The sequence below is a fragment of the Panthera tigris genome, chromosome B3 (assembly GCF_018350195.1).
Source record: "Panthera tigris isolate Pti1 chromosome B3, P.tigris_Pti1_mat1.1, whole genome shotgun sequence".
NCBI classification, from domain to species: domain Eukaryota; kingdom Metazoa; phylum Chordata; class Mammalia; order Carnivora; family Felidae; genus Panthera; species Panthera tigris.
This window is the reverse complement of record NC_056665.1, coordinates 78,254,117-78,326,205: the sequence shown is the minus strand read 5'-3', so window position 1 is coordinate 78,326,205 and position 72,089 is coordinate 78,254,117. Positions and strand designations below refer to the sequence as shown.

The window sequence follows — 72,089 nt, the reverse complement described above, 5'->3', positions numbered from 1 at the left end:
CCAAATACACATGTTAAAACTCCAATTTCAAGATCAGTAACAATAGCAGTTACCCAGAGAGTATCATTATTTTTGTCTGTCATCTCCCCTTAGGCAGTAATGGTAATTCCCACTCGTGATTGAAAATTCAGGCAAGTCCGTGTATTTTCAGTTCTCTATTCAGATAAAAAAACAAAAACAGAAAACAACAACAAAAACTATGGTCATTTTAAGTGTCAAGGATAACTATTATAATGAATGGGGTGCCTAGGTGGCTCAGTTGGTTAAGCGTCCGACTTCCGCTGAGGTCAGGATCTTGCGGTTTGTGAGTTTGAGCCCCATGTTGGACTCTGTGCTGACAGCTTGAGCCTGGAGCCTGCTTCAGATTTGTGTCTTCCTCTTTCTGCCCACCCGCCCCCATCCGTTGCACTCTGTCTCTCTCTCAAAAATAAAGAAACATCAAAAAAAAAGTGTCTAGTACCATGTTACAATCAAACTTTGAATCTGATATAATGTTAAAATTTTCCCCATCTGAGACCTTTTGCAAATAGAAAATTTAAAACGGAGGCTTGCTCCTTTCTTCTTTCCCAACCTGTTGTTTCTACCCTTCCTCTCCCATTTTGCTCCATTTCCTAACTTTGTTGAAGCAGGGGAAGGAAAGGTTTTGGAAGAGGGCAGCAGGGAAGGTTTTGGACTCTGGGTTTAGCTGATGATTCTCTGGGTGTTTAGATTGCTTCTTGGAATGCTCAGCCATTGTTGGGGATGCTCATCCATTTTCTTGATTTGGGTGAATGAATGCTCTTAGAGTTCATGGGTTTTTTTTTTTTTTTTTTTTTTTTTTGCCCTATGGGTAATTTGTGATGTGCTCGCAGGTTCTGACAGCTGAAATCCTTTGCCTCTGGTGGTATACTAAACATGACCTTGAATTCTTTGCTGCTTCCCTATCATAAGGCAGAATCCACCTCCTGATTCTGTGGATGGGGGTTGGCCTTGTGGCCAGCTTTGATAAAATGGAATGTTATGGAAATAACATTGTGACTTCTGAGTTTGGCCTCATCCCCTTGGAATACTTCTGCAGTCACGTGAAGATGCTGGAGATGAAAAAGACAAGTTGGTTAGAGAGGGAGTCCAGCTCCACCATCCCAATTATTCTCATCACTCACCAGGAGTGGAGGCTCCTGAAGTAGGAGTGGGGCCATCTTACTCAATCCTGCTTCATTTAAGCTGCAGGCCTACTGAGTGAACCAGCTCTGTCAATCCACACAACTGGGAAGAAATAAGAAATGGTTTTAAGCCCCAGTTTGTGGAGATTACACAGAAATGGATCGCTGTTGTACGACTCTAGGCGATTTCGCTGGTTAGGCTCTAGAACAATCACATGGCCACGTGTGCCCCATGAGAACTATTTGTGCATACGTAGTCCGGATGATCTGTCTCTCTCCATTTGTATCTCCCAAGCAGGAGCTGGACACCAGCCTCCCAGTTACTCTCCACAGAAGTCCTCTTCCAGTTGTCTTTCTTGACCATGCACGATAAAAGACATAGTACAATATATGTGGCTTTGGACTATAATCCTTACCTATAATACAATACTGAAGTCTAAGAAGTTCTTAATAAAGAAAAACATGAACATATCTCTATCTCTTTATACGCGTGCGTATATCTTGCATATTTATTTGGCAGCAATGCCTGAGTTAAATTAGCATGAGGCTATAATCTTTATAACCTTTAAAAAATCCCACTTGGAATATGTTTACCATTTGACTGCAGAAATATTGATATATATAATATCCACTGAGGGCGTGATATATATACTGTAATATCTTTCTAAAATAAAAAAAAATGACTTACGAAATATACACGGTAGTTAACTTTATGTGTTCGCTTGACCATATCACAGGTGTCCAGATATTTGGCTAAATGTTATTTCTGGGTGTATCTGAGGGTGTTTCTGGTAAGATTAGCATTTGAATCAGACTGAGTAAAGCACATTGCCCCTTCCAGTGAGGGTGGGCATCATCTAATGCTATGAGCATTTGAGTAGAACAGAAAAGTGGGAGGAGGGAACATTGAGTCTCTATGCCTGACTAAGCTGGGACGAGGGTCTTTTCCGGGGCTTGGATGGGAACTTGAACTGTTGGCTCCCCTGGCTCTCTGGCCTTCAGGCTTGAACTGAAACTGTACCACTGGCTTTCCTGAGCCTCCAGCTTGCAGATGGCAGATGGTGGGATCTCTCGGTCTTTGTAATAGTGCCAGCCAATTCTGTATATTAAATGTTTCTCTTTCTCTCTGTATGAATACATATCATGTCCTAGTGGTTCTGTTTCTTGAGAGAATCCTAACTTCTATATTCGCTCTCCTCCAGTATTTCGGGAAAGAGGCTGTGCAGCTCTGTGAGTCTCCTTTTCTTCTTTGAATGTTTGCATTCTGATGGAACACCTCATTTTGGTGTTGGATATCTAGTGTCTTACTATTTTGGTCAAAAAGCCTGTTTTAACATTTTGTTATCTGTTGATGGACATTTTTCTTCAATTTACTAGAATTACTATTTAAATTACTAGAATTTACTATTTCTTTTAGACGAGTTACCATGAATAACACAATGCAAAAGGATTATTTTTTTAAGTTTATTTATTTATTTTGAGAGAAAGAGCGGGGGAGGCAGGGAGAAGGCAAGTAGGGGAGGGGCAGAGAGGGAGAGAGAGAATCCCAAGTGGCTTCCAGGGCCCTGTCACCAGAGCTGGATACAGAGCCCAGTGGCTACACACAGGTCTCTCAGACAGGCTCCGTCTCACGAACTGTGAGATCATGACCTGAGCCAAATTTAAGAGTTGGACGTTTAACAGACTGAGCCACCCAGGCTCTCCAAGAACTAGTCTTATTAGACATTGTGAAGACATGATTTATTTTCTCTAAGAAATTCTCTTAAGGGACCAATAAACTTTGTAACTCCCTTGTATCTTAGCCCCTCATTCCCTCCCAGATATGAAATAAAAATTGTCTTTTGACTAGTCAGTCTTCCTAATTCATGGTGGAAGAAAGTCAGTGGGTTCACAGGACACTGCAGGCCCGTTTCAGGGGCTTGAGAAAAGGTCGTGCGGAAGGATAAAGCAGTTTGTGTAAGTCTCAGGCTTCTCAAACGTACTGAGTCTAGTGGATTTCCTCATCTTAAGTGTTTTAAATAGTGGAATTGATGATTTTCCTTGAAGAATTGATACTTCTTGTATGAAATACGCAGACACTTTGGAATGTTTGTATATAACTTTTGTATATATAGATATTGTTTAAGGTTTTATCCCAACTTTTAGCAACAGGTAGTCACAGCCACTGTTTATTTCATGAACTTAATTTTTTACGCCTTTTCCCACTACATAAAGCTTTTATTATATCTTAAATAGGAATAATAATAGATCTCTGCTTCTTTTGGAACTACTCACTGAGCTTTGCAAATAGTCAACTTAGCATTTTTCCATCTTTTTTGCAATATAAAAAATTGACAGTATCTCCATTTAGACTTGTGAGTTATTTTGGAGCAGTTCTTTGGATTTGAGTTTTCTTAATACCCTTCGTATGTAACAGGTGTTTGATACCTATTAGACATAAATAATATGTCTTTTGAGCTGTTCTAATCTATATCACATACATATAAGTGTCTTACTCCAATTCACTTTCCCTTCTCTGCTTAGGCACACATCCAATGCTACCTTCTGCCTTATCTAGTCAGTTTAATCCTCTTCCAACTTTTAAAAAGATTTTTATAGTTCTCAGAGTACTTTTATGTATCATTTCATTTGATCCCCATTTCTATGAGACAAATTCACAGAAAAGAACAGGTACCAACCACTAAATAATTCACATTAAGCCACAGAACTACTAAATATAAAGTAAAACTAGAAGTCAGTGCTTTCGGTATGATTATGAAACTTTTCAAAGCGTTATCTTTCATTATATAACAAAAGATGCCTGTTACTTTTACTTTTTTCTGCCTCAGATCATGAAGGTGATGATAAAAATATGTCCTTGAGATTCCTTTTCATTTGGTGTATGAATTTTTGTGTATATGTATTTTTTTAAAAAATTAATACACTGGAGTGTGTGTTCTCTAAATATTTTCTCTATTTGACTACTAATGGAATTGAACTTTAATATATAAATAAAACATAATTTATTGTAAGACAAGTGGAATGGTTTTGTGAGAATCTTAAATCATTTAAAGGCACTTGTTTGAAAACCTTGGAAAATCAAAAAATACTAAAAGCAGCTGTAATTTCCAAGTTGGCCACAAGATGGTAGCAAATTCCTTTGTTTAATTTTAAGAATTGCTATCCTTTCCTGAGGTTGAAAAATTAAACTCGTTTGTGTTTCATGATGAGCTAGTTGAAGACTGCAAATACATATTTAACATCCCGTCCTCCAGCCAGAATTCCCCCTTTGACTGTCATCTGTATCAACATCCTTACAGTTCAGTGTAGTGGAAAATGGGCATGTTCCTCTTTTGGGGATTTATCTTTAACCCTTACTATCAGGCGAGTTCTTTGTCGTTTGTTTTTAATGCCAAACCAATCAGCCTCTTTCTCTCCTCTGTCCCTTTCATAGAAATTGCTTTTAACTGAGCTCTCATCATTACTTGGTTAATACAGAAACTACGTGGTTTATAGGGACCCAAATACATTCAAATGCAACTAGGAAATCCCTGACATAGGGATTAAAAACTATGATTGTAGCACTGCCTTGATTCAACCCCTTATTGTCTCTAAAATCAAGGCCTTATATCCTTTTGTTTTTCTGCAGCATTTCTCCAAGTATTATTCTCCACTCATTCTCTCCATCTCAATTAAGGTAAGTCTTACTGCTGTTACCACCACGCAGCTCATTTACTTCCATGTAAGTTTTAGTGGACTACGCGTTTCTACCACCTCTTTGCCATTTCATCTCGTTCTTAAAAGTTTATTGAAAACTTGCCTCTTGTTGAAAGTGTACCTTTTCACAGGGGACACTGTGAAGGGGACACAATAATTCAGTGTCACCTTACTCTCTTGTGCCCACCTTCCTGGAACTAGTCTACTTGCCAAATAAACTGTCTACATACAGATGTACACAATTTCTGCTTTTTTGAAAACGTTCTTTAATTTTTTTTCATATTTTAAAATTAATATGATTTCATTCTTTGGAGGAACAACCTGCTAGGGAACGAAGTTTAAAATTTCTATTGACTTCCACTTAATTTGTTCTCTAATATCATCTATAGTGTACAATGTAAGTTACTCAAGACTTACTTTAACCTATTTATATGTATCGTAATAGAACACAGTAAGCTTTGAATATCATCTCAACATCTCAGTGGTTAAAGATTAAATAGAATTTTTATTACCTGACTTTGACTTTCTGTGTATGCAGGCATGAATATAATCCTGATACCAACTTTTGCCATAAAACCAAATTAATTACACTTTTATAATGTGACCTGCAGATATTTGATATGACTCAGTGTATTAGTATCCTAGAGATACATAGAACTTTGAAAAATTAACCTAATGAGTCCATGAAGGAAAATCATACCCAGAGTCTCCACAAAAGATACACCTTCATCTAATCTCTATATAGAACAGAGAAAAAAATCTGTAATATCCTTCAGCTATTATGTCTGTTACAGCCCTCGACACATCACTGGCTAGATGTTCTTTGTTTTTGCCCAGGGCAGATATTTCAGCTTATATAATAGTGTGTTTGAATTTACCCAGGGCTAGATGTGGCTTTGCTTTATTATAATATCATATTTGATCCGATACCTTGACAACTGGCCTTTTTTAATCCTAGGGACATTTTTGATGTTTGTGATGGATAACGTTTCCCTCTTTTTCTCCTTTTGCAACAGCAAATTTGGTACACCGCTAGGAACTGTACAACACAATATATGCTTTGGCATGATAATTTTATCCTTGGATTTATTATTTTTTTCCCAGATTCTTCCAGTCTTCCTGTCCCTAAGCTTGTTCAATTATTTATTTATTTTACTGTTCCCTCCCCCACATGTACCTTTTCTTTGCTTTACTGGAATATTTTGCTGTTAATTTTTATTGATGTGATTGATACATAAATGCATCCTGGCTTCAAGCCTGTAATATAATGATTCAATATTTTTATTTATTGCAAAATAATCACCACAATAAGTTTAGTTGATATCCGTCACCACACATAGTTAAGTTTTGTTTTCCTTATGATGAGAATTTTGAAGATATACTTGCTTAGCAACTTTCAATTATATAATACAGTATTGTTAACTAGAGTCGTCACGCTGTCTATTACATTACCCCGATTTATTCTATAACTGGAAGTTTGTACTGTTTGACCACCTTCAGTCCTTTCACACTCTGGCTCTGGCAACTACCAGTCTGTTCTTTGTGAGTTCTGGTTTTGTTGTTGTTACTATGGTTGTTGTTGTTGTTAGATTCCATATACAAGTAAGATAATGTGGTACTTGTTTTACTCTGTCAGACTGATTTCACTTAGCTTAGCTTGACTCAAGACCACATGATTCCAGTTCCATCCATGTTGCCAGTGGTGAGATTGCATTCTTTTTTATGACTGAAAAATATTCCATTGTGTGTGTATGTATATGTATCTCTCACTCAATCTCTATTTCTCTCTCTCTATCTATGTGTTAGAATTTATTTATTCATTGCTCCACCAATGGACACTTAAGTTGTTTCCATATCTTGGCTATTGTAAATCATCCTACATTCAACATGGGGATGTAGATATCTTTTCAAAATAGTGTTTTCATTTTTTTTGGCTAAATACCAAGAGATGGAATTGCTGAATCATGTAGTAGTTGATTTATTTATTTATTTTTGAGAAACCTCCATACTGTTTTCTATAGTGGCCTCACCAATTTTTATTCCCTTAATAAGGCATGAGGGTTCTCTTTTTTCCAGATCCTTTCCAACACTTGGTATTTCTGGTCTTTTTGATACTAAATAGTGGAAAACGTGTGAGATGATATTTCATTGTGGTTGGGATTTGTATTTCCCTGATGAGTGATGGTGAGCAAATTTTCATGCGCCTGTTTGACATCAATATATCTTATTTGGGAAAATGCCTACTCAGATCCTTTGTCCAGTTTTTAAATAAGTTTTTGTTTGTTTGTTTGTTTTTTGCTATTGAGTTGTGTGAAATCTCTCTATATTTTAGATATTAATCTCTTATCAGATATATAATTTGCAAATATCTTCTGTCATTAAGTAGATTGCCTTTTTATTTTGTTGATGCTTTCCTTTGCTGTACAAAAGCTTTCAGGTTGATGTAGTCCCCCTTGTTTATTTTTGCTTTTATTTCCTTGGCTTTTGGTGTCAACTCTAAAAATTCATCAAGACCAAAGTCAAGATCTCCATCTATGTTTTTGTTTAGGGTTTTTGTGGTTTCTGGCCTTCCATTCAAGTCTTTAATCCATTTTTAGTTTATTTTTGTGTATGGTATAAGATAGTGGTCGAATATTATCATACACAGACCCCCATTGATAATAATCCCCTGAGAATTGTACTTACTAAGCAAACAGTACTAGTTTTAGAAAAATTTCCTGCCTCTATAATCTTCCCATACTGCAGCATGTGATTGAAAGTCCATCCTCAGACTATTTCTGGGAATGTGGTTGACTAGATAGTTTAAAATTTTCTTGCTTCAAAACAATTGAGAATGTTTAATTTAGCTTGCAAGATAGTTGAGGACCACAAGGGCTCAGAGTAGAGAAAGAACTGAAAACCAAAATAATAAGCTATTCCTAGTACAAAGATTGTCTTGTGGGTACTGCCAAGCCCAAGGTGATTGGAATTTGGTAGCTACGCTAAAAACGGAGCCAAGGACTTTAAATTAAATAAGGTGACACTTGGATCAAGCTTTTTAAATAAAACAGTGCTAAATTCTCAACAAAAGAACCTATACGAAAAAAATAATCTTACGGGAAAAGAAATCTTTTTTATGTTTGAAAATCACACACCACTATATAACTCAAAGAAGAAATCATAATGGAAATTAGACAATATAACTGAAATAGAACATAATATATCACAAGTTATGGGATATGGCTAACACAATGCTCAGAAAGTAATTTATTGCACAAAAAGGCTAAAAAATATGAGTGCAGTGTCCAGCTTAAGAAGCTACAAAGAGAACAACAGAATAAATCCAAAGTAAATATAAAGAAGCAAGACTGACAGGGCATAAATAAACAAACAGAGCAACATAATCACACACAAAGCAGACATTAAGAAAATATGGCGATCTTATGGCCAATAATTTTGAAAAGTTGGATGAAAGGTACAATTTATTAGGAATATATAACTTGTCAAAGTCTAACTTAAACAATAGGAAACATGAAAAGATCTGTACTTAATAAATTGAAACAATATTTAAAACATCTACCACTAAGTAAATCTACCTACCTCCCATTCCAACCTTTGCATATCTACAAAACAAACTGGGTTTATAGGCAAATTATATCAAATATTCAAGTAAAAGGTAGCTTTTAACACTGTTGCCATCAACAGACAGTTTCAGAGACTGGAAGAAGTAAGAAGATGGTCTCACTTTTTAAATAGAACTGTTTAACCAATGTCAAGCTTGTAAATGAAAAATTACAAGCTAGACTATTGGATGAACTTAGAAGCAAAAAACCTCAAACCAATTAATTAATGACCAGAACCCAAAATGCCTAAAAAATTGCATCATGCTCATGTGTTTTATCCCAGGAATATGGGGGTGATATACTATTGGAAAACCATTAATGAAATTGATTACTTTAACAGATGAATGTAGAGAAATCACAGGGTTATCTCAACAACAACAAAAAAGTCAACAGAATCAATGTTCTTTTATGATAAAACTTCTTAGAAGAGTAGAAATAGAGGAAAACTTCCTTAACTCCTGAAATCTCACTCATAGTAGTGAAATATTAAAAACAGTCCCCTTAAAACCGGGCATGAGAAAAGCATGTCTTATTTTGCATTGTGCTGGCCAGACCAGGAAGCCTAGAAATTAGAGTAAGAACATACACGGATTGAAAAGGAAGAAACTGTACTCTATATTTGAGGGTACTAAGCAGCCCATGAGACTTTACAACTAAATTGCTAAAGAAGAGATTTTCACAGCTTTATTACATATCAAGTCCTGGAAAAAAATAGTTGAAAATGTAATTTTAAAAGGATAGCATTTAATAGCAACTAAAATGTAAAACAGTAGGAATAAATCTAACAAAAGATGTGCAAGGCTTTTATGGAGATAATTATAAAACTTTATTGACAGTCATTAAAGAAAAGCTAGATCAATGGTGAGAGATATTGTATGTGATAGAAAGACTCAAGATACTAAAGATGTAAATTATCTCTAAATTTATATATAAATTCAAAGCATTATTCCAATAAAAATCTCACTCGTGTTTTCATGGAACTTGGGAAGATGTTTCTATGTTCACTTAGTAGAGCAAAGGGAAAAGAAACTGAGGCAGCTATGAAAGAGAATGTTTTGAGGAAGTATCCTACCAATATGTGAAGTCATTGTAAACTGATAGCAATCAAGAAGAGGCAAAGTTGACCTGGGAATAGAGTAATGGACTAATGGAGACCGATGGAAAGCCCAGATACAAAACTGTGTGTGTGTGTGTGTGTGTGTGTGTGTGTGTGTGTGTGTGTAGTTGATATGTGAGAGACAAGTTTCTGCAAATCAGTGGAGAATGCACTTTTTATTAATTACCCGTATGGAAAAAAATAGGATCTTTATCTTTCATTACAAATAATAACAAAAACAACAAAACTTCAGTGTTGAATGAAAACCTAATAAAACAAAACTTCAAGACTTTGTGAGGCAAATGAAGAAAGATATCTCTATTTTGTGGTAATAAAGAATTTCTTGTTTTTAATTTTCTAATTTTTAAAAATAGCAGTATGGTTAACAGATACTGTTATATTAGTTCCAGATGTACAGTACAGCGATTCAACAATTCTATACATTAGTTAGTGCTCATCACAGTAAGTATACTTTTAATCTCTTTCAACTATTTCACCCATTCCCCTACCCACTTCCACTCTGGCAACCATCAATTTGTTCTCTATAGTTAGCCCGTTTTTTTTTGTTTTTTTTTTAGCTTATCTCTTTTTTTCTTTGTTCATTTGTTTCTTAAATTTCACATATGAGTGAAATCATGTTTGTCTTTCTCTGATGGGCTTATTTCACTTACAATTATACCCTCTAGATCCAGCAATGTTATTGCAAATGGAAAGATTTCATTCATTTTTACTGTTGCATCATATTCTAGTGTGTGTGTGTGTGTGTGTGTGTGTGTGTGTGTGTGTGTGTGTGTATCTATAAAACTTCTTTATCCATTCAACTGTCGTTGGACACTTGGGCTGCTTACATAGTTTGGCTATTGGAAATAATGCTACAATAAACATAGAGGTGCACATATCTTTTTAAATTAATGCTTTCATTTTCTTTGGGTAAATATTCAGTAGTGAAATTACTGGATCATATAGTAGTTTGATTTTTAATTTATTAAGGAACTTCCATACTGTTGACCACAGTGACTGCACCAGTTTGCATCCCCACCAACAGTGCATGTGGGTTTCTTTTTCTCCACCTCCTCTCCAACACTTGATGTTTTTTGTGTTTTTGATTTTAGTCATTCTGAAAAATGTGAGGTGATATCTCATTGTGGTTTTTATTTGCATTTCCCTGATGATGAGTGATGCTGATCATCTTTTCATGTGTCTGTTGGCCATCCGTAGGTCGTCTTTGGAGAAATATCTTTTCATGTCTTCATGCCCATCTTTAATTGAATTCTTCAGTTTTGGGGTGTTAAGTTATATAAGTTATTCATACATTTTAAATACTAGCCCTTTTTGTATATTTCATTTGCAAATATCTTCTCCCATTCAGTAGGTTATCTTTTAGTCTGCTGATTGTTTCCTTTGCCGTGCAGAAGTTTTTTATTTTGATGTAGTTCCAGTAGTTTGGTTTTGTTTTCCCTTGCTTCAGAAGACATTTGGAAAATATGTTACTATAACCAATGTCCAAGAAATTACTGCCTGTGCTCTCTTCTAGGATTTTTATGATTTTGGGTCTCACGTTTAGGTCCTTAATCCATTTTGAGTTTATTTTTGTTTATGGTATACGAGAGTGGTCCAGTCTCATTCTTCTGCATGTAGCTGTCCAGTTTTCCCAACACCTTTTGTTGAAAAGACTTTTTCCATTGCATGATCTTTCCTTCTGTGTCAAAGATTAATTGGCCATATAATTGTGGGTTTATTTCTAGGCTCTCTTTTCTGTTCCATCAACCTATATGTCCTTTTTTGTGCCAGTACCATACTGTTTTGATTACTACAACTTTGTAGTGTATGTTGAAATCTGGGATTGTGATACCTTCAGTTTTTTTTTACTCTTTTTAAAGATTGCTTTGGCTATCCAGGGTCTTTTATAGTTCGATACAAATTTTAGGATTATTCTAGTTCTGTGAAAAATGCTGATGGTTTTTTGATAGAAATTGCATTAAATGTGTAGATTGTTTTGGGTAGAATGGACATATTAACAATACTCTTCCAATCCCATGTGCATGAGATATCTTTCCATTTGTTTGTGTCATCTTGAATTTCTTTGATCAGTGTTTTATAATTTTCAGAGTACAGGTCATCTACTTCCCTGATTAAGTTTATTCCTAGATAATTTATTATTTTTGGTACAATTATAAATGTGGTTGTTTTCTTAGTTTCTCCTGCTGCTGCTTCATTATTAGTGTATAGAAATGCAACAAATTTCTGTACATCAATTTTGTGTCATGTGCCCTTACTGAATTCATTTATCAATTCTAGAAGTTTCTTGGTGGAGTCTTTGGGGTTTTCTCTATATAGTGTCATGTTCTCTGCAAATAACGGATGTTTTATTTCTTCCTTACCAATTCTATGCCTTTTATTTCTTTTTCTTGTCTGCTGTGGCTAGGACTTTCAGTGTTATGCTGAATAAAAGTTGTGAGAGTGGACATCCTTGTCTTGTTCCTGATCTTAGGGGAGAAGCTCTCATTTTTTCACAATTGCGTATGGTGTCAGCTGTGGGCTTTTCATATTCAGACTTTATTATGTTGAGGTATGTTCCCTCTAAACCTACTTTGTTGAGGGTTTTATCATGAACGGATGTTGGTTGTACTTTGTCAAATGCTTTTTCTGCATCTGTTGAAATGATTGTATGGTTTTTATCCTTTCTCTTCCTGATGTGATGAATCCTATTGATTAATTTGTGAGTGTTGAATCACTCTTGGATTCCAAGAATAAATCTATTTGATTGTAGTGAATGATTTTTTTAATGTATTGTTGAATTTAGTTTGTCAATATTTTTTGAGTATTTTTGCATCTGTGGTCATCAGAAATATTGGCCTGTAGTTGTCATTTCATTGTAGTGTCTTTATCTCATTTTTGATATCAGGGTAAACTGGCCTCATAGAAAGAATTTGGAAGCTTTCCTTCTTCTTCTATTCTTTTTGGATAGTTTGAAAAGAGTAGATATTAGTAGCATTCACCTGTAAAGCCATTTGGTTCTGGACATTGCTGGAAACCAGTCTGGTCAAATTTTCTCTTTCTTCATGATTTGTTTTAGGATGTTCTATATTTCTAGGAATTTATCCACTTCTTCTAGGTTCACTTTGTTGGCATGTAATTTTTCATAATGTTCTCTTATGATTGTATTTCTGTGTTGTTGATTGTTATTTCTCTTCTTTCATTTCTGATTTGAGTTCTCTCTCTCTCTCTTTTTTAATGAATCTGGTTAGAAGTTTATTAATTTTGCTGATCTTTTCAAAGAACTAGCTTCTGGTTTTATTGATCTGTTCTTGTTTGTTTGTAGTTTCTGTATCATTTATTTCTTTTTTAATTGTTATTATTTCTTTTTCTGCATTGGGGTTTTGTTCATTCTTCTTTTTCTTGCCTCTTTAGATGTAAGGTTAGGTTCTTTATATGAGCTTTTTCTTGATTCTTGAAGTAGGCTGCTATTGCTATATACTTCCCTCTTAGAACTGCTTTTGCTTTATCCCAAGACTTTGGACCATTGTGTTTTCATTTTCATTTGTCTCTATGTAATTTTTTATTTCTTCTTTGATTTCTTGGCTTACCCATTCATTGGTTAGTAACAAGTTATTTAACCTCCATGCATTTGTGCTCTTTCCATTTTTTTTTATTGTGGTTGATTTCTAGTTTCATAATAGCATTGGGTTCAGAAATGATGCATGGTATGATTTTGATCTTTTTGAATTCGTTGAGACTTGTTTTATGGCATAATATGTGATCTATTCTGGAGAATGGTCCATGCACCTGAAAAGAATGTGTATTCTAATGTTTTAGAGTGAAAAGTTCTGAATATATGTTAGGCCCATCTGGTGCAATGTGTCTTTCAAGGTCACTGTTTCTTGATTTTTTTTTTGTTTGTTTGGATGATCTGTTCATTGACATACATGGGTATTAGAGTCCTTAACTATTATTGTATACTATCTATTACTTCCTTTATGTTTGTTACTTACTGTTTTATATATTTGGTTTCTCCTATGTTGTGTGCATATTTACAATTGTTACATGTTCTTGTTTGATCCCTTTATCATTATATAGTGTCCTTCTTTGTCTCTTGTTACAATCTTACTTTGAAAGTATATTTTGTCTGATATAAATATTGCTACCCTGTTTTTTCACTTCCATGAATGACAAATGCTCTTTATCCCTGTCTCTATTTTGAATGGTAGGCTTGCTGGATAGTGTATTCCTGGTTGCCTTTTTTTTCTTTTCATATTTTGAATATATCATGGCACTCCCTTCTAGTCTGTAAAGTTGCTGCTGAAGAATCAGCTGATAAACATGGGATTTCCCTTTTATATAACTGTTTCATTTCTCTTGTTGCTTTTATAATTCTTTATCACTACTTTTTGCAATTTTAATTACTGTGTGTCTTGGTGTGGACCTCCTTGGGTTGATTTTGTTGGGGGCTTTCTGTGCATCCTGGATCTGGATTTCTGTTTCCTTATCCAGATATGGAAATTTTCAGTTATTATTTCTTCAAATAACTTCGCTGCACCCTTTTCGCCCTTCTTCTTCTTCTTCTTCTTCTTCTTCTCCTCCTTCTCCTCCTTCTCCTCCTTCTCCTCCTTCTCCTCCTTCTCCTCCTTCTCCTCCTTCTCCTCCTTCTCCTCCTTCTCCTCCTTCTCCTCCTTCTCCTCCTTCTCCTCCTTCTCCTCCTTCTCCTCCTTCTCCTCCTTCTCCTCCTTCTCCTCCTTCTCCTCCTTCTTCTTCTTCTTCTTCTATCCCTATGATGTTAATGTTACTATGCTTGATGGTGTGGCTGAGTTCCTTAAGTCTATTTTCATTTATTATTATTATTTCTCTCACATGCTCAGTTTGATTGCTTTTCATTATTCTATCCTCCAGATTGCTGATCGGTTCTCTTTCTTTGTTTAGTCTACTATTTATTCCATCTAGTATATTTTTAATTTCATTTACTATGTTCTTCATCTCTCATAGGTTCCTTTTTATGTTTGCTGTCTCTTTGTTAAGGGTCACACTTAGGTCTTCCACTCTGTCTTCATGTCCAGTGAGTATCTTTATGATCATCACTTTAAGTTCCCTATTAGGAATATTACTTATCTCCATTCCATTTAGCTCTCTTGCTGTGGTTTTTGTCCTGTTCTTACATTTGCAACATAATCTTCTGTCTCTTAATTTTGTCTAACTCTGTATCTGTTTCTACATGTTAAGGAAGTTAACTAAATCTGCTATTGAAAACAGTAGCCTTATGAAGAATTCATGAAGTGCCCGGCAAAGCAATGTCCCCTGGTCACCAGAACCTGGCTTTTCAGAGTTGTCTCCTTTGTGTGTTGCATGTGCTCTACTATTGTGGCTGAACCACTTTGACCTTTAGTCCAGTTGGCTGAAGTGGCTCTTTTTGCCTGTTGTGGGCAGTGTTTGGTCCCTGAGTTTAGTGGACCAGGCTGGAGCCACCTTGGCTTGCAGTTGAGTTAGACCAGGAGTTTGCCAGAGATGCAGTAGCACAAAGTGCTGGGTGCTTTCCCTGTGTTGTTCCCTGGTGGGCAGGGCCTGCACCCAGACCAGATGTCTTTTCCCATCCCACTGCTGAGAGTGCAGTTGGACTGTGTGGGGTTACCTTCCCTTCTTTACCAGGAAGGAGTCACTTTACAAGGGGGATCATCCCTGTTGGAGCTGCTTGCACCCTCCCAGGCTTGTGGCCCCACTTTGGATGGTCTCTAACCAGGGGTGTGTTGGAGGGGGTGTGTTTTCAGGAGAACATAGAGGCACAGTGCACTGTTAGCACGATTGGTAGTGAGTGTTGATATTGTGCTGGCTCCTACAGTTATGTGCATGTCTAGGTTGAGGGTTGGGGGAGGATATGGCATCCACCAATTACTTTGTTCCTAGAGAATCCTCCCAAAGATCCCTGCCCCTCCAGCACAGGCTCTGGGATTAGTAAACAAATCTCCCTCTTGTATACTCTAGGCACTTTTCAAACTGTTGCTGCTTTGCTGTATCTTTTTGTGGCTGTTTGCTGTACTGTCTCTTTAAGGATGGTGAGTCAGTTTTTTCTGGTCCTCTTGGCTCTCCTAGAGCCTAGACTGTTGATTTTAAAAATTCCAGGTGTTAAGCCCCGATGATTGTGAGAACTTGTGACTTTTATGCCTCTCTGGTTTTCATGTGGTTCCTTGTGCCTGGAGTTCTTGGGTAAATGGTTTGTCGCTGTCCATTTTCTGTGCCCACCATGTTCCTCCTTCCTGAGGATAGTCCCACAGGTCCATTTAGCTTATGACTATCTCTGTTCTTCCTCCCTTCTTCATTGTGGGTCTTCTATACATTTAGCTGTGGAGAGTCTGTTCTGCCAGTCTTTGGCTCATTTTCTGGTTTACTTACACTGATGTCAGTGTTACCTAGTTGTATCCATGGGACAAGGTGAGCTTAGGGTCCTCCTCCTCCACCGTATTCCTCAAAAGTTTATAGTAGTGAAGAATTTTTTGAACAAGGAACAAAACGGGAACGCCTAGAACATACGGGATATGTTGGTAAGATGAACTATGGCAAAACTAAACACATGTGTTGATAAAAAATTTAAAAAAAAGAAAAAGGCAAGTGAACTGACTAGATGAAGACACATGTAGTTCATAAAGTTGACAAGGATTACTACCAGGAATATGTCAATCCTTTCTAAGAATCAATACAAACGTAGTCAAACACTCCAATGGGAAACGGAAAAAAAAGTGAGAAGCAAGAAATGACATCTCACTGGTCAGTAAATACATGAAATGATCTAAAACTTCATTAATAAACAAGAAAATGCTGGTTATAACCATAATAAGTTACTATTATTATGTAACTTATTATGTGGTTAAGTCTGAAGTTAAACATCTAATGTATTGACAATGATATGTAGCAAAGTATATCCAGCCATTTTGAATGGTGCTTATTTTTAATAACTATATATCATATGCCAAATTAAGATAAAATTAAATTTCTAGGGAAAGACAAATGCCCAGACTCCTGAATGCCAACTGCCTTTGTAATGGGAAATTCGGTACTAATAAGTCTAATTGAATCAAAGCACAGGCTACAGGTGTTGGACCCTGTGTGTGTATATGTGTGTGTGTGTGTGTGTGTGTGTGTGTGTGTGTGTTTGCGTATAGACAGAGAAATGGACAGATACAGTAAGAAAGAGAATGGGCTGTGAGTTGATGAACACTATGATTACAGAGTTTTTATTTATTAAAAATTTCAAAATTCTCCAGAAATAGCATATTTAGATTGCATTTCTGTCGGGTGGTCTTCTTTCTCTTTCTTCTCCTTCCCTATTCAGCTCAAGTAGGGATTTTCAAATACCCATCTGATGCTTGCATATCTCAAAAATTATTGCTGTGATGCTTAGGGAAAATGCTACAAATCATCCTTTCATAACTCTTTAAATTAAATAATATATAAATATAAACATAAAATGACATATGACTAAGAACACAAAGGACTGCTCTGCAATTTAAAAATTTCTCCTTATTGCCAGGTCCATTATTTTTTCCTCAGTGACTTCTCTAATGTAGATTTTAAAAGTCCATGTATTGAACAAAAAAGCCATGTAGTAAAAACCTATCTTTATATATTTTTTAAAGGATAGAGCTGATTGTAATTCAGCTAGGACCCTTTGTGAAGATTAGCTCTATTCCTGAAGCTACAATTTTTGCTGCAAATGCTTTCTTATTCTTTAGAATAATTTACCGAACCTCTATTATAAATACGATATTTCTTTTCTTATATGTGTACCAAGGGCTTAACAAAAGGTTTTATTATCAGTTATTTTATCTAGATTCAAAGTCTTTAAAGGAATGCTTGATTTTAATTATTTTATGAGACTTCTGATATATTAAGTTAGGTATTCTATGTAAACATTTTTCATCTTAGTGAAAAATACTAGAAAGCTGAACTGATGGCAACCTGTATCGATATTCTTGAGACTAGTTAGAATCTATTTACAATGTGCTAATTTCACTGTATCATTAAGTGTAAGGATTCCCTTGTAGTTTATACATTAATGATGATATCATGACTAAATAGTCCTTTTCAGGTTTATTAATAATCACCAGGGTGAAGGTAAATGTAATGCTTACTGCGGAAGCAAATTTGCTTCTGTATGTTCACTTCCACAGTGGTGCAGGACATTTATTTGCAGAATTTTCCAGTTCACCTACTGGTGTAATGTTTACAACCCATACATATCAAAATCCGCTTGTTCATGCTGGATGTGTCTTTCCTCTTGAGGGTCTAAAAAGAAACACATGGAAACAACTCCCGTTCTTCTCAAGCCTATGTGTAGAAAGTCAGCGTCATAAGTATGTCTCAAATGTAATCATTCACTAAAACACCATAATTTTGGTCCAAAGTCATTTTTCAGACCCCTTTGTCCAAATCCGGTTTCCAAGAGAAGGGTTCTGGTTCCTGCGTTTGCCTTTTTTAGATACTAAAATATGGAACAGATGGTAACATAACCACCTTTCTCTCACAACACAAGGTTGGAGGGTTCATAATAATTTTTGGCCACATTGCTTTAAACTGCAAATTCATTCATTCCCTAATCTGTTTTATTTCTAACTTTGTGTTCATTTAATAGGGGCAGCAATTAGAATTACTAATATGGTCTGGGAAGATGAACTATATATACAAGCTTCCCATAAGTATTTCTCCTCGTGTGTAGACTTTGGGCTATCACAATTCAGGGCAGCCATTCTACCTCCTTTTCCTTTAAAACTATTCTGGGGAACATTGGACACTCCCACTGTTTACTTTGGTAATACCACTACAGTTCTGTGGCAACACCAGTCAGAGTTGTCTTTAAACCACACCCTAAAGTGGTCATTTCCTTCTCAACCCCCTTGGGATTGTTGTTAGGTGTATTGCAACCAATAGTTACAGCTTATGGATAGTTGAGAATTTTGTTTGCCCTTCCTCTCTGCATGTAAACAATGAGTCCCTATTGCCTTTACAATAAACTTATTTCTTGACTTCTGTAGCTCTTAGCAAGTATACTTATGGTTTAGATCTATTTCCAAATATGTTACTTATATGCTTACTACAGGAACTGTCTAAAACAGAGGACTATTGAAACGTATGCCATGAACAGTGTTCTTTTATAATATTCTGTTTACTACAACACAGAGTTATAGCTCATTTCAAGCTTCCTAGATTTAGCAACTATGTTGTCACCAGGAAAAGCTGTCTGGAAAGTCCTATTTCCAACATGATCATACACAAAATAATAAATAGGTTCCCTAATTTAAGTATATGTAAAAAGAATTTAAGAATACAATGAGCAAGTAAATACACCCACACAATAGATGGTAAGACTGTGACCAAAGTATTCGACTAGTGATTCCACAACTGGCATCACAGGAAAGAAAGACTTAATTTCTCTCTGGATTTAATGTCCTCATCATTAACTATGGGTTTGTTCTGGGAAAACATTATTTTAGATTCCTTCCAAGTCTTAATTTTGTACCATGTGCTTGCATGACTGCTAGAAGTCAGCATGCACTGACTAAAAAAATACAAACAAAACAATAAGCACCACATGGTTAATACATTATTCTTTTTAAGGACTGAAAGCAGAAGAGATGAGTTATGACTCCAAAAAGAATAAATTTTAGCCTACAAACTCAGATGAGCATGAGCTATATTCCATCATTTTCTTTAAATCAACTTAAATATTTCCTGAGGGCAGTTTAACTTCAGTTACTGAGATTTCCTCTTCCTTGCAAAATTGTACAAATTCCCTGGTTTCTGTCAAATACTGAAACATGGTAGCTTCTCCTCTAGTTGCAGGTGCCCACTGATAACTTCTGAGACACCAGTGGGCAGCTTCTATGGCTCCCCAGGTTTCCCAACCTTAGGTTTTGGTGCCACAGGTGGATCTTGTCATGTGCACCACACAGCTTTCATGTCCTGAAAACTGTCACACACACATCCCCCCCCCCCCCCACCGCCTTAACACTGGTACAGACTTCCTTAACATTTCCTAATTTCAGGGCCATATTTTTTTCTCTCTTGTGACCCTCAGAAGAATCCATTTTGTCCCTTTCCTATCTAGAACACTTGCATTAATCTCTTCCAAGAGTTTAAACTTTTACAAAAGGCAGTGACAAATGTTTATTCTCAAAAAAGCTTTTGCTTTCAGCTCAGCAAAAGTCCCTAAGCAAAAAAGAACAGCTTCATTGAAAAGGGTGAAAAGAATTATATTAGGCATAGCAAAAATGATTTAATACTTTAATAAACCTGCTATAACTGTATCTGGGATGTTTCAGAATATTCAGTGAAATTCCCTAATCAACTTGTTTGTGAAACACAGCCAGAATTTTACCAAAAGTGGTGATGGTTGTGATGTGTTGGTGTGAGTCTTCTTGAAGAGGGTATATGATTTGACATTCCTTGAAGCCTATAAAACTACATTAATGAATTCAAGTTTCCATTTGTCGTCAGTGTTAGAGTGGCAAGTCCTTGAAGGTAGGGTCAGGGAAAAGTCAGCATAGCTATTTGTTGCACAGACCAGCTCAATGCCTGAGATAGACCAGGCCTTCAGTAAACTCTTGTTGAAAGAATGAACGAGTCAATGGAGCTAAATATGATAACATACTAAAACTCATTTTCAGTACACAACAACCTATAATGATACTCCCAAGGACTTCAAGGTGATGAGGCATCTTCTGAATCATCAAAGACAGTTTCAATTATAAGCAGTTTGTCATAAACTATATTTACACTCTCTTTAATTCTAACTCCTTAATATTGATAATTGACATTTGGTGGAGTTTTATGAAATTCTGCCAGAACATTCAGTTAATATTTCATTAACTAGAATGTTCCTATTATCTAACTATACTCTTCTTATAAGACTTGAATCTACAAATGTTTGAGATTCACTCTCCGTAGGATTGAAAAAAAGAAAATGCATTGGTGAAGAGACATTTGCATTTACAGCAGCTATTTTGTGTTAATTTTTTAAAAGTTTAATTTAAATCTTGTGATTAGCAGTGAATTGGCTTCTACATAATCACTAAACATCAAAATAGGTACATTTTACAGATTGTTCAAGTCTCTAAAGAAAGATCATCTTTACAAGAAGAAAGAAATTCAGCATGGTATTTATTAACACCCCTGTCTCCTTCCCAGACCTCTTTGCACAAGGTCTAAATCTACTCTATACCATTGTTCCCCAAATCATCTTTTAATTATTATCTGTTACACAGTCATATATTTTATATACTCTATCAATACCTTTCTTTATACTATTAATCATATAATGGATTGGACTCAATTACTTCTAGATTGTGTTAACATGCTTTTAAATTGATTCTCTGAACAGAACACATGTGCTTTACGTGTGTCTGTTACTTTTTAGGTGTTTGTCTTGTTTCCCTTAAGGTTATTATATATGCAGCTTTAAAATGATGGGTTAACTTGACTCATTCAAGAGACCGAGATGTCTTTTTGTCTCTTTGAAGGCGTGACTTATAAATCTGGGTTCTCTGTTTCATTCCTGATTTTTTTCCCAGAATTTACTTAATTGTAATGTGATAAATATTTTCCACCAAGCCTACATATAAAGCAGTGTTGAATATTCCAGGCGTGCTTTTCCACGAGTGAATCTGAGATATCCTGAGTAAAAGGTGGGACTTCTAAATATAGTTAGGTTGTTGTGAACATTAATGTGCTCATGTTTTTAAATCATATTTACATGTTTGGTAAATATTTAGATTAAAAATATCTATCATACAGGTCAAAACCTGGGTGTTCCCAAACTTTTAAAAGTGTGATTCTCATCTTTCCCTCTCTTGAGTATCTGTTAATTACTCTCCATGTTTAGAGGATATTTTTTTTTTTTCCAAAAGAGCATTGATGAAAACTATAGCTTGAGTGAGTTTGTAATTTAAAAACAGAGATTGAATTGCATGTTCCTTTTTGTTTTGTACTCTTATTAATCAAATTGTAGTTCCTTTTTCCTTTTATCACCTATCCAAGACTGTAAAAGGAAGACAGCTACACGTCCCAAAACAAGGATTAGGCTGGGCCTTGATGAGTGGCATGGGTGCCACTGCTACACGTAATGAGCTGCTTCCTACATGTTAGGAGATGGAGAGTATTGCCATTCTGTGGCATCACTCAGCAGGTGCAAATGCAGTATGAAATGAAAACTCCCAACCCACACAAGGCACAGAGTAAAAACAGATAGCACTGTGTAGTCACTGCTGTGCCAGGCTATTTACTGTCATAGACAACTCAGCTCCAGCTAGGCAAGTGCCCCAAATCTCTCCGAGTCTGACACCTGCAAGAGAAATTATGTTTCACTCTGTGCTACTTTGGTTGTGTTGATTCCCCTCCGGGAGTCCTGGTCCTTCCAGAAGAAAACCAGTTAAAATGTTCAGGAGCTGATGACTTTCTTAACAGGGAAGAGTGATGTGAGGGTGGGGGCTGGTGCTATTTGGAAATGTGGGTGATTCTCAAAATGGATAAGGTGGTTCTGAAATTAAGTGCCATGTGAAAATATCATGCTTTTTTTTTTTAACCTGAGAGAGAGTATTATAGCTAATATTTTTGTTCCAGTGTTTAAAGGTCTGTAGGGAACCTACCATCCATCACATCTGAAGTAAGGATGAGTAAAAAAGTATATAATGGAATTATGCTAATTTATTCAGATAAATTAATACCACCAGCTTTTTAGAATATCATGGCTTATCCATTTACCTACCTATGTGTTTATCTAATGGACCTCAGTCTATATTTCTGATATTAATAGAGCTGATAATTAATTGATAATTTAAAAATATACAAATATGAGTACCTTCAGGGGTCATGCTTGGATCTTCGTTACAGTATATTGAGAAAGAAAATGTGTCTGCTTATTTGGAGCCTATATTTTATGAAGTTTGAGTAGTGGATACCAAAAAATGAGTAGCATGATAATATATATAGTAATATTGGACTAATTTTAACAGGGAGGAAGAGATGGAGCCAATTACGATAAAGATTAGTCTGGTTTAATCAAAATAGTAATTATAAATAGTTTAAGATTAATGCCGCTTTATTATACTAAAATGGAAATGCTGATATAAAACAAATAAGGTAAATTAAAATGTCAAGATAGATGTGAGCGGTGTTTCAGAGGTTGAGTTGTTAGAACTTGACATTGACTCTGTATTGAGGAAAGTTATAGCTTTCTAAGTTTTCTCCTCTTCATGAGACAATAATAGTACGAAAACAATAGCTGACAAGGTTTTGTAGGGATTAAGCAGAATAATCCCTTATGTAGCAATGTGCCTGAAACATAGTAGGTACTAGGACAATAATAGCAATGACCAGATTCTCTTACTAGTAAACTCTAATAAAGTCTCAGAGGGAGTATGAATTTAAGCTTTGTAGTTTATATTTTGCCACAATTATCATAGCATTTTAGATCTGAATAAGTTAGTATTTGCAGATTTATGTATATACACATCTAATTGGAAAAATGTATCTGGAATAAGATCTTTAAAAATCTAAAACAGGTTAGGCACTAATATTTACCTCTTACATACAAAATGACATATAATCAAGTTTCCTTATTTTACATAACTTCAGGGGCTACCAAATTCCTTTATTTACATTGACACACAATGTCCCACAAGTGTGGTTTTTGCCTATTGCATGCATTATGATCTGGATTCTGACTCCATCAATCAACTGAAGATTTTCTCTAGTTGACCCCTTTTCTGCCAAACCCAATGGTGTCTGGTCACACAATGTTGAATACTTTAGACCCATGGCTTTCTTGGTATCTAAGATGATGATTGTTATATTTTGGGTGGGAAAGCAAAAATAGTCCGTGGCCAGCATAGTCAGTATAAGAGATACTAAGGAAGTCTGATAAACTAGACTTGTGACTGGTCAGAAGTATACAGAGAAAGAAGTAGGACCTTAGACGGACTCCCAGATTTTTGATTTTGCTTCCTGGGGGTACTGGTGGTCCATTTACTGAGCTAGAGCATACAGGAGAAAGAAAAATTTTGGTAGAAACTTTGATTTCAGTTTGCATATAGATTGTTGAGGCAACTATGGTACATGTATGTAATAGACATTGAACATATGGGTCTAGAGATTAGATGTAGAGTATAGTAATGATTTAAAAAGTATGAATATGGGTTTGTTTTTACACGATAATTCGATGCTATATGCTTGATAATTGTTAAGAACACGTAGATAGAACACGTTGTAGATTTATGTGCAATTTCTGGACTGCAGCTCTAACTTCATTCCTTATTTGAAAACACCCATGGCACATCTTTGTGTCTGGGACACCACTGTGTAGTTCAGAAAGAACCTTTGAAATAAAAAGAAACAGAGTTCTGGTATTTAGCAATATGAAAGAACACATATGTAGATCTAGATAAATCAGGAAAAGGAGCTGGATAGGAACTATCTGACATATGGGAGGAGAAGCAGGAGAGAGGGACATCACAGAAGACAAGTGAAATAAAGTTTTAAGAATAGTGTACTTGAATTTCAAATGTCACCGTAAGATTAAGAAAGCTAAATGAAAGATTTGTATTTCTGTTTTAATCAAAACTATTGGTGATTGTTACCAAAACAATTCCATTAAATGATTCTGGATAGAACGTCTCTGGACTGGACTGGGGAGTGACGGGTAATCAGTAATTAGGGTTTGGGAATCCTGGAGCAATCTCGAGAAGAGTGGTTCTCTGCTCATAACCAAAAGAAGCACATATACCTGGACAGCAGAAAGGTGAGAGGAGCAATTATTTTGAGATGAGAAAGATTTGGCTAGTTCTTAATCTCTGTAGAAGGACCCAGGAATAGAGAGGTTGAAAATGAGAGAAAGAGAGAGGGAGAAGAGAGATGCTAAAGTCTTAGATAACTTAAAGAGCACAGGGGAGGAATGTGAAGAATCAAACTTAATTAAAAGAAAAACTACTACTCTAGGAGGGAAGAAAGTGAAAATGTAAACAATATAATAAAGTGGGAAGTCGAGAGGATTTCCATCTGATAGCACTGTTGTAACATGATCCTATTGTGACAAGGAGGTAGTGTCACAAATGGTATGAATTTTATTTTTGGCTGGCTAGTAGGGGAGACGGACATGATAGAAGCATATAATAAATAAACGAAGATCGGTGCTATTAAGAAAAAGAATGGGGTACTTTGAAAGAGATTTGTAAGTGGTGTAATTCAGATTGAGAGTTGGGGAAGGCTTTCAATTCAACTGATACCTAAAGGATAAGCTGAAATTAAGGAGAAAAATGAGAAGGGGAACATGTCACATCAGTACAAGGTACCTGGACACTTGTTAACTATTGTACCGGTGTTCACTGTTTTCTATAGTGAGTGCTTGTGGTGGAACGGTTGGGACAAAGTCTTAGTTGTTTTTTCACCTTCAGAATCTAAAACCACTAGGTTTAAAAAAAAATATTTGAGTATAGTTGAGAGCCAGTGTTACATTAGTTTCAGGTGTACAACATAGTGTTTTAACTTCTCTATACACTATGCTTTGCTCACACGTGTAGCTACCATCTGTCACCATACAACACTATTACAGTATCATTACAACACTGTATTCTGTACACTGTGCATTTTATCCCCATGACTTACTCATTCTATACCTGGAAGCCTGTATCTCCCACTCCCTTTCCCACATTTTGCCCATCTCCCCACCTCCTTCCCTCTGGCAACCATCAGTTTGTTCTCTGTATTTATAGGTCTGCTTCTGCTTTGTGTGTGTTTGTTTGTTTGCAAATGAATGCAGTAGTAAAACCATTGTTTAACGAAAAGGAATTACATGTATAAATGTCAATGTGAAATAGATGCTGTGGTCCATTTTGTGTGGAGACTGAAGCTCATTGAAGTCCCTTCTGCGGTGTCCCTGAACTTGGCGGTGTTAGGATTCAACATCCAGGTGTGTCTGATGACACAGCTGGACCTTGAGTCTGTTTCCCGTGTGTCTCACGAGACACTCATTCGACTGGTGTCTTAGTTGAGGCTGCCATAACAAAACACTATTGATTGTGTGGTTTATAAAAAGGCAGAAATGGAGTCCTCACAGTTCTGGAGGCTAGAAATCCAACCTCAGGGCGCCAAAATGGTCACGTTCTGGGGAGAGACATCTTCTGCGTTGCACATACATCCATATGTACGTCCTGACCTGGTGGATACAGGGGAAAAGGGAAGCAAACTTTCTCATGAATTCTGTAAAGGCACTAATCCCGTTGCTGGGCTTTGCATTTTTACAGCCTTATCTAATCCTAATTATGCTCAAAAGCTCCACTTTCTCATACCAGCACATTGTGGGGCAGGGTTACAACATACGAATTTGAGGCGGCACATTCATTCTGCAACAGATAATTCCTTCCCTTTTTCGTTTGTGTTAGATTTCTTTGCTTCCACTTCCAAGGCTGGATGTCATTGAGACCTCTGTCTGGGTTTATTCTCTTCCCCCTTTGTTACTTCTTTAATGGCATCATCTATGCTCACAGCTTTAATTAGCACATTCGGATTCCTGATTCCTACCTTTACATCTTCAGCTCTGGCCCATACATCAAATCCACTTATTTTCCAAATGTTTTCAGGAAAAATCCATGTAAATGATCTGACACCTCAAATTGTGTGTGTTTCAAATTGAACGTGACATCTCTTTATGTGCCCAAATGGCTCTCTTAACTAGTCATTAGCGTATATATCTTGAAACCATTTTTATTTCTTTCTTCCCTTTTTTAAAAAACAAATCTGTCATGAAGTTTCCCAGTAAAATGAAAATTACATTTCTTCTCCTTTCTCTATACACTAGTTCAGGCTGAAGGCGTTACACGCTACAACAACTGTCTGCTTTTCGTGCTCCTGGGAGTTGTCATTATCAAATACACAATCCTTTGGCTTTCATGGCAATTTGTCATGTTGGTGCCTTCCTGACATGTGTTTTTATATTCTTTTTTCACAAAAGTCTTTCATAAAAATGGGGTATTCACATCATGGTCTTACATAAAATCTATTTTGATAGATTTTCTGTGCAACCTCTGGTTGGTGGTATCCCTGGTCTGTCATCATTCCACAGCCTTGTTGAGGTTTCCTTGTGGGTGGAGCGTATTTCCTCAGCCCACTGACTTGAAGTTTGCCCATGTGACTTACTTTGTCCAATGAGATGGGGGAAAATTCAGTGTGCTTGTGCTGAGTGGACTTGCAGAAGCATTGTCACCTGGAGTAGACCTGAAGTGGACTTCCAGGAGCAGAGCTGCCCCAGGAAACCTGAGATTTATGAGCAGGCTATACATAGTTGCTTAGAATCTCTAGTGGAGATTTTGAGGTTGTTATGCATTATCATCATAGAAATAGCTGGTTAATGTATAACTATTACAGAAAAACCAAGCCTTTTATAACTCTGAGGTTTGGTTTCCTCCTACCTATTGAGCTTTGAACTAAATGTTTTGAAGAAGAGTTTGATCATGGTTATAATAGCTTTGTTTTATGTGTTGGATAATCTGGAAGCCTATAGTTAAATATCAAGATAATCTTGGGATTTGGGGGGAGGTATATATTACAATTACCAATAGAATTTAAGTTAGTAGAAATAAATCATTAGAAATGAAGCTTTTTAGTAGTAGAAATTCAGCCAAAATTAGTAGAAATTAATTTAATACAAATTAAATTTTTCTGAAAAGATTTTCTGATCAAGTCTTTTTTAAATTGGCTTTGGGAGACCCAACCTGAGATACATAAAAGTTTCCTTACTCTTAAAACTGGTTCTTTATTGTTGGCTCTTTATATACGAGGAAAGGATTGTACTGAGGTCCTTAGCTCTTTTGAGTTAAGGAAAGCCATATTTATCTTTTCACAGAACTTCTATTCTTTATGAGACAATCTTAATTAGTTCCTTGAACACTTGTCCAAAACAGCTACTTTCTAAAGGCTTTGCAGAAGGAACCATTTCTTGTCTCTCTCATGTGGTCTTTCTAGGATCCTTTCTAAGGCCTTGTGACTAACACCACAGAACAGACATTGACACATTTTCATGTGAGCCTTCCAAGATCCATGAAATTGTGTCATTTATTATCCTTGATGTGTGACTGTAATCTTACAGAGCATCTTGCTGATTATTTGCCTTATAAGTAATTATCTTGAGCCAGTTGAATTTTTTCCAACATGGAGTTCTCAACAACCAAGACCTCCAGAGAGATAGAGACGCAGAAAAGCTAGGGTTGCATATTTGTAGGTTTGTTTTAGTATTATTCATTTTCACAGTGTGTTGAACAGCCTCAAAGTCGTAGGCTATATACCAGAGAATGAGTAAAGTCTGGTAAATGAATCTGAGAAGCACTGAGGGCCCAGTTGAGGTAATATCATTAGTTGTGAAATGCTGATGAGGATCAGTTGGAAGAGAAAGAAGGCAGGCATATTAAATGGGTGAAAAAAAGAATATGAAGTAGACTAAATAACTGAATTGGAAATAAGAAATTTAAAGGATTTTCAGTAGGGAAAAGTTGGAATTATTGAGGAAAATCTTTGGAGGCTGGTGTAGAATGTTGAGTCAGAAAAGGTAAAATGGAAGATGAGAAGTAGAGGGCATATTAGGACATTGTTAAAAGGGCATTAAAAGGGTAGAGAGCATATTAGGACATTGTCCCATTCTGTCCTCATTTGTTCAAATGTGAATCACTTTATGACTGATGGAGCAGTTTCTTGGTATCAAGTTATACCTATTGTTTCTCATTTGCCGAGAGTCTAAGTGGAAAGAGCCCCATTTCTTTTGATCTTCTAGCCTGTGGGCCAAATCCACTGACTGCCTGTTTTTGTAAAAAATGTTTTATTGGAACACAGCTACACCTGTTTATGTATTGTCTATGGCTGTTGTCACACTAGAAAAGCAGAGTCTAGTTGTTGCAATGGAGATGGTATGGCTCACAAAATGTAACATTTTTTACTATCTGGATTTTTACAGAAAAAGTTTGCTGACCCTCGCATAAGCCCCATGGCTTTCATACTTTTTTTGATTGGTTCCTAAGGGAATAACTCTATTTTACATCTCACCAATGTACAGGAGCCCACACAGACAAAAAATGTATCTGGGAAAATATTTCCTGCAATAATTGTTATGTGATATACTTTTTCCCTCCTATGTAATCCCCTTCTCTTTCAGCTTTAAAAATGCTGTCTGAATCTTCATTGTTTACCACTATCCTACCCTCATACTTAGGACTGTGCAAGCAGTATTTCCTGCAAATATCCTTGTCACTCATCTGTTCAGAGCATTGAGTTGAGATGAGCGAACATTTAACCTAAAACAGAAATTTAATTATGGATAATATTAACAAGTAAAAGAAAAAAATGAAGCCAGCCACTTGACGTGCTACGGTCGGGGAAAGATTGAAAAGGAGCACCGTGCAATGTGTGGGAACATGAGGATGCTACCAACTTAATGACCTGAGATTGTTTACAAGGCTTCCTCAAGAACTTAATTAATTTCAAATGGGCATCGTACATTCCTGAGAATTTGGCTCAATTCCATTTGTTATTGTCAAATTTTTCATTTGTAGTTTGGGAGCAAGAACTTAGCATAGAATACACTAAGACAAGAATCCAAATACCATATAAACTTGCTACCACTGTCAAATTCTGATTCCCCCCACTTACTCGTTAATTTACTCACTTAGTAAGCACCTATCCTTTGAGATTGTTTTTTTTTTTTTAAATTCTAGACACAATGTTGCCATTCAGGATAGAATTCTACCTTTATGAAGCCTCCTGTTCAATCTGAGACACAGAAATTAATCAAATAATCGCCTAAAACTGCATTTATGATAAGGGCTCTGAAGTTGAGTTACAAGTGCTGTGGAGCATATAATAGGGCAATTTGACCTAGTCAGGGAGGTCAGTCAAGACTTCCATGAAGAAGTGAAGATTGACCTGGTAAGAGAAGGAATTCATGACTGAAGGGGGCAGGGATGAGTGGACCCTCACAGTATGACTTCCCAGAAAAAGACTCTGGTTCTCTCCTTGAGCAGTCCTATCGTCCTATTTCTTCTATCTTTACTTCTGGTATTTTAAGTTGTTGTTTATATTCCTCTCCATTGCCTTTTGTCCACAAAATGGAGATAATAAAGCTTAACTCTATTAGGTGCTTTTCTATTTATTCACATATTTCCATGTAAGATGTACTCACATTTGTGGAAATGGTTCTTGTTCATTGGGATTAAGTCTTAGACAGTTTCCTTAAATAGCTCTATAAATCCTCATGAAGACCTGACCTTGGCTTTCAATCAACCGATATTTGTGGTTTGGAAATGCCTCCTTGTGAAGTTGATAGGTTCAGTCACTGGCTGTGGATTTATGGTTGCATTTATTATGACAGGTTTGGACTCTGAAATGATAGCAAGGTAAAGCCATTGCAAGAATGATTTTTCTTGTTCAGATATAAAGCCTTCTATGGCTTCCTTGCCTCCACCCCTATCTGTAGAAGTTTCCTTTGGAAAAGCAACCGAAAAACAAATTAGAACTTTTATTTTAAAACATTTATTTAAAAGTTGTTTTTCTGCCTAATTTCTGTTTCTTAATGTGTTGATGTATCTAGGACTTTTTTTTTTTTTTCCTTTTAGGCTAACATAAGGAATGAGCCAACAAATAAATCTCATTTTACACAGTTTGTTTTAACCATGCTTCTATGTGAGGGATGTGGGATAAAGTGTTTTGCTTATGTAGTTGTATAGCTGTTTTGCTAAAGATGAAGAACAGAATTCTTTGGTATGAAATATAATGAAAATGCAAATTCAGTACACAAAACTGTAGCAGGACTCTCAGTCCATGGTTGACAATGACTATATAGACAAGATAAAACAGCAAAAAAAAAAAAAAAAAGATGTAATAGTGCCAGTAAGATAGCATTCTGAATTTTTTTTTTTCTGTAGAAAGTAGTGACATTCTAATATTTTGATTATGTGAGTAGTTAAATAGATTAAAGAATTTGTGAAAAACGGATTCTCGAGTTAGGGTTATTAATATCCACTTACATAGGGAGAAGGTCCGGTAAAATGTTCCTTCCTTCTCTACCCCTACTGCCTACTCTCCAAAGGAAATGCAGAAAACTGTAATTTAACAATGCAACTTGCAAACAGCCGAGCAGAATGAGAATACATTCAGTGATGTAGAAATGTGCTTTTGTGGGGATCATTGCCCTTAGGGTATTATCTTACTCCATAATGAAGTTAGTGCTCATTGGTTTTCTCGCATAAGTCAAGACTGGTTTTTACTGCTGAAAACAACCCAAGAACCCTTAAAATCTTTCTTTTTCTCTGAATTACACGATGCCCAGACGGTCATGGAGACCTGCAACCAGCAGATGGCGCTCGGCTTCTGTCTCAAAAAAGAAGTGAGTTGCTTGTTCTTCAGCCTCTGCTTATTACCATTCATTTTAAGGGGTGAAAAACAGTGTTGAGAGAAAAATCTTTGTTAGCACAAAGCCTCTGTATTGGTGAGAGACAAAATTACATTTCTAGTTCATTCAAAGACTAGTTGGTAATCTCTGAATTTTACAAGTGAATTTTGCAAGTTAACTCATGGGAGGGAGTATGAAGAAACCCCCTATGTTAATTGGTTAACTAGGCACACTCATTTGCTTTATATCAGTGCACTCATGTTGTATATGAAAGCATGGAAAAGGCAGCTGATATTTTCATGCATTTTGAAGGAAGAATAAAATGGCTGATTCTCTCTGCCTTGCCTGTTCACAGATTTTGTAAGCCGAGGAAATGGATACTACGGTTGTTTGTAAAACCGGATCCAAACAAAGGAAAAGAGCCAGGATGCTTTCCTATAATACTGACACGTGTACCACACTCTAGCAAAAGGATGAGGCTGCAAAAGAAGGTTTTAGCTTAGCATTTCAATTCTGAAATGGATGGTGCTATTTAATTTTCCACACACAATATCTTACCTCGCTAAAGAATACATTAATATTACTAATCTCACTTATGTAGCAGCTTTAAAAGGCCACAGCAACAAGGATATTTCTAAAGGAGATTGTAGTCATTTCTGCTGGTATAGAAAATTCCCTACCCACACTGAAAGTAATTGTGTTGGTAATCTCACGCTATTGCTTTAGCGGGAGTTTGCATCGGTCTTTGCTCCGTGTGAGCTGTATAGACAAGCATAATGGATGGAGTGATGAGAGGGTGCATGATGAATTAATATCCCAGAGGTCCTGAAACTAATAACAATGAAGGCTTTTCTGTGGCCACTGGGCTCCTGGATTTGTATTGTGAAATGTGAGTCTGGAGTCGTCTGCTGACTGGTCGCCCTGTAGAAGGTTAGAAGAAGAGTTCCCTCAGTTGCAGGATTAAAAAAAGAAAAGAGAAAGAAAAAAGGAAACGCAAGACATGCATTTGCTGCCATTATAACGAACTGAAGTCACGAACCAAATATATACTAGATCTCTCTATAGATAAATGTAAGGAATCCCCCCTCCGACGTTGCACTTGGTAAAATATCTATACTGGCTTTAGTATTTGCTTTTGGTTTTTATTTTGTTATAGAAAGAATGTCATATTTGTAGTATATTAAGCTGCTGCTTCAAACGTGTGGAGTAGGCATCAGAGATGGATTGAAAGCGTGCTTTTCTCTTTGTCATCCTTGGAGGTGTTATGGGAGAAAATAGACCTAAAATAGACAAGAGCACAGGTAAATCTTGATTATTCATTATTCGACTTACTCTTTGCTCCATTTCCAAATTCTCCCCAAGTGCCTTACGCTGGGGACAGTACAGGGCTCTGAGGATCACAACAGGGAATAAATGTGGTTTCTTCTCACAGAGATACAGACGTGACTATTAGTAATAATAGTGCAATAGGATATATATTGTAGTAGAACTGGGACAAAGGTCCTTACTTCGAATACGCTTATTAGCCCAGAGGACTTGAATTAAAGATAGACTTGCTACCAAAATACATAAAAGCCATTTCCTTTACAGAAAAGGTTATCAGCCAGGAAAAGTACAAACTTAGAAAGAAAGGGGACGAGTGTCTCTGTCCATGAGATGATTCCACTTCTGGCCAGCATAGGAGAGAGGAAGGAACTGCCAGCAGAGGCAATGGAGAAGCCGGCCAGTGCACTGTTATTCGTGACAGTGTGCTCATAAAAATTCAGTTTGGCTAATGTCCAGAAGGCAAATACTTTGACATCCAAACACCGAAATGTATTGAAATGTAGGGAAACATCAATACTTAAAACGTTTGTAGGTTTAGACTACCCACGTACTTTTTCTTTTCCCATCCAGACAGGTATGTGAGAATTCACTCTATCTTGCACCTGATTTTTACTCCCCATATTTCTGAAACAGAATCCTAGGCCTTGTAATGAAGTGGTAAATAAGTAAAGAGTAATGTATATATACACACACACTCATACACACACACATCTGTGGTTTTTACAATGGATAAATAACCATGTGCTATAATTTTATAATACTTGCTGATATAAATAGGCCTTATTGGAAAAAAAATGGGGTGGCCATCAAGATGTGAACATAAAAATACATATGTAAACATAAATATAAAGAATAGAGGCAGAGACAGAGAGTTGAGTTCATGAGCTGGTTTGAAATTTGCTCCATGATTTTGATAAGTCACTTGTATTTGCTCTTGTGTGAAACACTTTCAATAACCCTTATTGGTAAAGCACTTGGAGATCATGGGTTGCAAAGTGCAATTGACTGCGAGTGTAGGCTTTGGAGCCTTACAATTGAGAGTCATCATCAATTTTATCTTTGCTGGCATAACTACAGAGATTATTTTTATACAGAGAGGTGGCTCTTTCATTTTGGAAACACTTTAAGCTAGGTGCTTCAGTAATGAATCTTAGATCAGGAGAAAAATTGGTTGCAATAATAACATATATACCAATCACTATTTGAATGCTCTTATAGCTTTTCCTACTTGCCCTGGAGTAAGAAAACACAAATATTTTGAAATAATTCCTTATGTGTCATATTCTGTATTTATGGCATACTGGTGTATTTCAGGAGATAAAATCATGCAGGTTTATTTTGGAAAAGAAAGAGTATTTACTTGAGAGATCTTCCCTGATAGCACAGATTGCTATCAACTCTTTAATATTAAACAGGTATTCTGGGATGATACTGAATTTATTAATCGCAGAAAGGAGAAGCTTTATAGTCGCTGGGAATGCTGTTTCATCACCTCTCAGCCAGAAAGAGAAGAAATCTGAGAGGCTAAAAGTGGAAGTAAATTACACTTTCCTCACTATCACCTTAACTTTTCCAATCAGAGGGAGTTCTCCGAGCAGGTAGAGAAAAAGCACTGAAAGAATTGGAAGCTGAAATAAGAGCACTGTTGAAAAATACATCACAAATGACTAACAGATTGTAAATGAAAGTTGGGTGACTTTCAGGTGGGAGCTACTAACAGCCTGGGAGTCAGCGTTTGACCTCTTTTAATGGAAGTTTTAAGAGAGGACTGGAGGTGAGGAAGGGGTCATTCAACCGATGTCAGAGACTCTTGAGCAGTGCTCCTGGTGGGCTGCTAGGATTCTGTAGAAGGATGGGGGAGGAGTGTCAGTCAGTGGGGCAGAAGTCAACTCCCTAGCCAATTTTGAGCTGTAGCAGTTGAGAAACGGTACAAAGTATAGGAAGTCAGATCATTTATTTAATTTAGGCTTTTATTAAGATATAATAAGTTCTTAGATTTGTATAGCACATTATGTTTTAAAGCCCATTTGCCACATTAATCACTAAGAATATCAAAATAAAGTGTATTTTCATCTTAAAATACATTTCTATGCTTGATGTGATTAAAAAAATTCACTTACAAGTCACCTGGGATAAGAACAATAATAGAAACCAATCTTTTGCAAATACAGTTTGCTCTTATGTATAGGAAAAGTTGGAGAGAATAAAAGCCATTAAGGCTGTGTATGAAAGATACATTAGAGTTACATTTATATCATTGATTACACTGTTTCTCAATTATACAGAGTGGGGAAAAAAACACAAGCAATTAATCATGGTAGATTACACTCATTTTGTATTTGGCCAGCAGTAGCAAGTAGTTATTAAGAAGTCTGAATTCCAATTGTTTCTCTAAATAATACTTTGTAATATCTTTTGCTTATGTGATTTCTGTAATACCCTTTGGTAAATGTGATTATGTATACCTAGAAAAGAGTTTAAAATAGCTCTCATTCCCTTTTTTATAATTATACTTTTAAATAGATTTTTTAATACATTTATATTCTTAATATGATGCCATTACCAGCCCTGCCATTTGTCTTGTTTAATCTGGATATGCATAATTATAAACCACACCAATTACACCCACTATATATGCATTATCAACTGGGTAAACATTTAGTAGTAAAAATAGGATTAAAATTTTCAGATAAAAATACCCCTAGTTTATGTAAAACAGTAATAAATAAGAACTGGGAATTACCAAATTTTTTATTTTACAGAAAAGTATTAGTTAGTTATATATAAATGATACAATTCAGTATGGACAAAGAGGAAATCTATCAGAAACTTAATTCCTCAGGTGGACTTTACTTTAGCAATGGGAAAAATAACTTATTTGAGGTATTGATAGGACCTACAACGTTTCTATGACCTACCTAAAACCTACATTTAAAAATGGCCACTGGCAGCAAAAGAAGACAGTGTATTATGCTTTTTTTAAGAATTGAATATACTGGTCCCATATTATCCTTTATTTGCATTCAACAGAAAATAAGAAATTTGGAAATACTTAGCAAGGCCAGAAAATTTTTTTATGTTAATGCAATTTGAAACAACCAATTTTGTCTTTGAAATGGTAAACTGTTGACATATGGCTTAAAATGAGTGGATTCATAATGAAAGGTTTCCCTCGATGTCCATAACATTTGGAAACAAAATTTAGCCATACATTTTTACATTATGAAGTTGGTCCAACTGTAATCCTTCAGATGGCATCCTGTTGACCTAGCTGCTTTATCCGTTGCTTGTGCTGTTTGCATAAACCATATCTATCTGATAATTGAAACCGTATTCACGAAAAATGGATATCCTGAAGTAGGCTGAGCTCCTCATAGTAACTTGTATTTCTGTAACAGTATAGTTCCTGTCATAGGGAGTAAATTCTGAATACACATTCTATTAATGATTGAATTTAAACTGACCTAAATGATTCTACTCGAATAGTCAAAGGGACAGATTGAAAGTGATGGTAAATGTTGCTGACAATTACTCTGACCTGAGGAGAGAGACTTGGTCTGATACAGAAAAGGGGGTGGGTGAGCAGAAAGGGAGTATGAAGGAAGAGAGAAAAGAGGAAAGGAGTAGGGCAGGCCAGCAGGCAAGAAATAGGTGAAAATTCATTGTATTCACATGGTAACCAGGGATCAGTCTAAAATTGGTGAGCTGGGTGTTTGAAGTTTTTTCCAATGAATTCACAGTGTGCTTAGTGGGTACTCACAGAAGGAGAATCTTCTTTAATTAAAATAAAGACATTTAATAATTTCTGTTTAGTTTTATTTTAATTTGTGTCGAGCAAACAATTGTTTGCCACAGAAAGTCCTTGGCTTACAGTCGTCCATATTTCATGTCTTTAGACTTCAGCAAAACAAAACACATACCTCGAGTGTGAGAATCACTGAGAATCTCTAAAGATCAGGTCAATAAAAACAGACAACTGTTAACTAGACATTTTAGAGAAAACAAGCAATTTTATTTTTGTTTGGGTTTCTGATTGCCAGCTGCTCATTTCTATTTTTCCCAGGCTTGGAAACATGCATCAGTACAACTGACAGTGAGAATTAAGGATGCCTTTCCTTTCTTCTTCTTTTTTAAAATATAGTTTTAGAGTAATCTCTACACCCAAAACAAACAGACAAACAAATAATCTCTACACCCAACCCAGGGCTCACAATCCTGAGATGAACTCACAATCCTGAGATGAACTCACAATCCTGAGATGAACTCACAATCCTGAGATGAACTCACAATCCTGAGATGAACTCACAATCCTGAGATGAGCTCACAATCCTGAGATGAACTCAAAATCCTGAGATGAACTCACAATCCTGAGATGAACTCAAAATCCTGAGATGAAAAGTAGTAGGCTCTACCAACTGAGCCAGCCAGGTGCCCCTCCTTTACTTTCTTCTAGATTCATTCTTGGTGCTTTTGCTGGGTGTTGTCTTTGACCCTTAGCTGAAGTGCTTCTGTTCTCAAATCTCTTTATAATTTCCCTTAGCATCTAGTATCACCTCTATTCGGGTGATTTCCAAGTCTACATCTTGAAACCATTCTTCCTATACTTGTTCTACATTTCAGGTTTATATTTTATGGATATAAAATTAAACATTTATAAATAGAATTCATTTTTCCAACCAAAATCTCTCATTTCTAATTTTTTAAATTTCACCATTGTATCCACTTAGACTCAAACCTCAGATTCACATTTGACTCCATTAATTCCTGTGACATCTATTTCTTTTATTCTCTTATTCACTTACCTTGTTCCTGGTTAGCAAAAACAATCTTAGGGGTGGCTGGGTGGCCCAGCCAGTTAGGCATCTGACTCTTGATTTTGGCTCAGGTCACAATCTCGCAGTTTGTGAGTTCAACCCCATTTCAGGCTCTGTGCAGAACCTGCTTGAGATTGTCTCTCTTCATCTCTCTCTGTCCCTCCCTGCTTGCTCTCTCTCTCAAAAAATAAGCTTAAAAAAAGAATACAATCTTAATTTGTATTCTTACCTCTCTCGAGGATTGTTCTGTATGTCATAGGCAATTAGTTTTCTTAAAACTTTTATGAGGACACTCAAAATCATCTTTACTTTAACGCCAATCTATTTTTCTAGTCCTAAAATATGTCTTAAATTCTTCACTCCTGAGAGCGCAACCCATTTACTTAATCAGTGCATTTGCGTGCATACTTCTGTCTGTATGTTGATCATTCTTTCTGTGTAATTATCCACACTCCTTTCTCTGCTTTCATTAACTGACTCATTTTTAAAATTCTAGGTCATATTTTAAGCTCCTTCTTGCGTTTTCTATGTTGTACTTAGAGTTAGGCATTTTCTGTATTTTGACACTTTTGACATTAGGCTTATTAGTTTCCTTCTTGTTCCCCAACTACCATTTTGTCAATAAGTCTCCATAAAATTTCCCAAGCTCTTCCTTCTGTTTTTATTCTTTTCTCCAATCTGCCAAAAATTTAAGGTCACATATGCAGCATTGTGGTCTAGATTCCAGTTACGTGATGTCCGTTGAAGGGGTGTGAACTTGCCGTCTTTCTTTTTCCAGGTTGTCAACACTGTTTAATCAAGTAGAACATGGATGCATTTTTTTTAGCCCACATAATCTACTTGAGGTTCAGTGAAGATTTCTTCCATATTCTGTCAGACTGTTTCTGATCTTACTTGTTAAGCTGGATATGAGTTTTTGTAATTTCCTGAATCTTTGTAGGCATTTTGGTGGGAAGTTGGGTAGGCTGCTTTAGGTACTTACTGCTGGCCAGATGTTGTTATGGATTCCATGGTTCTGCTAAGTAATTTTGATTATGGATGCTTCTTCCTACAATGTAGCCAAAATAGTTGATAGAGGAAATCTAAGTTCAACTTCACTTCCTGCAGTCTTGCCAAATACATTGAAAACATAAAGTCTTTAAGTTCCAGACTGTATTTTCCTTATTTGTGAGTTGACCCTATCTTCACCTTAATACTCACGCTGCTTGGCATCTCTCCCAGACCTATTTTCCTTTTGCCAGTTTGGCTTGCCATAGATCTTTACTTTTAGAATCCACTCCAGGAATGATTTCATCAGTCTTTGAAATTTGCCCAGTCTGCACTTTTTCCCAAGCCTCCTCCATTGCATATTCCCACCAGGCTGTGCTTTCGGCCCATCTTAGGGGAACAGCCTATTGAATTAAATAGGAAATGTCATTTGCAAGGATTTAGGCCTCTCAGAGGTATATGCAAGTTCCCTTCTCCATGCTATTTTGCTACAGTGCTGGGAACAGAAAATTAGCGAAAGGTCATAGATGTATTAAAACAATGGCAATCTTTTTTTTAATATACAAAAATTTACTCTGACAACTAATTTCCAAGGAATTTTCCTACTGTCTTCTGCTATCTTTTTAGCACTTCACTAAGAGAAAATTAAAGGGGGTATTTTTTTATTTTCAAAAAATCATTGTAGGAAATCTCAGGTCTATAGCTTCTTGCTGGAGTCTCCTTAAATGTTTTCATTTTTCCTCTGAATATTTCAAAATACAAACAGTAGAGAAAAATTATTTCAAACTACAAGTGACCACAATATGTTCTGCCTTTAAGGAAGAAGATTGAATTCTGTAGCAAAATACCTTATGGCTTGTGTTTGTTGCAAAAGATAAGGTCCCAGGGAATTATCTGTAAGGTCACTGCAAACAATGACAAAGCTAAATTGACTGCCTAAAAAACAAAGTGGATATTTCAGGATTGCAAGGTTTACAAGAGGAGAACAAATGTTAGGACACTCTTGAGGGATAGAAAGGCCACAGGAGATTGGACAACATCAGGAGGGAAGCAGACTTGTGAAAAAAATATCCACATGGCTGTGGCTGAGAGGATTTTGTTTGGAGACCAAGAGTGTGTAACATTTCGTCCTAAGTTATTCTTTGTGTCATAGAGCCTCTTCTAACTGAACTGAAGGAGAGATCTACTAAATGTAATGCTTTGTGTGAGACTTGTGGGGGAGTGCCGACTAAAAGGTGGCCATCATAATTTAAGCCCACAGAAATTTTCAGAAATACTGTGGAAAATGTGAAAATATTGTATTAATATTTTAAAGGACAGAGGCAAAACTTGAAGACCTCTCCAAAGGCCAAAGCTGGAATGATTTGATGACCAACGAAATAAATGTTGATTGTATTCTATCATAACCCAAGGAATATAAACATATCCCTGAGTTGACACATAATAAGTAAATAAATAAACAAAAAAAAAAATAAGGACAGAATCCATCTTCCTTAGAGAAGCATTCCAAATAATCTATGTAGGCACTCCTACATCTGTAAGTGGAGCTTAATTTCCTTCCTTTGGAGTGTGGGCTGGACTTAATAAATGGCTTACACAGCATAGCATATGAAAAGGGAAAAATAGGAACTACGCAATATAAACTTGGCAGACATCATCTTAACCAAGTGATGAAAGTTAACATCACTAATGATGAATCATGTTGATATGATGCAGTAAGAAGGGTGCCTCCCCTCTGTGATCTTTTCCCCCAAAACCAAAAAGCCCAGTCTGATCATGAGGAAACCTCAGACACACTCAACTTGAACGTCAGTGCACAAAATGTCTGGCCAGTTCTCTTCAAAAGTATGAAGGTTGTAAAAGATGAGGGAAGACTGAGAAACCATCATAGACTAAAGGAGACAATTTGATATGATAGGGTATTCTGGATTAGATCTTGGAAGAGAAGAGACAAATGAGTGGAAAAAAAAAAACTGGTGAAATCTGAGTAAAGTCTATACAGTTTAGTGACATTGAACCGCTGTTAATTTCTTAGCTTTGATGTACTGTGGTTATGTAAAATATTAACATTAAAGAAAACTGGGTAAAGTATATATGAGAGCTCTTTATCCTATCTAAAATAATGAACTAAAATTATTCCCAATTAAAAACTTTGTTTAAAAAGTTAAAGGTTTACATTACTTAGTATAAACTGCTTTAGATTTACTTTAGTAAGACAATTTTAATGCAAAAATTCAAACAAATATCAATTGAGTGACTACTATAGGCCTGTGACAAGTGAGTGAAAAAAAAAAAGACAAAAACTACTGCCTAGAAGTAGTTTGACATTGGCCATAGCAACTTGTTACTAGATGTGTCTCCTCAGGCAAGGGAAACAAAAGTTTTATAAACTTAAGAACTTAAAAGTTTTATAAACTTAATAACTTAAAAGTTTTATAAACTTTTAAAGCTTAACACCCTCGAAATGAGTTAAAAAATGGACAGAAGACATGAACAGACATTTTTCCAGAGAAGACATCCAGATGGCCAACAGACATACAAAAAGATGCTCAATATCACTCATCATCAGGAAAATACAAATTAAAACTACCCCTCATACCAGTCAGAATGGCTAAAATTGATAACACAGGAAGCAACAGGTGTTGGTGAGGATACAGAGAAAGGGGAACCCTTTTGCACTGTTGGTAGGAATGCAAACTCTGGAAAACAGTATGGAGGTTCCTCAAAAATTTAAAACTCGAACTGCTCTACAATCCAGCAATCACACTATGAGGTATTTACCCAAAGAACAGAAAATGAATGATTTTAATGGACATACGAACCCTAATGTTTACAGCAACATTATCAACAATAGCCACATTATGGAAAGAGCCCAAATGTCCATCCACTGATGAATGGATAAAGAAGATACACACACACACACACACACACACACACACACACACACACACACACACACACAATGGAATATTACTCAGCTATAGAAAAGAATGAAATCTTGCCATTTGCAATGTGGATGGAGCTAGAGAGTATTATGCTAAGAAAGTGAGTCATAGACAAATAAGATATGATTTCGCTCATGTGGAATTTAAGAAAAAAAAGTAATGTGAGGAAAAAAAAGGAGAGGTAAACCATGACACAGACTCTTAACTGTAGAGAACAAAAGGGTTACTGGAGGGGAGGTGGGCAGCGGTCTGGGTTATGGGTAATGGGTATTAAGGAGTGCATTTGTTGTGATGAACACTGGGTCTTGTATGTAAGTGATGAATCACTAAATTCTATATCTGAAACTAGTATTGCACTGTATGTTAACTAGCAAGAATTTAAATGAACACTTGGAGGAAAAATAATTACTGTTTTTATGGTGCTTAGAGTGCAATGAAGAGAGGCAGACAATAAACAACAAAAGTTGCAAATATGTGAATTTTATAATATGTTAGAAGTTGATGAATACTATCAAAAATGATAAAGCAGGAAAATGGAAGCTTTGTGGTAAGCAGAGTAGAGTTTATAAAGGCCATTCTAATTGAAAGGTGATGCTTAAAAGCAAAGCCTTAAAGAATGCAAGGCAATTAACTCTAGCCATACCTGGCAGAAGAGAATTCCAGGTACAGAGACAGGCAGTGTGAAGGCTCCAGGTTGGGGACATCCTAGGTACATGTTTAAGAAACAGTAAAGTGACCAGGGCGTCTGTAGCCAGTGAGGGGAGAAGAGTGTTGGAGATGAATGTGGGGTGGGGGAATGACATAGGATACAGTAGGTCATCATTATAAGAGCCTTTGGCTTTTACTCTGAGAGAGATGAGGGGTTTGAGTGTCATTCCAGGGTTCTGAGTGACGTATGTTGTGATAGGACTTTGGTCTGAAAGGGTCGTTGATGTATGCTCTGTGGAGGGTAGGTAGTGGGCGCGTGAGGGTAAAGGCAAGACACACCCACTTTTATTTATTTATTTTTTTACAGTCATTTTTTGAATGAGTGTTGTAATCTGCCAGCTACAAGTTCAAGTTTGTTTTTTTTTTTTTTAAATAAGACTTACTAACTGCATGTGCTATTTATTTACTGCACTATCACCACTTTTGTTCGTTGAGGGTTTTGGGCAATTAAAAATAATTTTTGGTAAAGCAAAGGTCATTATTAATGAATCAGTTTTTCCCCAGTTTTACTGAAGTATAATTGACCAATGAAATTGTAAACTGTTTAAGGTGCACAACTTGATAATTTGGTATATGTATACATGGTGAAGGGATTCCCTGCTTTGAGTTAATAATGAATTATCTTCATAAAAAAATTAAAAGAAATATGGTCTCAAACTATCTGATTTAAAATTTTGCATTTGATCCAGACAAGATACTCTAAAACCACTAATCCACGAGAGAGGGATTTAATATCTTATATCTGTTCAATTTGCAGTGTGTCAGATACAAGTATATAAATACTATAATTTACTAGACATTTCTGGGTAATGCCATAATTCTTAAAATTAGCTACTGAGATCAGACTTTAAAATAACCTCATTTCTTTTTAGACTGAAACTTCAAAATAAATACTGGAGCATTATATTAACTACGAAATACAATCCTTTTGACAATCTAGTCCATAGATTCAGCAATCAGCAAGAATAAACAAACATAAATTTCTTATTTTTGATTTTTATCTTTTTTAAGTAAACAAGGTCAGCAAAATTTAAGTTCTTCTTTTAAATTTTGATAAAACAATGTGGCCTTACCAATTCCAAAAGTAACTTGGTTGACATGAAAGGAAAATTTAGGATAAAATCTCAAGTGATTCTCCATTGCCCTCTCAATAACATTATATTATTCTCTCATGTTTCCTTTGCCTTTAAAATATGTATCAAATTCATTGCCTAGATATTAAAGAAAATGTTAGTGTTTTAATGACTAAATTTTCTCCCAAGTGATACTATATATAGAATAATCTACTACAGTTATGACTTAAATATTGAACGGTATGCAAAAATGGGATACGAATGAATTGAAATTTATTTTTGAATATTTGATATTAAAGAAATATCTGTGCTTATCATTGAACTTTTGATAAACATTTTTATGTTAATAAAATAAAATATATTTGGGGTGCTTCTCAACTGATTTTGAGTTAACATGATTTTTAGTTATAGAATGAATTGGAAAAACAAATACTTCTGTGTTCTATTTTCGAGTGTGATACATCAAAATAAGGGATGTTTTGACAGAAAAAAAGAAATCTTGTTCAACTCATGTCAGCATCAGTCAATGCCTTCGTTTATAGAAGAACTTGAGGAATGTTTACTGAAATGCTGACAATGGACTTGAGAGCATATCTAATTAGTATTTTTTTTTTTTTTCGCTTCCTGGGTATGTAGAAAAGGTAAAGTAATTATAGAAACCCAAAGTTTAGTCTTCAACTGGAGCCCAACTTAAATGCAGTTTAAAGCCTTTATCCCTTTAAGCTTACCTCTCTCACTGTCTTTTGATTTTGTGGTGGTGCATCCATATTAATGTACCTAATGACAGACACCCTGAAAAGGTGAGAATGAATGCTTTTCCTTTGACATATCAGCGGAGGATGATGGTACAAAGCGTGTCTTTCAATGTGTATCTGCATGGACTCTGGGTCTGTGAGAATGATATATACTTCTACTTTATGCCTGCAAGATTCAAAAGGCCTTTTCAAATATTCATGTCCTTTTTTTCTTCTTTTTCATTCTCTACCGGTATGTGTTATATGATGAGAAGGATGTCAGTGTCTCTGGAGTTTTATTTTTAAGTTTTAGTCCTGCCTGAGGGGTAAGATATATTGAAATTTTGCAGGTCAAGCTGTTCATACTTTCTCATAACATGTCTAATAATTGCAGAGCGATTTGTTCAAATAATTTGGGCAGGCCTTGCATAGTTACCATGATAGGCTCTGAGGCAGGTTATTGGGCAGTGGCTCATACTCAACTGGTAGCACCTGGGGATAACTTTCCCTTTGTATTGCCTTACTAAGGAGAAGTCAAAGGAGACACAGAGATGAGGGCATTCTTGCTTTTTTTTTCTTTTTTTTTAGCTGAATTCTGATCATCCTTTTCTGATCTTGTTGCAACTTAGGCTATAACTTCCTCATGTATGATGCATCAAGTTAATAGGATTTGTATTGCCATTGGCGCTGTTGCCATTTCGTATGTTACAGCAGGCAAGTGGAGGTGCTGATGAGAAACATGGTAATACAACCATCTCTGCCTGCTGAACCTAGCCTTGGAGATGAAGAGTAGAGCATCGTTTTGCTTTTTTTTAAAAAAAAAATTGTACCCACTAGTTGTTGCTATTGTTCTTTTTATTTTCCATGGCTTTGGAAATTTAAAATATACATTAATATTTTAGCGTATCATTTAGTCTTTTTCTTCCATCAGATTTGTGACCTACTTATTTTTTAAGATTTTGCTGTTAGTTTTCATCACCTTCTGAGCCTCACCTTTCTCCATTATCGAACAGGAGAGAAAAAAACAGAATAAAATCACCAGCTGGTGGGAAAGTCATTTGGAGGGTGCTGGCCAGATTAACCTTTACATAATAATTATGAATTAATAACTTTTTTTCCTCCTCAATAAAAATCCATGTTTTTAGTTAGCTTCAGGGAAAATAGAACAGGAAAAAGAAATAAGATCACAGTGAAATGATGTATCATGTTGTAATAAAACAGAGCCGTGGCTTCAAGGATTCCTAGTCTTCAAATATTACCCAACACAAAGGGTAGAGGGAATTAAAACTATCGTTTCCCAAGTATTAAAAATATAAGCTGCATTCTAAGTGAAGAAAATAACTTGTCAACCCTCTCTTCATTATGTGAACATCCACACTGGGATATAACATGTGTTGGAAGAAGTGATTAAAAATGATCCAAACCAGCCCACTAAAATTTTAAATAGTTTTCACTATTGACACAGAAAGAGCATTCATTGGGAATTGCAATAACATCCACTTATGCAAAAATATCTTTTGACATGCAATGAAAACATAACCTCTGGATACACATTTTCTCTTTTAGGTTTTCAGTGGGAATTGTGCCTAAGTGATTAGGGCAGGATTTGGTCCAATAAATAAACTGAAAATTTTGTAACAAGCAGTGGAGTAATACATATTAATTCTGAACAGATTGACACTGTAATTTGGGATAAAAACCATAATGATTACAGAACGCAGTCAGTGTAAGTCAAGTCTGATGGACTGGAACAGATGTGTCCACCTGTTTAGAGCCCAGCTCTGCATCATTTGGGATGCATAATGTGACTCAGGTCTGTAACATTAGCTGTTTGGAAAGCTATACAGGTTAGGAAAAAGGAGAAATGTCAAATTTTGGATCATTTTTTTATTCCCTTTTGTAGCTGTTGAGGTCAAAAAATACATGAAAGCACACTAAGGACTCAAAATAAGTCCAGAACACATGTAAACATGAATATATGCCTTTCATCAGAAATGAATTTGGAAAGCTTCATAAAGGACATTTCAAGGACAGGAGGACAAAATAGATGGAGTTTTCATTTACCTAAAATTGATAAATTCTGTGTAAATTAACTTAATACAAGTTTTTAAACAAATGCTAAAGCAAATGAAGAAAGGTGGAGAGAGACTCCAACATTAAAAGGTTCCTGCCCAGGGGCACTCCGTGTATCTAGTACCAAGTAAGAATAGGCTCTTGTGAATATTTATCATTTGAATCATCGGAAAAATATTCTTTTTGACAGAATATGCCCTAGGTCTCTAAAGATTATACTGAATGTCATTAGGGGGTAATTTTATGTTTTCTCAAGGTGGAACGAAACATCTCTACTATGATCATAAATATGTCTTTTTATTACAAGAGAATTTTAATGTGTGGTCATAAGCATCATTCATTTTAAACATTGAATCTTATAGATGCTACTATTAAGAATTGCCTTTTTGTGCTATTCAGTCTTTCTTACTTAAATTTATTAACAAGATCGAGTACATTTATGTTACTCTCCCTTCTTGCTGTCAGCCTCTGGGTATTTAACCAATTCTTAACCTATGGAGTCTCTATTATTCTAAGGATAAAATATCATTTTATCACTCTCATACCTCCCTTATAATCTTGAACTGTGTTTGTCAGAGATATTTTATATTAAGAGATTGGACTTTCAGTATGAAGATTTTTCTTGGAATGAGATACTCAAATTTCATAATGGAAAGATACAAGTCAGTTTAGAAAACTTAAGATACAGTCCTGACAAAAAGCTATCAGCCAGATAAAACCTATCAGAAACACCCAAGGAACTTTTACAGTTTTACATTTCCTGCTTGTCCCTTTCTAAACATGGAAGAACTAGGGAAAAATCTTTCCAGTGCAGTCTGTATTCATTACCATACTTGAAAGAAACTTTAACACTCCAAAGATAACAATTGTGGGGTGCCTGGCTGGTTCAGGCAGTACAACATGCAACTCTTGATCTCAGGGTTGTGTGTTCAAGCCTCATGCTGGGCATAGAGCTTACTTAAAAATAAAAAATAAATAAAATAAAATATTCCAAAAAAACCCCACAAAGAAAACAGTGGCTAATGGCATCATGGGTTTTTCAAGAAAAGAGTTTGACTTTTTGCACGCAAGGAGGTGTACAAACTTTAATGGGTGTACAAAAAGGTATAACTAATATTAATAGGTAATATATATGCAAGTGTTCTATTTTGAGGGGAAACAGAATGGTTGAAGTATTTGCTAGAGATTTCTGCTTTAAGTTAAAAAATTTACAAGTGTTCAGAAAAATTGATATGTTTTATACAGTTCTGCATATGGTATATTTGCTATCTTAGTGTTTTATTTTACAGTATTTAGTAAATAATGACAGAAATAAATGCTGTAAATCATGAACTAATTAGTACAGTACTATTAATTTATACATAAAACATATTGTAGTACGAAGTAACTAAGACTTCTTTGTGTCTAAATTAGTCTTTTTGTATTCTGGCTGTGGATTGACTGGGAAATTTTAAAACAATACTGATGTCTCAGTCCCCAAACCTCCTTCCTGAGATTGTGATATAATTGACCCTCGGTGGGGCCCAGGTATTGAATTTTTAAAATCTCTTCATGTCATTTTATTTGTGAAGTTAGTATTGAGAAACACTATCTTGACTGTTTTGTTTTTAAACTAGTGAGTCTTTGTGAGGGAAAAAAAAAAACAAAACCAAGCAGATGAAATAGTATGTTCACATAAACTTGTCTAAGATTTTACAGTTGTCAAAAGAATTTCAATCCCATGGGGACGGACTGGCTAATTAAGGATTAAAATAGAGGTAAGTAAGATTTGGGGGGATCATTTAAATAAATTTTGAGGTTGTCAAGGAATACTTTTTGGGGAAAGAGATTTCAAATCTGTGGAATGAAGTAGAAGCAGGATTGCAAGGTGCATCTGTGTTGTAGCATGTATCAACACTTCATTCCTTTTTATGGCTAAATATTCCATGGTATGGATATATCACAGGAAGCCAGTAACCAAAGACATACCTTACATGATTCCACTTGTAGGAAATATTCAGAATACGCAAATCTATAGAGACAGAATGTAGGTTAGTGGTTGCCTAGGACTGGGTTAGGAGAGTATAAGATGGGAGAGTAATAAGTAAAGGGTAAAGGGTTTCACTCTGGGGTGATGAAAATGTTCTAAAATTGACTACGGTGATGGTTGCACTTGTCTGTGAATATACAAAAGCCCATTGAATTATACAGTTTAAATGGGCGAATTGTATGGTATGTAAAACACATCTCAACAGTTGTTGATGGGTGAAATAAATGATAGGGTTTAAGGAGTGCACTTTCATGGTGAGCACTAAGTGACGTATGGAATTGTTGAATCACTATAGTGGACACCTGAAACTAATATAACACTGTACATTAACTCTACTGGAATTAAATTTTTTTTAAATAAAAAAAAAGAAATCAATTTTTAAAGCAGATTTTTTGAAAACAGTAGGCTTGCCAAACGCTGACTGCACAATAATCTTCTCTGACCCAAAGGCAATTCTTAGTAATCCAGGCTTAAAAATAATATCAGAATCATTCCTGGCAATCAGAAATATTTGTGCATGCCTAAGTCTGTTCCCTTCTAGGAGTGATCAGAGGAAACCTCCGAGGTGTTAGTATCTGCTTGGACATGAGACAAAAAGAACGTGAACTATCTGTACTGTGATAGCTGTCTCAAAGCCACACATATTTCCAGCAGTAAAAAGAAAAAAAGTAAAACTGGCTAAAATAGCTTAAGCACAAACATCGACTAGAAAGTGACTTGTGCTGACTGTTTGGTGATGACTAGATAGCCAGGGAAAAGAATCTGAGTGGACGTACTAGAAGTGCACAGTGTGGGAACAATAGACTTAGTAGAATTAATTTAGATTTGGTTAACAAAGAAATCACCAGGCTACCAAAAACAACCTCCTGTGGGGGAGAAATTAGTGTCTGGAATTGGTACAATATATTGTCTAAAATTCTGAGCTGTCAACAATTTTTGAGTTGGAAAGTACAATAATAGTGATGAAAAATATCAGTAGGTGGGCTCAAGAGTCGATTTGATCAACACAGGAAAATAATCAATAAATAGGAAGATAAACTGAGATTATACAATGGGAATAATGGAGAAAACTGAAAGTTATTAACAGGGACTCTGAGAAATATGGGGCATCATTAAGTATATCAAAATATGTGTGGAATACCAGAAAAGCAAGAAAGGGACACAAAAATATATTAGAAGAAATAATGGCTGAAAACTTCCCAAATGTAATGAAAATCCTAATGTGCCTACCTAAGAAGTTAAAAACTCCAAGTAGAAAAAAGGCCAAAAAAATCCAGATCCAAACGCCTCATAGTCAAATGTTGACAGCAAACGATAGAAAATCTCAAAAGCTCTAAGAGACAAATCACACATCATGCACAAGAAGAAAAAAAAATCACAATAAGATTAACAGCCAACTTTTCATCAAAGCAATGAATCTCATAAAACAATGAGATGATAGAAAGTGCTGAAGTGCACCAACTGTCATCCAAGAATTTTATATCAGAAAAAACTATTTTTAGAAACAAAGGTGAAAGAAAGACATTCCAAGAAGCCAAAACCCAGAGAATTTAGTTTGTTGCTAGAGGCTATACCTTCTAAAAATACAGTAGTATGCTTATCAGGCTGAAAAGAAAAGACACTAAGCAGTAATTTGAATCCACATGCAAGAACATAATTATCCTTTTAAAGAGGGAATTACGTAGGTAATTTTAAAATACAGTGTAATTGCATATTTCTTCCCCATTCTTCCCTTGATTACAAATATGAAAACATCTAAAATAGGTAGAAATCAGCATAGTAATTTAAAATAATAAAATTTATTTACTTATTTAAATAAATTTAATAAATTTAAAATACATAAATTTATTTTTTATTATAAATGAAAAAATAAAAGCTTCCCATAAAGAAAAGTCCAGGCCCGATATTTCATTGGTGAAATCTACCATTCAAAGAGGATTTCATACCAATATTTTACATACTCTTCCAAAGTATAAAAAAGGAGGGAACATTTCCTAACTCATCATATATAATGCCATTTTAATCACAATACCCAAACCAAAGACCTCACAAAGAAAACTACAGGCCAATATCCCTTATGAATATTAAGATACACTCAAAACTTCTCAAACAAAACTTCTCAACAAACAAAACTTCCAAACAAACTTCTATCAGCACCATACAGAGTTGTACACCATGACTAAGTACAATTGATCTCAGGAATGCATGGTTTAACTTCTAGAAATCAAAAAAATAATACATCTTATTAATTAAGGATAAAACTCATATTATCATTTAAGTATATGCAGAAAGCATTTGCAAAAACTCAATACAATTTCATGATAAAGCTACTCAGTAAACCATATATAGAAGAGACCTTCCTTACCAATATACAAAAATAGGCCATCCACAAAAAGTCCACAGCCAACGTTATACTTAAGATCAGAAACAAGACAAGAAGTCTGCTCTTGCCATATCTATTTAAAATTGTATTGGACATCCTAGCTAGGGTTATTAGGATCAAGAAATAAAAGTCATACAGATTATGAAGGAAGAAGGAATACTACTTTTAAAAATTTTTTTTAATGTTTACTTATTATTGAGAGACAGACACAGAGCTTGAGCAAGGGAGGGGTAGAGAGAGGGGGAGACATAGAATCTGAGGTAGGCTCCAGGCTCTGAGCCATCAGCACAGAGCCCAGTGCAGACTTGAACCCACAAACTGTGAGATCATGACCTGAGCCGAAGTTGGTCGCTTAACCAACTGAGCCACCCAGGCGCCCCAGAAGGAAGACTATTTTTATTGCAGATGACACAGTCCTATATATAGAATATCCTAAGGAATATGTACACACATTATTGGAATAAGTTTAGCAAAGCTGTAGTATACAGATCAATACTTGAAAATCAATTGTATTTGTATAAAACAACAATGTTATGAAAATAAAATTTAAGAAAATAATTCCATGTATAATAGTATCAAAAAGAATAAAATACTTAAATATAAACTTAAGTGCAAAACTTGTACACTGAAAATTACATAACATCACTGCAGGAAACTAAGGATCTAAATAAGTCATAAGACATCTCTTGTTTATGTAGTAGAAGACGTAACTGTTTGGATAGCAACACTCCCCAGACTGAAGTACAGATTCAATGCAATCCATATCAAAAGCCCAGCTGGATTTATTTATTTTTTTCTTTTACAAGTTAATCTTTCAAATATGATAAGGGATGAAATCTAGAATACTCGAAGAACTATAACTCAACAATAAAAAGACAACACAATTTAAAAACAAAGAATTTGAATAGACATTTTTCCAAAAAATATATACAAATGGCCAATAAGCACATGAGAAGATGCTGAAAAATCATTGGTCATTAGAGAAATAAAAATCAAAACTGGAAAGGGATCCCACTTGACACCCACTAGGATTGCAATAATCAAAAAGATGTATAATAAATGCTGCTACGGATGTGGACGGATTGGGACTCCGTACACATTCCTGGTGGGAATATAAGCTGGCTACTTTGAAAACAGTTTGGCAACCACTCAAAAAAGTAAAGATGGAGTTACCATAGTGCACAACAACTCCTTTTCTACCTGGGAGAAATGAAAACATTCATCCTTATGAAAGCTTATGCTCCTCACAGCATTTTTCATAATAGTTGAAAGGTGGAATTGATTTCCATTGGCAGTAAAAAGAAATGAAGTGCTGAGACATGCTACAACCTGTCTGAACTTTGACAATATACGAGTGAAAGAATCCAGTCACAACACACCATTCATTGTATGTTTCCGTTTATATGAAATATAATGAGGTGACTCCATAGAGACAGAAAATGACTTGCTTAGGGCTCATAATAGGGATATGGGTGTGAGTTGCTTTTGGGAGGGACTAAAGTGTTCTAAAGTTCTATTGTAGTGATAGTGAACAATCCTGTGAATACATGAAAGGGGGGCCTTAAAGGAGTGAATCATATAGTATCTGAATTATACCTCAGTAAAATTGTTTAAAAGATAATTGCTTACATGGAAAATAATGTATTAGTTTAAAATGTGTGGATGTATAATGAATGAAAACAATAGCAAAAAAGACTAGGAAAATATATTGCAAGGTTTTTATAATATTAACAAAGGAGAAAAGTTGAATCATAAAAAGTACTCAGACAACACTAAGTAATGTATATAATCATTGAATTACTACAATGAACATCTGAAACCAAGATAACACTCTATATTAATTTTACTGAAATTAAAAATACTCAGACAATTCAAATAATGTCAGCAAAATAGATAAATTGAAACAAAGAACAGATGCTACAGAGAGATAACAAATGACAAGATGTACTACTTTATTTCAAGACTTATTATAAAGCTCAGTAATTAAGACTGTATGGTAATATAGAGAAATGCATCAGTGGGACAGAATAGAGAGTTCAAAAAGAGACCTACACAAACATGAAGTGAAAAAGAATTCTGGGGTGGGGGTTGGAGATGACAGTTTAAAATATTAGTGCTGTGGGAAAATTGCATATAAACATACAAAAAAAACCCCCCTATATTTGATGTTTTGCATCATAGGTAAAAAGTAGCTCAAAAGAGATCAAGACATAGATATAAATCCTAATGTTACAAAAGTTCTAGAGGAAATCATAGGAGAAAATCTTTGTAATCTTATATTAGGTAAAGATTTCTGAGATACCACAATCAAAAGCACAATCAATAAAAACCATCAAACTTAAAAAACATTTCAATTTGAAAGACACTATGAAGAGAATGAAAAGCTATGGACTGGAAGAAATATTTGCAAAGCATGTATTTGTTTTTGCTTTGTTTTTCCATTGGAATCTAATTTTTATTGAGATCCCACCACCTGCACAATCTGCTCTTGACATTAAGCTCTTTCTTCCTTTGCAACTGGGTCTTTCTTAAGTAGTCCTATGAATACTTTGTTCTCCTCCACAGTCTGGAGTCGGCCATAGCCAATCTTGGAGGTGGTGTCAATGAACTTGAAGTCATTTTTCTTCAGGGCCCACTGTTTAGTCTGTACCAGAAGGACTTGTGGAAAGTAACCAAATGCTTCTTGGTTCCCACCACATAGCCTTTTGGCACGATAAAGTCTTGGGTCACTTCACCATAGTGGACAAAGCCACCAGAGGATTGATCTTCTTGTTAGATAATAATCAGCGGAAGCCTTGTTCTTGATCACTTTGCCATCTGTGATGAGATAGCCTTGTTGATCTCCTTGTTAATCACAGGGCAGCAATGATAGCCTTTCTGCCCAGCCTGGGCCATGCAGAAGGCCACGGGGCAGGATGCCATGCCCCAATACTGGCAAGCTTGTGCAGTTCCTGGTGTTTCATGGGCTAGCTTCTGGGTGTGTTAGCGGCTGTTGACCCCTTTGTAGCCTTTGCCTTTGGTGACGCTAGTGACAACAATCATCTCATCTTGTCCAGACACTTGTTTCATAGGCGCCTGCTGCTCCAGACTCATGGGCCCAGTCCAGCTTCTCAGCCACTGTACCTCCATTCACCTGGATCTCCATGAGGCGGGCCTTCTTCTGGAACAGACACACATCTGGGTGTGAGGGACGATGTGGCTGATCTGACAGTACTTCTTCATGCTGTCGAAGTCCTTTTGTAGCTGCTGCTTGTTGTCATCATCCTGCTGCTTTTTTAATGTATATAGAAAACCTTAAAGATAAGCATTGCAAATATTGGAATTTTTCTTTTCAAGGCAAGCCTTTCAGTAGGTATGGACACAAAATTATTTAGAAATCTTCTGTCCTCAGTAATGAAAATAAAGTTGAGTTAAATGAAGTTAGGCAAAAAAAAAAAATTACATTTATGATTCAGTAGTTAAAGGACCAAAATTAAGAGGGAGAAATAGATATAGAAAGAACAAAATATACCAGCAAATTCTCATGACTAGTTTACAATAGTAGAATTACAATTCCTGTGGACTCTATGAACTTGGGGGTACATATTCCACAATCTTAAAGTACAGCACTATAGTGAAAGTAGTGCCCCACTAGCTCCTTGGAGATTGAGAGACAGGATAGAATTATGAGGAAAGGAAGGAAAATGTTTCAGAATAGTTTCAAGGTTAAAAAAAAATGAAGCAACTATGTATGTTGTGAAACAAAAAGCAAAGGAAGAAGATACCGTATTTCAAAGAGGTGTATGGTCTCCATATCCCTTTGTGAAGTGTATGAAAAATTGAAATAGAAAATTGTTATTTTGAATTTACCCTTTGACATTTAAAATATGCGGCTTTAGTGGAACTCAGTCTAAGGGACGTTTTTCCTGTTTGAGTCATAAACAGAAAATGATCTGCATGATTATTTCCCAAGTCCTCCCAAGGGTAATGCACATCAAACTCCATTCTAGATGCATAGGATAATGAAGTTAATTCATACATAAAAATGGAGGCCTGAGTGCATTAACTGGGACTTAATTCCCTCAAGAAATCCCAGTTGAGAATGTTCTAGAGTGAATCAAAAGTTTTTTTTACAGGATAACTTCACAGAAACCAAGGGTAAAGTATAGGCAGGTTTTTGGAATCTGACATTTCCTGACAGAAGAATCAGAGTAACCAATTTTAAACTAGGATTATTTCAAAGAATTAGTGCCATGTAGCAAAAACTGCCTACTAGGGACTCACTTGTGAGAGAAACTGTTGGTAAGATCACTGTGAGCTGTCTCAGAAAGTCAAATGAGAACTGTGTGTGTGTGCATGTACTGTGTATGTGTGTATTTGAGGATGCTGGGGAACTAGTCCTATTTATTCCTCTTCCTTTTAAATGACGTAGAATTGGCATATAACATTTAAAAAGTTTAGGTGTACAACATCCTAATTTGCTATTTGAATGTACTACAAAATGATCACTCCTAAAAGTCTAGTTGCAGTCGCTCACAATTGACCCCCTTTTTTCTTCTATGAATTTTATGGTTTCTCATCTGAAGTCTTAATCTATTTTGGGTTATTTTTCTTTTTTTTTTTTTTAATTTTTTTTTTCAACGTTTTTTATTTATTTTTGGGACAGAGAGAGACAGAGCATGAACGGGGGAGGGGCAGAAAGAGAGGGAGACACAGAATCGGAAACAGGCTCCGAGCCATCAGCCCAGAGCCTGACGCGGGGCTCGAACTCTCGAACTCACGGACCGCGAGATGGTGACCTGGCTGAAGTCGGACGCTTAACCGACTGCGCCACCCAGGCGCCCCATATTTTGGGTTATTTTTCATGTATGGTATAAGATAATGGTCCAGTTTAATTGTTTTGTATGGACTCTCTCATTTTTCCAACACTCTCCTTTCTCCATTGTATGTTTTTTGGCTCTCTTGTCATAAATTAATTGTCCAAATGTGCACAGGACATTTAGTTCTTGGTTTTCATTGCTGTTACAGTGATTTATGTGTCTGTTTTTTAATGCCATTAGCATACTGTTTTGATTAGTACAGCTTTAAAGTATAGTTTAAAGTCACGGAGCATGCTGTCTTCAGCTTTGCTCTTCTTTCTCAAGATGTCTTTGGCTATTTGGGATTTTTTATTGTTCCACACAATATTTAGAATTACTTGTTTTATTTTTGTTTAAAATCCTTTTGGAATTTTGATAGGAATTGCATCAAATCTGTAAATTGCTTTGGGTAGTATGAACATTTTAACAATATTCTTCCACTCCATGAGCATGAAAAAATATGTTTCCATTCATTTGTGTCTTCAATGTCTTTAATCAGCATCATACTTAATAGTGTAGAGGTCTTTGACCTTCTTGGCTAATTTTATTCTTAGGTATTTTATTATTTTTATGTAATCATAAATGGGATTGCTTTTTTGATTTCTCTTTCTGATAATTTATTTGTGTGTAGAAGTGACATAGATTTCTGTATGTTGGCTTTTATATTCTGCTACTTTATTAAACTCATTCTTAGTTTTAACAATCTTTTGATTGACTCCTTTGGGTTTTCTTTATACAGTATCATGCTATTTGCAATTTACAGGAAGATTTACTTCTTCCTGTCTGACTTGGATGCTTCTTATTTGTTTTTACTGCCTGATTGGTATGGCTAGGACTTCCAATACCCTGTGGGCATCCTTGTCTTGTACCTGATCTTAGAGTAAAAGCTTTCAAGTTTTTATCATTGAGTGTGATGTCAGCTGTTGGATTGTTATATGAAGACTTTATTATATTTAGGTACATTGCCTACATAACCACTTTGTTGAGAGTTTATTTTTTATCTCAAGTGGATATTAATTTTGTGAAAAGAAGTTTCTGCATCTATTGAGAGGATCCTATAATTTTTACCCTTCATTTTGTTAGTGTGGTGTATCATGTTGATTGATTTGTGGATGTTGAATCAGTCTTGCATCCCTGGAATAAATTCCACTTGATCATAGTGTTTGAAACTTTGTATGGATAAATATGGTTTGCTAATATTTTATTGAGGATTTTTTTAATCAATGTTTAGGAGTAATGCTGGCTTGTGATTTTCTTTCTTTCTTTTTTTTGTGGTGTCCTTGTCAAGTTTGGGCATCAGAGTAATGCTGGCCTCATGAAACCAGTTTGGAAGTATTCCTTCCTTTTCAGTTTTTTTGAAGAATTTGAGAAGGGTAGATAATAAATCTTTGAATGTTTGGTAGAATGCACCAGTGAAGCCATCTGGTTCTAGACTTTTGTTTTCTGGAAGGTTTTTTATTACTGGTTCCTTATCTTTACTAGTAATTTATGTTGATATTTTTTGTTTGTTTCTGATTCAGTTCTGGAAGACTGTATGTTTCTAGGCATTTATTAATTTCTTCTATGTTGTCCAATTTGTTGGTGTATAATTGTAGTAGTCGCTTATAATTTTATTTCTATGGTTGTCAGTTACTTCTCTTTTATTTCTGAATTTGTTTATTAGAGCCATTTCTCTTTTTTTTCTTGGTTAGTTTAGGTAAAGGTTTGTTAATTTTGTTTATCTTTTCAAAGAACTATCTCATACTTTAGTTGACACTTTGTATTTTAGAAAAATTTTCTTACTCTTTTTCTATTTCATTTGCTTCCACCGTGATCTTTATTATTTTCTTCTACTGACTTTGAACTTTATTTTTTCTTCTTTTTCTGGCTTCTTAAGGTGTTAGTCTAGATTATTTATTTGAGATTTACTTTTGAGGTAGGCCTGTATTGCTATGACATTTCCTTTTTATTTTATTTTATTATTTTTATTTTATCTTGAGAGAGAGCAGTGCACAAGCAGGGGGAGGGGCAGAGAGAGAGTTCTGAGCAGGCTCTGCACTGTCAGTGCCCCCCGGGTGCCTCACATGATCTTCCCTCGTAAAACTACTTTTGTAGTATTCCAAAGATTTTTGTATGTTGTACTTCAGTTTTATTTGTTCCTAGGTATAGTTTGATTTCTTCTTTGATATCTTGGTGAGTCATTGGTTGCTCACTAGCATGTTGCTTAATCCCTGTGTTTTCGTGGTCTCTCAAGTTTTCTTGTAATTGATTTATAGTTTTGTACCATTGTGGTGGGAGAGGTTACCTGATATAATTTTAATCTTGAGTTTATTGAGACTTGCTTTGTGGCCTACTACGTGCTCTACCCTGGAGGATGTTCCATGTGCACTTGAGAGTGCATATTTGGGGGTACCTGGGTGGCTCAATCGGTTAAGCATCTGACTCTTGATTTCAGCTCAGGTCATGATCTCACATGGGGGGAGCAAGCCCAGCATTAGGCAACATGATAAGCATGTAGCCTGTGTGGGATTTTCTTTCTTTCTTTCCCTCTGCCCCTCTCCCTCACAGGTGCTTTCTCTCTCTCTCTCTCTCTCTCTCTCTCTCTCTCTCTCTCAAAATAAATAAACATTAGGAAAAAAGAATGCTTATTTTGTTTCTTTTGGAGGGAATGTTCTATAATATCTACTAAGTCTATCTAGTCTAATGTGTCATTTAAGGCCAATTTTCCCTTATTTAAAAAAAAATTAAAAAAAATTTAACGTTTATTTATTATTGAGAAACAGAGACAGAGCATGAGCACGAGAGGTGGAGAGACAGGGGGAGACACAGAATCCAAAGCAGGCTCCAGGCTCTGCACTGTCAACACAGAGCCTGATGCAGGGCTCAAACTCACAAACCATGAGATCATGATCTGAGCTGAAGTTGGACACTTGACCAACTGAGTCACCCAGCTGCCCCAACATTGGCTTTCTTTTAATATCTGTTTGCATGAAATATCTTTTTCCAACCCTTCACTTTGAGTCTGTGTCCTTCTCAAATTTAATTTTTATGTTTTAAATGGTTTTTTTTTTCAATTTATTTTTGAGAGAGAGGGCACAAGTTGGGGAGGAACAGAGGGGTGGGGGAAAGAGGATACAAAGTGGGCTCTGTGCTGATAGCAGCAAGCCCAAAGTGAGGCTCGAACTCAGGAACCATGAGATCATGACCTGAGCTGAAGTTAGATGCTCAACCAATGGAGACACCCAGGGGCCCCTCTGTGTCCTTAATTCTAAAGTGAGTCTTTGTAGGATGCATATAGATGGGTCTTGTTTTTGTTTTTGTTATTTTGTTTAAATCCATTTATCTACTCTTTGTCTTTTGACTAGAGAATTTAGTCCATTTTCATCTAAAGTAACTTTTGATAATTAAGTACTCACTGATATTTTGATAATTGTTTTCCAGTTGTTTCCATAGTTCCTCTCTCTTCTTTCTCTTCTGGTTTGATGGTTTTCCATAGTGCTATGTTTATATTCCTTTCTAATTTTTTTTTGTGTTTTTACTGTAAGCTTTTGCTTTGTAATTAGTGTGGGGTTCATAGAAAATTTCCTGTGTATATGCCAGTACATTTTGAGTGATAGCAACTTGATTTTGTACATATTACAAAACTTCACTTTTTTTCTCCCCTTACTGTGTTTTATGTTTTGATGTCACATATTCACCTTGTTATTTTATGCTTCCCTTACCTAATTATTGTAGTTTGGGTTAATTCTTCTTTCTTTGTCTTTTAACTTCATACTTACTTTATTAGTTATTGATCAACTACTTTACTATTTTTCATTTCCAATGAAATTTTTACTTGTGTATGTTTTCCTGTTATCAATACCATTTCTTTTCAGTTTAGAGAAGTCCCTTTAGCATTTCTTGTAGGACAGTTTAGTGGTGAAGAGCTCCTTTAGCTTTTACTTATCTGGAAAACTCTTAGTCTCTTTTTCAATTCTAACTGATAACCTTGTAGTATAGAGAATTCTTGGTTGGAAGTTTTTCCCTTCAGTAATTTGAATATGTCATGCCACTCTCTTCTGGGTTGGAAAATTTCTGCTAAGAAATTTGCCCATAGCCTTATGGGTTTTCCCTTGTATGTGTTATGTTCCTTTTCTCTTGCTACTTTTAACTTTTATTACCTTAATCATCTTGTGTTTTGGTGTGGATCTCTTTGGGTTCATCTTTTTGGAACTCTCTGGGATTCCTAAATCTATATGTCTGTTTCCTTCTCCACATTAGGGATATTTTCAGCTAATATTTCTTTAAGTACTTTTCCTGGACTTTTTCTCTCTTCTCCTACTGGGACCCGTATTATGCAAATCTGTTCTGCTTGATGTTTTCCCAAAGGTCCTTTAAGTTGTTGTTTGTTGTTGTTGTTGTTTTAAATTTTCTTTTCTTTCTGTTGCTTTGTCTGGGTGAGTTCTATTTCTTTGTCTTCCAGCTTGCTGATCCAATCTACAGCTTTATCTAGTCTGCTGTTGAATCCCTATAGTGTATTTTTTGTTTCAGTTATTGTTTTCTTCAACTCTGTAACTGCTGTTTGAATCTTCCATGTTTTTTCTATCTCTTTGTTGAGGATCTCTCATGTGCATCTTCTTTCAAGTTTGGTGAGCATCTTTATGACCATTACTTTGAATTTTTTATCAAGTAGATTGATTATTTCCATTTCATTAATGTCTTTTTCTGATATTTTGTTTTTCTATTTGGAACACATTCCTCTGTCTCCTCATTTTGCCTGGCCCTCTGTTTCTATGTATTAGGCAAACGAACTACCTCTCTCAGTCTTGAAGAGACCAATGTAGATGTCACATGGAGCCCAGAAATCCAATCCCATCCATCTGACCACCAAAGCTAGATGATCAAGAGACATCTTCTGTGTGGGCTACTATGGTGGGGCATGTCTGTGACACAGTGGTAGGCAGGACTGGGGTTGGTGCTCCTGCACCATGCAGCTGCACTGAGTGGGGTTGCACCAGACTGGCTGTGGTATGATACAGTGTGGGGGTAGGCAAGACTGATACCCAGCCCAGCTGTGACACATTGCTGTGCTGGTGCATGGAAGTGGGCTGGACTGTTGCCAATCTCAGTTACAAGGGTTTGTTGCCCTGTATGTGTAGGTGAGTTTCTCAGCTGGTATGCCCACATGCTTTAGGCAATTTAGAGGAATAGTTTAAATATGGTGCTTGCCAGACCAATCTTAGTAAGGTAAAATGAAATGAAAATATGGCACCTGCCAGGGTCTCTGTCACTCAGAGAAAATCCAAGCAGTTTGCTGTCTCCCCAGTAGATGCTTTAAGATTAGTAAGTGAGTCTCTTCCATATATGATCTAAGTACTTTTCAAATTGGTGTTTCCTTGTTTTTGTTTTTCACTGGGTTCCTGGATAAGTGAGCTTTTTTTTTTGTCAGCCATTGAACAGATTCTCCATTCATTACATTTCCATGGTTGTTGGATATAATTTCCGTTGGTTTTTAAAGCCCAGTGTTTAGGGGCTCATCTCTCTTGTGTAGTATCTGAAGAGTTTGTGATGTAGATCACAAACCCCTCATGTCTCAGAGGAAAGTTCTCTATTTTTAGATTCCCTCTTGCTGGTGGATTGCCATGCCTGGGGTTGAGAATTTTGGTGAGATTGTGTCTCTGCCTCTCTTACCTGTCGTGATGTTCTCCTTTTCTTCCTTTGGTGTGAAGACTGTGTTCATTCAATTTTCGAGGCTTTTTCAGAGGAAATTATTCCATATGAAGTTGTATACTTCTTGTATCCGTGGGAGGGTGTGAGCTCAGAATCTTCTTATATGGTTGTCGTGAACCCAATCTCTTTTTTTTCCTAAGTCAAACATTTGCTACCCATCCTCTTTGTTGATATTCCAAGTTCATCTTTATTCTGTGTGGTTCTGGACTTAGATGACACTTTCTCTTTCAAGGACTTGATTTTAAAATTGCTTATGCACCCTTAGAAAATTTGTTGTTGTTTTTATTATATTCTGCAAAATGAGAAGTGACAATTTTCCTTATAATCCAAAGAAGGATTTTTTTCTTTTTTATAGTCCTACAGTCATCTTTTAAAATTTTTTTTAAAAAAGTTTATCTATTTTTCCCAAAGCAATCTACACATTCAATGCAATCCCAATCAAAATTGCACCAGCATTCTTCTTGAAGCTAGAACAAGCAATCCTCAAATTTGTATGGAACCACAAAAGACCCCGAAAAGCCAGAGTAATATTGAAGAAGAATACCAAAGCAGGAGGCATCACAATCCCAGACTTTAGCCTCTACTACAAAGCTGTAATCATCAAGACAGCATGGTATTGGCACAAAAACAGACACATAGACCAATGGAATAGAATAGAGACTCCAGAATTGGACCCACAAATGTATGGCTAACTAATCTTGGACAAAGCAGGAAAGAATATCCGATGGAAAAAAAGACAATCTCTTTAACAAATGGTGCTGGGAGAACTGGATAGCAACACGTAGAAGAATGAAACTAGACCACTTTCTTACACCATTCACAAAGATAAACTCAAAATGGATGAAGGGCCAGAATGTGAGACAGGAAACCATCAAAACCCTAGAGGAGAAAGCAGGAAAAAACCTCTCCGACCTCAGCCGCAGCAATTTCTTACTTGACACATTTCCATAGGCAAGGAGATTAGAATAAAAAATTATTGGGACCTCATCAAGGTAAAAAGCTTCTGCACTGCAAAGGAAACAATCAACAAAACTAAAAAGCAGCTGACGGAATGGGAAAAGATTTGCAAATGACATATGGGATAAAGGGATAGTATCCAAAATCTACAAAGAACTCACCAAACTCCACACCCCAAAAACAAATAATCCAGTGAAGAAATGGGCAGAAGACATGAATAGACACTTTTCTAAAGACATCCAGATGGCCAACAGACACATGAAAAAATGCTCAATGTCACTCCTCATTAGGGAAATACAAATCAAAACCACACTGAGATACCACCTCATGCTTGTCAGAGTAGCTAAAATGAACAAATCAGGAGACTATAGATGCTGGTGAGGATGTGGAGAAACGGGAACCCTCTTGCACTGTTGGTGGGAATGCAAACTGGTGCAGCTTCTCTGGAAAACAGTGTGGAGTTCCTCAAACTTTAAGGGGCGCCTGGGTGGCTCAGTCAGTTGGGGGTCCAACTTCCGCTCACGATCTCGCAGGTCACGATCTCCCAGTTGGTGGGTTCGAGCCCTGTGTCGGGGTCTGTGCTGACAGCTCAGAGCCTGGAGCCTGCTTGAAATTCTGTGTCTCCTCCTCTGTCTGCCCCTCCTATGCTCATGCTCTGTCTCACTCTCTCAATAATAAATAAACATTAAAAAAATTTTAAAAAATTAAAAATAGATCTACCCTATGACCCAGCAATAGCACTGCTAGGAATTTACCCAAGGGATATAGGAGTGCTGATGCATAGGGGCACTTGTACCCCTGCTTGTTTATAGCAGCACTTTCAACAATAGCCAATTATGGAAAGAGCCTAAATGTCCATCAACTGACAAATAGGTAAAGAAGATGTGGTTTATATATACAATGGAATACTACTTGGCAATGAGAAAGAATGAAATTTGGCCATTTGTAGCGACATGGATGGAACTGGAGAGTGTTATGCTAAGTGAAATAAGTCAGGCAGAGAAAGATACCATATGTTTTCACTCATATGTGGATTCTGAGAAACTCAACAGAAGACCAGTGGGGAGGGGAAAGGGGAATAAAAAAAGTTACAGAGAGGGAAGGAGGCAAATCATAAGACACTCTTAAAAACTGAGAACAAACTCAGGGTTGATGGGGGGTGGGGGGGGGAGTGGAAAGTGGGTGATGAGCATTGAGGAGGGCACCTGTTGGGATGAGCACTGGGTGTTGTATGGAAACCAATTTGACAATAAACTTCATTTAAAAAATTTAAATAAATTTTATCTATTTTGACAGAGAGAGAGCACATGTGTGAGAATGAGCAGGGGGAGGGGCAGAGAGAGAGGACAGAAAGAATCCAAGCAGTTTGCTCCTACCGTCCGCACAAAGCCCTATATGGGGCTCAAACTCAGTAACTGTGAGATCATGACCTGAGCCAAAATCAAGAGTGGGATGCTTAACTGACTGAGCCACCCAGGCACCTTAGTCCTATAGTCTTCTGATTTCAGAGTTTGATCTCAGTTCTGCAGTCCTTCACTAAAGAGAAAGCCGCATATATTTGATTCCTTTTTAAAATTTATTTTGAAATAAATAATTTATGGGCATGGTATAAAATTTAAAAGTTGTAGGGATATCTGGGTGGCTCAGTCAGCTAAGCGTTTGACTCTTGATTTTGGCTCAGGTCATGACTCATGGTTTGTGAGTTCAAGCCCCAAACTGGGCTCTGTGCTGACAGTATGTAGTCTGCTTCAGATTTTCTCTCTGTCTCTGTCTCTCTCCCTCTCCCTCCCTCTCCCTCTCTCTCTGTTCCTCCCATCCTTGCTCTCTATCTCAAAATAAATAAACTTTAAAAAAAGTTGTAAAAAAAAAAACTTCATGAAATTTAAAGCTCTTCCTCACTCCTGTGTCTCAATTATTCAGTAATCCTTCCTAGAGATAATCAGCATTTCTAATTTCTTATATAAACCTTTTTATGTGTTATGTATATGGAGGTAAATGTTTCTAAACATAATCCTCTTTATATCTCTTTTCTTTAAAAAAAATGCTAGCTACTATAAATTATACACTGTTTTATTTATTTATTTATTTATTTATTTATTTGAGAGACAGGAGGGTGGGCCAGAGAAAGAAGGAGAGAGAATCTTAAGCTTGCTCCATGCCCAAAGCTGAGTCCAATGTGAGGCTTGATCTCACGACCATGAAATCATGACCTGAGCCAAAATCAAGAGTCAGACAACTAACCAAGTGAGCCACCCAACTGTCCCTAAAAATAATACTTTGTACACTGCTTTATTTGCAGCATAATAGCATTTTATCTTACTTTTGGCAATAAAATTAATGTCTTGAGTGAAATGTAAAGTCAAAAGTGGGAAGGAAACTTTATTTCTTTGACACTAAATACTTTACTTGGTTGCCATATATTTTGACTTAACCAACAAAGGAAATATGTTTATATGGGGGTAGTATATAACTTATTAATTAAATGCCCTGGCTAGAGAATATAATTCATTAAATAACCTGAAGTAAATTGTTGAGAGCATGTTTAAATATCTCTTTGTTTTGAATTTTGTCATGTAGGTGAGAATTTAGAGTAGTGCTAAAGTTTAAGGGACCAGATATATATAGTAAGAAATTGGTTTTAAGTGTGCTTTATTTATGTTGGGTTTGTATAACTAATAAGTCAAGATTTTTGCCAACTAACAGTTATGGCATTTTGGGGGAAAATGATTACTTGCAAACTGTCTTAGTCTTAGTTGGTGCTTTTGGTTTCTAAGAGGTCCTCATTTATGCCACAACATGGGAGAACATAAAACCTCTCATTTGCTAATTTGAAAATAGTTCTGGATTAAAAACTGTTCTTATCTTAAGGTATTAACTCCTAATTCTTAAAAGAAGTGTTTTATGTTATTTTGGGAAAGATGTTATAGACTTTAAAAAACATAGTTTTTTTCTATCTGGGCCTCTTGGAATCTAACACATTCATTAGTTTGTAAGGAATAACCTGGGAAAGATGGTTTTAGAGTACTGGCACTTGCAAAGTAGAATATATAATTAGCTTGACATGTAGTAAATGACTTTTTTTCCCCCCATAAAGCCAACATTATACCAAATAACAATAACTTTTAGGAACGTTTCTAAGTCATTCCATTTTATTTTTAGTTTTATAATATTTACTTGTAAATTAAATTTTACTTCCTAAATGAAATAGTTTTCTAAATGAGAAGAAAACACCTCCTGTGGTTGTTTCTAATTTCATTTTCTGCTAACATAGCTGTTGGCACTAGAAATGCAGAACAATTTTCAAAGAGTACTGTCAACCATGTAATTTCTTGGCAAATATATGACAATTACTTTCCATGTAATTATAGTGTCATTCCATGGGATCCTACAGTTTAGTTGAGGAATAGATTTACCAGGTCATTTTATCCATCATTTTACTTGTGGTTGTTTCCTTACGTCAGTGTCCTGATCACACCATAAATTGTGACTCTGCTTAATAGTGCAGTCAGATCAAAGCCCATATGATTCAATAAAGACAACTAATTTTCTTGTGCTACTAGAGTATTCCCTTGGATTAGGACAAAGGTGTATTTTGGGGTTTGCTTTTATTACCCACTAACACTTGAGGATCTTGTACTAATGAGTGTTGAGGAATGCCTTCAAAGGATCAAAATAAAAGTTTTACACCAAAGAATGAACATACACAGAAAGTAAAGAATAAAAGACAAAGACCCTGAAAACGTCAATAATTTTAACTTCAGAAAATAATTACTTTGACATTGAAAATCCTCTCATGTTTAGAGTGCTTTTCTTGAACATTTTCCATTTAGTATATGTCTCAAAGCTCATCATCCAATTTTTGAAAAGAAAATATGTAGTTCTTCACATTCACAAGCTATAATTAATTTTATGTAGGGTAGTGGAACAGAAAAGTATGATGAAATTTTTAAGTTTAACGAAAAACTATTGTTTGGCTTAGTTTTGGATAAACTAAATGCTGAAACACCTGAACAGAAAACACATTTTCTAAAAAATGTCACAAGTTTAAATAAAATTTCCTGTAATTTCCAGATGCTTTTACTTGTAATTATAGAAACTACGTTGCTGCTAAAAATGTATTTGTTCTTAGAAGTGGGGGCTTGGTCTTTAGAACTCACTCACTCTTTGTAGACATTTAGATTTATTTAAATGACTTAGGTATTATGGAAAGCATTTTAATTATGATGAAAGTAATACGGAGATTTGATGGATTTACTGTATTTGGATATATTGGCTAAATTTCCATAATATGAAGAAAGATGAGAAGAACAGGAAAGTTTGAACTAATATATGAACCTTGTTAGTCAGCATTTATTGAACTATCTGATTAATTATGAAAGTCTCCATTTAGTTTTGTCAGGATGCAAGAACTAAAAGGAAAAAGTCTTCCATTTTAAAAACTAATCACTGCTTAGACTATATATATTGCTCTATTTTATTTTAAAATTCTATTTGTTTATTCCACTAAATGATTAACTATCAGTGACCCTTTTTCAGAGATTAAAAATGTCAAACATCAGGAAGTTATTTTACCAAGGTTTGTGCGTATTAGCCATGTCCCAGCGAATTTATAAGTGTAAGTGGATTTATTTATTAACACGGAGTTTTGAGCACTTATTTGATGGTAGACATAGTACAAAGCTTGAGGCAGAGTGAAAATACAAATTAGAAGCAAAGAACATACTGCTCTGATAACGATGTGCCAAAGCCAGCTTGTACTGGCTCATGGTGGCCAACTGTGTCTTCTGAAAGCCATGTACAACGACAACTTACCGGTGTCTTAAAATTGGTGGTAGCGGAAACATGGTGACAATAAGCAAATGATACAGAAGAGGGTTTTCCCCCCTCTTTTCCTTTTTTCCTTCTTCTCAGAGGTGGCAGGAACCAGTAGTCAATGTTTTCTCGGACACCACTGGGTGAGGTGTACAGGCTCTGCAAATAGATGTACCTAATCAGCCCTGTTTCACACTGTGTAAAGTTAGACAGTTTGCTTCACCTTGCTTAGGCTGTTCCCTCATCTCTTAAGTGCAATTCATATCATTAACATCATATATTTGTTGTGGGGGTTCAGTGAAGTAATGACTGTAAAATGCTTAGGTTGGCTTGGTTCATAGAAAACTGATGTGTTGTGGTTTTTTTTTTTGTTTTGTTTTTTTCCAGTCACAGACCATGCTGTCTCAGCATCCAAATCCATGTTCTAATACAACAGATGTTACAGTAAGGTAGACTGAATTGACAAATACTGAAGTATCTTAAAATGGTTCTGTAGAAAGTATTGAGGTAGTGTAGAGAAGAGAATGCTTAACTCAGTGAACGAAGCTCAGAGGAATATGTAGAAGTAATAGGGACTTAACAGAGTTTGCTAAGTAAAGAATGTGGATGATGTGAGAATCCTAAGCTGTGGAAACAGTGTATGAGTGGCACAGATACGGTATTAGAAGGACGTTTGATACAATGGGTAGTACATTCAGAGACATATGTGTGTGGTTTGTTTCCAAGTAAACTCCGGGCAGTCTGAGGTCTTTTGAGAAAGGTTGCTGACTGTAAATGTCATTTCCCCCCAAAATTTGCCTGAAACATGGTGTCTTTTCATTTTCTCTGTGCTCTGTAGTTTCTAGAATTAAGAGAATGGAAGATTTCTTATGGACACTGACCTCCAGGCTTATATATATAATTATAAACTGAAGTAGTAAACAAATTAGGTCTTCAAAGTGATTTATAAACAAGAACTAATCCACTAATGTAAGTGTCAGGCTAAATTGTTAAACATTTATATTAACTTTTACAGTTGGGAACTTTGAAAAAAAGCGTAACACAAAGTCATTTATTTAAATTAAAAAAAGCCAATACAGGGTGCCTGAGTAGTTCAGTCAGTTGAGAGTCCAACTCTTGTTTTCTACTCAGGTCATGATATCACAGTCCTGAGATCAGTCTAGTGTCTGGGTCCATACTGGATGTGGAGCCTGCTTAAGATTTTCTCTCTCCCTGCCCCTCTGTCCCAAACCTGCTTGTGCTCCATCACTCATTCTCATAAATAAATAAATACATAAATAAAATAAAAAGCCAGAACATTTCAAACTTACATTTAGCATCTACAACCTATTTCTAAATTGAGTATTTTTTAAAGCACATTTTTAATGTTTATTTACTTATTATGAGAGAGAGAGAGCGTGTACATGCTTGCAAGTAGGGGAGGGGCAGAGACAAAGAGGGAGAGAGAGAGAAGCCCAAGAAGGGTCCAGGCTGTCAACACAGAGCCTGACATGGGGCTAAATCTCATGAACCATGATGTCATGAGCTGAGCCGAAATCAAGAGTCAGACGCTCAACCGACTGAGCCACCCAGGTGCCCGAAGTATTTTATTAATGGGCTGATGGAATAATATTACTACTTAAATATATTTACTGTATTTTAATGTGCATTTATTTTTTATTTTTAATATTAAAAATTTTGAGGTTATGGTGTTATTTTATCTTGGTCATAATAACATCATAATGCATAAATGCTGTCATTAGGCATTGCTCAGAATCGCCGATTGCATTCTGTTGGGTTGTTCTAATCTCTTCTTCTATAATGTTGATAAAAAAAATAAGTTTTTATCCTCTTAAGGAGTGGAAAATAAATGCATACTGGCGAACAATTAGACACGTTTTTAATGCTTTAAGTCTTGCTAAGGTATCCTTGGGATCATCTTCCTTTGGATTATACTCTTCCAAGAAAATAGTACTTTGTAATAAGAAATTTGTTCTTTATTACTAAAATACTTAAAGTAGTTAAAGTAGATTAGGACTTAAAATTCTGTAAGTTATTTAAAGGCTATAGGCCATAGATACAAAGCAATTGATTATAATATATCCTTTCTCATTTATTACTGCTGCTGTGGGTCAAAATGTATGTGGGTGGTGGGTTTCAAGCCATGTATTTGGATAGGCTTGATGGTTTATTTTTCCTGTGGTGCTCAGTCCTGTATATCTGGTAATCATTGGTGTGCTAAACCCTTGCTTACTGTGAGCATGATTAGGCTCTTGCTAGTAAAAATAAGGCTATTTTATATTCTGGCTATTGTTAGTAAAAATAGGGTCTTTGCCCAACTAGTCCACTGAGAAGGATGTTGCAATTATATTTTCAGGACACTAGACCAATAGGGCATGTCCCAAACCTATAGCACACATACTTTTATAGGCAGTAAAAAGCATGACCTCTCTTCTGGTTTTCTGTCACCTCCTTATCTTCCTTCTATGCTGCAGTAAGCTCTAGTTGGATGTGTAAGAAATTGAAACCCTTAAGTCCTCTCACCACTTTGAGGAGCCTCTTTTTATCCCTGCAGAGTGTTTTTTTTTTTTATAGACTTTTATCTCTCAATGAAGTGACACTTATTGAAGGGAAAAGAATATGATCCAGCTCAAGTTGTGGAATTAGAATTAATCTTTCACCAGATTAAGAGATTTAGATGACATATGACCCATGAATTTAGACTGTAGAAGGAAAGAGATCTGCATTGATATAAACAATAGAACCTATAAGGAAATGAGAGATTTACCGTCACAAGCAAAGTTAAAAATCATTCTAATTTCACATGCCAGAATCCACACTGTAAAAACTTTTCAAAGTAAAATCAAGGGTATTCCAAAACTGAGCTAAGACAATAAAAGTAATTTGTCAATATCAAACACTTTTAGAGTTACAGAGAAGGTATTTTTAGTTCTGACCCTTAGGACCTATCATTACTAGGAGAGCCTGTAAAAAAAAAGGTTTGGGAGAAAGGTATTAAAGGAGTAGAGGTTGATAAGGTAGAAGTCTTCACAGCTGTTATAAAAGTAAATCTTCCTAAACCAGAGCCAGCTGTAAAAGAGAAAGATTTACTATTGGCTGTCTCTGTCTCTGCTGCTATAATGGGCACCATTAGCTATATGTTGTGAAAGCAGCCACTCGGGAAGACGGGAGACATTACTTTTTAGATTGATTCTGGAATTCTCAGGGTTATTGTTCTACATTCTTGAGAAAAGTTTCACAGAAAGCACAGACAGCTTTAGGCTTAGCTTTTGTGACTTTATTATCGAGTCTGTGCTGGACTTTGATTTCAGATATATGTAGGTTGGAATGCCTGTTCTAATTATTATTCTTGGGGAGGTCACATCACATGAAAATTTTAAATTGCATAACTGAGAAAGTCATGATGATGATAATAGCAAATATTTAGCTTATTAAGAGGATTAGCATATGTCAGTATAATTTCCTAAAACTCTTAGTAAAGTGCTTGGCATATATTTCACAGTCACTGTTACTATAAATTACAAGGACTCAGACCATAGATCCTCAGCACTGGCCATATGAATTAGCTGTTCTATTGACATATTGTAGAGAAACTGAATTCATTTTACACACATTTGAAAAATTATTAGTATGTAAAATAACAAACATACTAAGGATAAAGAACAATAACAGAAAAGTTCTTTGGCTCTTCATGGTATTTAAAAATTATCCCAAAGTACTCACTGCAGTGAGCCTGTAAGAGATAGTGTTTACTGATGAAGCACAAAGAAACAAAACTTTTAGAAACAGAAACTTTGTTTTGATCAAGAAAAGAGAGGCTCAAGGAGGGAGAGGAGAGCAAGTTGGAAACAACAGCATAAAGTACTGTATTCTGGACTGTGCTCTTTACATCTATTACCTCATTTAATTCACATGGCGATCCTATGAAGAAAAGGCTTTCTAATTTTACTAACAAGAAAACCAAGGATTTTCAGTTACTGAAGTCCTACAGAAGTAGAGAGGAGATGGACTTAATTGATTTTCTGGATTTCTTCATTGGCTTTTATGGAAATAACTTAGGTTAAGGCCAGACATGTTCCAAGCCTTGGTTGAAATCCAAACAATGGAAGAAGCCTGTGTAGAAATGGCCACTTTGTCTTTCTGGAAGAGCCCAAGGGAAACTGATAAGCCCTTTGTCCCCAGGACTCAGGTGTTACTTCTTAGACTGCAAGAAGATACAACATCATACAATATCATTTTTCAAGCTCAGACCCTTAAAAGTGTCAGGCAGTGTGTGTGTGTGTGTGTGTGTGTGTGTGAAAGAAAGAGAAACAGAATAGGAGATGAACAGAGCATCCCTTTTACCTATATCACCTGTGTTCTAATTATTATCCATGTACTATATAGAATAATGCACAATATGTACTTCTTTCTTACTTTGCTTTTTGTCCAGTAATTTTCTCTTCTAGGGCTACAGGGATAGATTTGTGTTAGACTGGGTTGTTAGGTTATAGGGTTACTAGGTGTCTAGGGTAGAGGAAGTGTACTAAGGACCTCTTTTAATCAGAGGGCTAAGCACTTTTAGTGTGGTGAGGCAAAAATACGATTATCAATTCATCTTGTTATAATGAGTCATTTCACATCAATTCACATTACAAAGAAAATACAATATTATGGCTGCCTTTTTGGCAGATGATGTGATTCCCGTCACTATGTACTATGAAAAGAATATCTTGAATGATCAGTTCTAAGCTTTACAAAATTAATATAAAAATGTATTTTAAATAGTAAACTCAAGACATCTGGTGGTTATTCTTGTTCAGTGGGGGATTTTCCTCATAGTAATCACTGGAACAAACACTTTTTATAGCTTTTGAAAATCTCCAAGTGTTCTTCCTGTGTTTGGAAAATCCCCCCTTATTCAAGTCCCAGCTCCACATTATGAAAGCCAAAAAAAAATCTCTCAACCTCCTCTGTGGCTAAAGCATCATCACATGATGTAGGTTCTTTTTTTTTTTTTTTAACGTTTATTTATTTTTGAGACAGACAAAGCATGAACGGGGGAGGGTCAGAGAGAGGGAGACACAGAATCTGAAATAGGCTCCAGGCTCTGAGCCGTCAGCACAGAGCCTGATGCGGGGCTTGAACCCACAGACCGCGAGATCATGACCTGAGCCGAAGTCGGCCGCCCAACTGACTGAGCCACGCAGGCGCCCCACATGACATAGGTTCTACCAGTCACAAGTATCTGATTCAGAAACTGGTGACCGAAAGAGGCAGATTCTGCACAGAGTCTATACTGGCAAGCTTAGCAGATGATACACCCAATTTTCAGCATCAGCATTGGTGGGCTTTACAAGAAGGTATCCAGTATCTGGAATCAGTAGAGTTTAGCTGTGAATAACAGAGACTATACATAATAGTGGCAACTATGATGGCTCTTCTTCATATCTTTTTTTTTTTTTAATTTAGAGAGGGGGGGGCATGACTAGGGTACAGGAGAAGGGGAGAGAGGGAGAGGGGGAATCCCAAGCAGGCTGTATGCTCAGCTGCTCAGCATGGAGTCTGACACAGGGCTCAATTCCATGACATGGGGATCCTGACCATAGCTGAAATCAAGAGTCAGATGTTCAGCTGATGGAGCCACCCAAGTGCCCCAGTACTTAAAGTACAAATAGATACTTCATGTGTATATATCATATGTGACCATCCAGAAATCTCCATTCTCTGGCTATGTCAAATAATAGATCTCTGAGTTTTTAAAAAAATTTTTTTAAATGTTACTTATTTTATATATATATATA

At 35.9% G+C, this 72,089-nt stretch overlaps 1 pseudogene; it reads right to left on the bottom strand.

Moving 5' to 3' along the window:
• Positions 1-52,505: 52,505 nt before the first annotated feature.
• LOC102960803 lies at positions 52,506-60,547 on the bottom strand (annotated as a pseudogene).
• Positions 60,548-72,089: the final 11,542 nt, after the last annotated feature.